This window comes from Jatropha curcas, chromosome 6 (assembly GCF_041381405.1).
Source record: "Jatropha curcas cultivar XTBG-Jc1 chromosome 6, XTBG_Jcur_1.0, whole genome shotgun sequence".
Taxonomy (NCBI): domain Eukaryota; kingdom Viridiplantae; phylum Streptophyta; class Magnoliopsida; order Malpighiales; family Euphorbiaceae; genus Jatropha; species Jatropha curcas.
Window position 1 is genome coordinate 10,842,856 of NC_143156.1, and position 72,089 is coordinate 10,914,944.

Here is a 72,089-nt window from a genome sequence, read left to right on the forward strand (position 1 = left end):
ATAAGCTTCTTGATACTAATTACGAGCTCAATAATAAAAGAACATGAAATAAATCCAAAGTTTATCATAAAACTTTTTCTTTCGATATTGCTACTTTAGGAGCATATTCGAGATATAAATATCATTAATAATTCTAGACCAAGAGCTAATATAAGCTCTAACATAATAACAAAAATATCTTAATTATATTTAAGAAATAAATAAACAAATACTCAAAATTTGTACCACGTGGATAATATATGTAAATATATAACAATAATTATAATAATAAAATAATAACCTTAATACTGCAGAATTATAATCATTTACAGTTTTACAAGCTTTGCAACAATAAATACATCCATTCATGATGATTCTTTGGTAATTATACATTTCTTTCAAAGAACAAACGAAGATTTAATTATCAAATATTAAATAGAGGAAAATTATTACCTTTATACTATTTTGATTTGATTTTTAATTTTCTTTTGTATCTCCAGGATCCATTGGGTTCAAATATATTTCATCATCTTAGATCCATGATAAATAATTCTTACCCTTAATAGAAAAACATCAATAATTCAAGATCTCTATACAAGAGCCAGTAAAACTTAAAGTCCAAATATAACAAGAACAATATTATTTTAATAATTGACAAATAAATTGTCAAGTTTTATTTTCACATAAATATATGTATCAAATAATATTAAATGTATAAATCAATACATGAACGAATAAAATCATCAATGTAATTAAAATACTAAATACTTACCATGAAATACTTGTATGGAAAGACAGTCAAGGATTAACAAAATTGATTTTGTTGCTTACCTAATTTCTTTATTGTTTTCATGGTTTCAAGCACAATTTTTTTTAATTAATATTGCCAAAGTTTAATTAGCAATAAAGGGACGTATGTAGAGTCAGTGCACATATCAAATATATTATTAGCAACATCAACATAAAATTTTCATGAATAATTCTTTTCACTACAAAAAAAGTAGAGATTTAGCGACAAAAATAAAACATCCCGTAATTTTATTTTCAGAACTCTCAAATTTTAACTAAATAAAAAATCTAAATTTTCAACTACATGGGCTGCAAATACCAAATAATTTTAATCCAAATTTAAATTTGCAAGTTGGGCTTAAGCCAAAAGTATATTATCGAAACTCTTAGTTGAGAACATTCTAAACTTTTTAAGAATTAATATTGGATGTTAAATATTAAATTATTATTATTATTAATAACAATGATAAATAAATAAAAATACATCTACTACTTAGATTGATTATCCTAAACACAAATATAATTATTGTATTATATTATAATACAATTATTGTTGAATAAATTAAAGAAATGTTCTAGAACTTGATTAAATCAATTAAAAAAAAAACCAAACCTCTAGAAAACCAAACTGAACCAGTATAAGTAGGTTAAGAACCTAGAATTTTCTATTGAATCGGACCAAACCCGAATTAGACCGAATCAAGGTATAAATATTTTTTAAGGATTTAGAGAGAGAAAAACCCAAAATTTCCTCCCCTTCCTTCCTCGCACGACCACAGCGCCGAACCCTCCATTCCTTTCATTCTTCGGCTACGGGCCACCAAAATGCAAACGAGCACTCAAAATTCATCTACGCATCGCAAGGAACATGATTCTAGTCTTAGTTTGTGAGTTTTGGCAACTGATTGAGAGGGACCGAAGCTTGAAGGTCTCGACATAGTCAAAGATCCATTTTCAGGTGATATACGTCGTTCCCGGCAATCCCATGCATGGAGGAATCGACTCCCTTTCACCTCCTAAACATTTTCCTTCCTTCAATTCCGGCGACAAACCCTGGATGGCAAAACCACCATGAATGGCGTTGGTGAGTGGTTTTCGAGGCTTATTCCAGCTAAATAACTCACCCACTCCATAAACTGACATCAGAAATGGGCTCCTCAATGAATTGCGAGTCGGATGTTGCGATCGATGTAAAATTCTAACCGAGCTCGATTTTTCGGCCACTACGCATGGCGGTCGTCAACAACGGTTCGGTGATCGGCCGGTGAGGCTCCTATGAGACCTTGAGAGGCAAAATTTCCTCCTCCTCGTAACGATCATGATTCTGTAATCCAATTTTAATTTGGTGAGCTCTAGTTCTTGATTTCATGTTTTCTCATTGTATTCAGTTAGAGTTATTAAGTTAATTTAGTTAAACTTTATTTTAGTTGATTCAGTTAATATAGATTGACTCGTATAATACAAATGCGGAATTTAAATGAGTATAATTTAATATTACAGAAATGAAGTACTTATTATGTTAGATCCTAGTATTGAAAAGTTGAGAAACTGATTAAGTAGATGAAATTATATAATTATTGATTGTGAACGCTTACCTGACATGTTTATCTGGTTTTGTTTAATTTAATATGAAGATTATGGATTAAATTACAACTCTATAGTTGAGCTATGGTGAAACTAAATTGAATTTGGTATTATGAAAGAATTATAACGTTAATGAATTGGCGGACGGGAATTATATGATTGATTCGCCCGAAGGATGTGCAGTGTGAATTGGATAAATAGAAATATTGAATAATTGATAATGTTGCTATTGTTTGAAGCAGGTAGATAATTCTATTTTTAGGTGATAATGTTGCTATTGTTTGAAGCAGGTAGATAATTCTATTTTTACGGGAGATGTTGCCGGATTTTTGGTAAAACATTTATCAAGGACTAAACTAACTACACTAATAATAAAAGCTAATTACCAATACCATCAATGTTGCTAATTATTTGAGAATCTAGTTAGTAAGTAAAGTGATAGAATTAGAGAGTTATAAAACAAATGAATTAATAAGCTAGCAGAAAAGATTCGTTACACAGTTCTTAAGAAATAAAATAGTAAACTAATAGAAATTCGTTTCTGATTCTTTCCTTACATATGATTGCGAGTCCCGAGAAACCGAACGTTGGATAGCAGAACACTTGAAATATGGAGCATAGCTTCCAGCTAGAGCATAAAGCTGTGAGTAGTGTAGGATAACTTATTGCCTATTGCATATGCATACATACATACACAGATAAATATTATGCATTCGTACATGATAGATAAATGCCATCTAGGTATAGATGCATTATTTAAAGAATTGCTATTTGTGCTGCATTACTTGTTGCTATTGGGTATTGCTTGATTAGTTGTGGTGTCCTATATATATGCTTTGGTTGTGTAGAATTGGGATGAAGTGGGTCACTGTTGGGTTTGTGAGGGCAGTCCATGATACTGACAGCCATGTATAGGGAGATCGGTGCCCCCGTGTGCATTGATGAATTATGATATGAAAAACCATAGGGTAGCCTCTTGTTGGTATAGAAAAGAAAAGAGTATTAAAAAAAATGAGAGGGCTGGTTAAGTGAGGTTGAGACCGGTCAGCCATGTATGGGGGATCGGCTCTGTTGGCTCAAGGGTCAAATTCTAATCTCGGAATTTTGATGATTAAAACAAAACAAATAAATTTAAATTATATTATTCGTGCTAATGATATTTTATGCAGAATACTTATGGAAAGTAATAAACGATCAAGACAAATCCTACAAAATCCATAGTATGTGAAGACATCCAAAGATCCTAGTGGTTAGATATTTAGGATTCATTGTAGGATAGAGAGAAAATTCATCTATAAGCACAAAAACTAATCTTTCTCTCATCAAAAAGTTTTTTTCGAAAATTAGATTCTTCAAAATAAATCTTTTCGTCAAAAAGTTATTTTCGAAATTCCGTAAAAGAAATCGAAATGATTCAATTACCTAAAATTAAAGAGATTATGTCTCTAACGATTTTGGTAATAAATTTTATGCACTTCTTTTTCGGAAATCCTTTTTGAAGATCTAAGAATTTTAATTTATTCTCTTACCTAAAACGAAGGAAGATCTTTTTTTTTTTTTTTCGTTTTAGTAAGTAGAATCTTTTCGAAAAATATTTCTCAAATAAATTGCTTTCGGAAATCTTTATGTTTAAGCAAAGAAAGATTGTCTCCTATTTTTTTACCAAAAGGATAAAATAAATTTTTGGTAACTAAGATTTCTGTATCTTCAAAATAAGGAAAGCAAATATTCTGATCTCAAAAAAAGAAATATCCACTTTCTAAAAACGAGAGTCACAGACCTCTCTATAAAAAGAAGTTTTCATTTTTTGAAATGGTGGAAGAAAGAGTTTTCGTTTTTAAGAGTATTCTCCTAATGATCATATCTTTTATCTCTCAAAACTTACTTTCTACCCTCTCTATTTCTTTTCATCTTTATACTTTACGGTTTTATCTTTAAAAGAGAAAAGAATTTTTATAACAACTGCTTTTGAAAAACAGTTCTATTTTTTAAACGATTTTCTAATCAGAAAAACTGTTTTTCCTGTTCTTATATTTGCATTTTTGTCTGTCTATTTAGATTATGTAATCTGTAGTAGACATGTTTTTATTTGATAAACAATTGTGTCATAGCTTAGGTGAGAAGCTATTGTGAAAGAGGTTATCAAGCAACCTTCTCCGTGAGAGAGATTCTAATGTCTTGAATTGAGTTTCTGTACTCTGTCAAAAATAGAAAGGGTTGAGGTTAACTAGAACCTTTTGAAAATCTAATGGGATAAAGGGTAGATCTAGGTGTTGATCTATTGCCTTGTACTGTTGGTTACCCTTGAAAAGAGATAACATAGTTGAGGATCTCAAGATGAGTCTTGGGGAGTGGATGTAGGTGAGTTAGTGCCGAACCACTATAAATCACTGTGTTGATCTTTTTAATTTCTGAAGTTTTGCTTGATACTACTTTACTTACACTTCTGTTTATATTTTAGAAATGCTAAAATTGTTAATGGATTTGATGTTCTAAAACTGAAATAAGTTTTATCTTCTCTGAATATTAGAACTCTGGAATTCTGATAAGTAAATATACCAAGTTCTAAACCGTTCTTCTATTTACAGTATGTTTCACTACTTGGGTTTCTAATCAGTTTTCTAAACTTGATTAAAGCTTTGTGAAGTAGTTCTAATTTCAATAACTGTCTCTCACACAGTCTTATATGATTTTCTAAACTTTATGAGGAAGTTCTAATTACAATAGCTTTCCGTCATAAAGAAGTTCTAATACTAAATAAGACATTGTAAAGCAATTCTAATTAATACTTGCACTTTGCATAGTCTTTCTATTTTTCTTGAATAGAACATTGTGAGGAAGTTCTAATCTATAATTTATTCTCATAAGTTTTCTATTTTTCCGCTGCACTTAGAATTCTATATTTTGTTTTTAATCTAAAAATTTATATTTTTACAAAACCCAATTCGCCCCCCTCTTGGGTTGTGCCATACATATACGGGATCCACAGGCTCCCTAGTGCACACATGATGAGAGAGCGGGCCACGTGTGAGGACGACTCGTCGGGGGGTTTAGGTGACGCCACTAACTAATCTCCATTTGATGTGGTTATGTGAAGGTGTTAATAGTTGTGATTGTTGTTGCTATGTAATTTGCATGATTGACTGTATGATTATATAACTAGTCTGATAACTAGATTGAATTAAATACGAATTGTGTGATTGTGTGAGGTGAGAAGATTATCTAATACTACTCACTGAGTTTAGGCATTGACCCTTGCCTTAATATTTTTTCTAGGTTACAAGTATTTGAACATCTCATTGTCCTCTGTCATTAGATCTCTAGAAGATACCTCGACAAGTAATGTGAAATTTTAAGTTTTAGATTGTTCTGCAATTAGGATAGTCATGTATAATAAATCTAAAAAATATTGATGTATTATTTATTAAAGTTTCTATTACATAATAAATATTAATATGGGCCCAGAGAACCTTATAAATCGAGTTATTATTGAATATGATGATATTGAGCCTGAGGCCGATTCTATTGACAGAAAAATTGGATTTGTATATATTTGGCATACTACAGGCTTTGATGACTTTAAGCTTACCAAAATCTTAGTGCCGATCCGACCCAAGCTAACAGGTCATGACAAAAAATATCGACAAAAATTTTACTGGTATTTGGTGATAAACTACCAACTAATACCGACAAAATGTAAATTATTAAAAATTAATATTATTTGAAAAATATCACTATAAAAATTTTGTAGGTATTTTATCGCTAATTTGCTACAAAAAGTGTTTCTTGCTAATATGTTGGTAATAAACGTGCCAGATAATGGTGCCTCGATTTACCGTCAAAATTCCGACAACAACAGCGAAAAACTTTAATTCATGAATTACCGGCAAAATATTTTGACGGTATTTTTTGTTACTGACAAAATAGCTATAGACTTTTTTATCAGTAAATTGTTTTAAAATATTTCAAAAATAACAATAATATTTGGGTTAATGTAATTATGTGGCGCCCAATTCTCAATTTCCCTCCTTTCCTCTCTTTTCTCTTGTTCTCGTTTTCCCTAATCCGAAACCTAGCTACAACCACGATTTGAAGGGATTTCTAGTATTGTCACCGTCGACCGAGCCTCAAATGCCGCAGTAAGACATTGATGGAACATTGCATGCCACTGCTGTTGTAGAAATTGTTTTCCATTGTTTAGTATTTAACCTTGGTTAATGGCTGTGAACGAGGCCAATGTTTTAGTAACTCTCTGTCTTTCTATGAGAAGTATCCGTCTTTCTGCTAAATATAATAGACGATTCCATTTACCATTAATTCAGTCATAATTGATCTTTTTTTCTTCTTTTCTTTTCTTCCTTTCCTTATCAATAAAATAAGCGAGAAATAACCTTGATTTCTTGTACGATTTGATTAATTAACCTACTTTCCTCGGGTCAAATGATAATCTTTTCTAGTTTTCCATTTTAGATATTCTAGATGAGTTATGCATTGCACAAGGCAGGCAAACCAATTCTTTACTCCATATGTGAATGGTAAGTAATTACTTAATTTCCATCTTCTATTTATAGGATATTGAAATATTCAGTATATCAAATTAAAAATTTTAAGCAAACCAACATAAATTGTGGCAAGGGAGAAGAGTATCCTGCAAAATGGGCTGGCCAATATGGTGATGCCTGGAGTATTAAAATATCATCGATTAATTTAGAAAAGATAACCACCAAAATGGGTTACTACAATAAGATAAATACTTGGCAAGCTTAAAGCCCAAAATCCCAAGCCCAAAGTTGGAGGTCCAAGCCCACATTCTAGAATACTCCACAATTCTCCACACATGAGATGTAATGAAAATATCTTACCTAACTCTAGAATGTTCCTTGTAATCTAGACCGTCCATTTTTGTAAACAAATCTTAGCCGTACATTGAGGAGGTGGAAATGCCTATAAATACCACCCCTCACCTCATTTGTAAGAACCAAGCAAACCAAGCAAACACCAAACAAAAACCAAGTAATCATTTCCTTAAGCTTTGTGAATGTTTGCTTCTTATTAATACAATTATATTTGGTGTTTTGTGTTAGTATTATGTTGGTTGCCTTTCCCGTTATTATTTTTGGGGTTATAAATTATTAATCAATCTTGGAGTTTATCACTGCGCTAATATCCAATAAGTGGTATCAGAGCATTAATCCCAACAAGTGGTATCAGAGCTTTAATCTCAACAAGTGGTATCAGAGCATTAATCCCAACAAGTGGTACAGAGCTTGGTTGTGGTGGTAGTAGTTATAGCCGTGGTATTTTGTGGCGTTCATTTACAAGTGTAGAGTATCATTACTCTGCTAGAATTAACAGTCGGGGACTGTTGTTGAAGCAAGATTCACAAGCAAGGATTGTGATCTTGATCGGTCAAGGACCGTTGTGCATTGGTTAGTGTGAGGAACACCAGTACCTTATGGCGGATTTTTCTAGAGTTGCTAATAACATCGAGAAGCTAAATAGCAACAATTACGGGAACTGGAGTACCCGTATGAGATATTATCTCATAGGTCAAGACTTATGGGATATCGTCGGAGGAGATAATATTGCACCACCAGTTGGGGATGCGAAAGCTCTGAAAGAATGGGAGACAAAATGCGGGAAGGCGACGTATGTGCTGATAGTTGCAGTAGAAGATGAGCAGATGCAACGGATCAAGTCGACTAAAACACCAAAGGAAGCATGGGACATTCTCAAGTCTGCTTTCGCCAACAAAAACGAAGCAAAATTGCAACGGCTTGAAAACGAGTTATTCTCAATCTAGCAACAGAACCTCACTGTAAGTCAATACTTTTCTAAAGTAAAATCTTTATATGAGGAGATTTCAAAATTAGATCCAGACAATGAGATCAACGAGACAAGGATGAGGAGGATCATCATCCATGGTCTAAGACCTGAATTTAAGGGTCTTGTGACTGCTACTCGTGGTTGGGTTACACAACCAACCTTAGACGAGTTAGAGAATATCTTGTCCAATGAAGAGACTTTAGACGAAAAAATGTCTAAAGTAGCTTTGAAGGATGATGAGAAAGCTCTCTTTGCTAAAAAGAGGGGATTTCGAAACGTTGCGAGAGTCGATGGTGGAAAAGAAAGGAGCAATCAATAAGGATGGAGAAAGAAAAAGTGGAGACCATCACAGCAAGGGAGAGCAAGGCCAGGACAAAGGAAAGATGACTGGCGAGAAAGTGATCGTTACTATAAGTGCAACAAAAGAGGACATTTCGTTCGAGAATGTCGAAGCAGACGAGTAGAAGGAAACACAGCATCAACCCAGAACGAGCAACAAAGTGAAGAGGAATGGGATATTCACAATTTCTTTGTTCAGGAGGAAGAAAATTCGCCACAGAAGCCAGTAGAGATGATGATGAAAGGACCCGAGCAGGAGTCGTCATTAATATCTGTAAGTGATAGAATCAACTATGATGATGATTGGATAGTTGATTCTGGAAGTTCTAATCACATGACAGGAAACAAGGAGAAAGTATCAGATATATCCAATTATGATGGAGGTCGTGTTGTAGTCACAACAAATAACACGAGATTGCCAATAGCTCACATTGGAAAGACAACCATTGTTTCTCCCTCCAGTAAGGAGAAAATGGAGTTACAGATGGTTTACCATGTGCCAAGGATGAAGAAAAACTTGCTCTCTGTATCACAAATAGCAAGTGCAGGTAATTATGCGGTGTTCGGTCCTGATAATGTGAAGGTTTATCGTAACCTTAAATTAATCGGAGATCCAGTCATGGAAGGACGGCGAGTAGAATCAATCTACGTCATGTCAGCACAAGAAGCCTATATTGATAGAACAAGGAAGAGTGAAACAGCTGACTTGTGGCATGCTCGTCTGGGACATGTTAGTTATCACAAGCTTAAGGTGATGATGAAGAAGTCCATGCTTAAAGGTCTTCCTCAGTTGGAATGCCGAGAAGACACTATATGTGCTAGATGCCAATATGGAAAAGCTCACCAACTCCCCTTTGAAGAGTCAAAACATAGAGCCAAGGTGCCATTGGAGTTAATACATTCAGATGTTCTTAGACGGATCAAGCAACCTACAAACAGTAATATGAGGTACATGATTACTTTCATCGATGACTACTCGAGACATGTTTGGGTAGATTTCATGGTAGAGAAGTCAGAAGCTTTTGAAAAATTCAAAGCTTTCAAGAAGAAAGTTGAAAAAGAAGTCGGGAATAAAATTAGATGCCTTCGCACCGACAATGGTGGAGAGTACACGTCTGACGAATTCACTAAATATTGCCAAGAGCAAGGCATTCGAAGGCAATTCACATGTCCAAGAACACCACAGCAGAATCGAGTTGCTGAGAGAAAGAATCGACACCTAGTGGAGATCTGCAGGAGTTTGCTCCATGCGAAGAATGTGCCAGCTAGATTTTGGGCAGAGTGCATGAAGATAGTTGTGTACGTTACCAATAGACTACCTCAAGCAAGACTAGAGTTTACATTCCCATTCCAGAAATTGTGGAACATTAAACCAACTGTAAGTCATTTTCGCGTTTTTGGATGCGTGTGTTATGTCTTCGTTCCGGATGAACTTCGAAGCAAGTTTGACAAAAAGGCACTTCGCTGCATATTTGTTGGTTATGATGAGCAAAGAAAAGGCTGGAGATGTTGTGATCCTATAACTAACAAGTGCCATATTTCACGAAATGTGGTCTTTGATGAGACATCATCTTGGTGGTCATCTCAAGCAACCCTACTACCAGACTCAAAAGAAATTCAAGAAAAAGTTGAAAAGAAGATAGGAGAGGGAGAGTTCATCCCAGAGAAAGGTCAAGGAGAGCCATCCAGAGTTTAAGAGAAATCGAAGAGCCTATAGAAGATAGGTGCATACAAACAACAACAGCCAAGTCAAGAAGAACAAGATCCAGATTATCCTCCACTTCGGCGATCGAGTCGAGAAAGAATGCCTAATCCAAAATATGCAAATGCTGCTATAGCAGAGATACAGGAGCCAACAACTTATGAAGAAGCATCAAAGAAGATGGAGTGGACTACTGCGATGGAAGAAGAAATTGCTGCTTTGGAGGAAAATCAAACATGGGAATTAGTGCCAAAACCAAAAGATGTGAAACCCATCTCTTGCAAATGGGTCTACAAAATCAAAACTCGCCCGGATGGATCAATTGAGCGATACGAAGCAAGACTGGTTGCTCGTGGATTTTCTCAACAGTATGGCTTGGACTATGATGAGACATTTAGTCCAGTTGCCAAGATCACGACTGTGCGAGTATTACTAGCTTTAGCAGCTAGTAAGTCATGGCCTTTGTGGCAGATGGATGTGAAGAATGCATTCTTACATGGTGAAATTGATCGTGAAATCTACATGGAGCAACCACCAGGGTTCAGAAGTGGTGAAAATCCTAACTATGTGTGCAAGCTAAGGAAAGCTCTATATGGTCTAAAACAAGCACCGAGGGCCTGGTATGGCAAGATTGCAGAATTCCTTGTCAAGAATGGATATGTTATGGCACTAGCAGACTCCAGTTTATTTGTAAAAGATCGGGAAGGAAGACTAGCTATAGTGATAGTATACATTGATGATTTAATAGTCACTGGCGACAACATCGAAGAGATTCAACTCATCCGAGAGAATTTGGCTACTTGTTTCAAAATGAAAGAGCTAGGAAAGCTCAAGCATTTTCTTGGATTGGAGATAGAAGAAGCCAAGGAAGGTTTGTTCCTCGGACAACAGAAGTATGCAAGAGATCTACTGAAGAGGTTTGGAATGATGAAATGCAAGCCGATATCTACTCCAATGGATGCTAATGTCAAGCTGTGTGCTCATGAAGGGAATGATCTCGAAGATGCTACTATGTATAGACAACTAGTGGGAAGCCTAATCTATCTCATTATGACACGGCCGGACATTTCCTTTGCAGTTGGAGTAGTCAGCCGATTTATGCAGAAGCCTAAGAAACCTCACTTGGAAGCAGTTCGAAGAATATTGAGATATGTCAAAAGTACAATCGATTATGGGATCTTTTATAAGAGATGTGAAATTATCAAGTTGGAAGGATATTGCGATGCTGATTATGCAGAAGATCTTGACACTCGGCGCTCGACAACAGGCTATGCATTTAGTCTTGGTTCAGGAGTAATCTCTTGGTGCAGCAAGAGACAACCTACAGTATCACTTTCCACAACAGAAGCTGAGTATCGGGCAGCAGCAACAGCAGCTAAAGAAAGTGTTTGGTTGTCACAGCTTATGAACGATCTACATCAACCCATCGACTATCCAATTCTGTTAAACTGTGATAATCGTTCGGCTATACAAATGGCTGAAAATCCGGTGTTTCATGCGAGAACAAAACACATGGAGGTTCACTATCACTTTATCAAAGAGAAGGTTCTACAAAGGAGAGATTAAAATGAAATATATCAAGATGGAGGATCAACCAGCCGATATCTTTACAAAGAGTTTAAACGCAAATAAATATGAAGATTTTCTCCAACAGTTGGGAATGATGAAGAAAGAGAAATTAATCGTTGAGGGAGAGTATTAAAATATCACCGATTAATTTAGAAAAGATAACCACCAAAATGGGTTACTACAATAAAATAAATATTTGGCAAGCTTAAAGCCCAAAATCCCAAGCCCAAAGTTGGAGGTCCAAGCCCACATTCTAGAATACTCCACAATTCTCCACACATGAGATGTAATGAAAATATCTTACCTAACTCTAGAATGTTCCTTGTAATCTAGACTGTCCATTTTTGTAAACAAATCTTAGCCGTACATTGAGGAGGTGGAAATGCTTATAAATACCACCTCTCACCTCATTTGTAAGAACCAAGCAAACCAAGCAAACACCAAGCAAAAACCAAGTAATCATTTCCTTAAGCTTTGTGAATGTTTGCTTCTTATTAATACAATTATATTTGGTGTTTTGTGTTAGTATTATGTTGGTTGCCTTTCCCGTTATTATTTTTTGTGTTATAAATTATTAATCAATCTTGGAGTTTATCACTGCGCTGATATCCAACAAGTGGTATCAGAGCATTAATCCCAACAAGTGATATCAGAGCTTTAATCTCAACATGGAGAACTACAGGGGACATCAAAGACAGCTGGGAAAGGTACTACGTTACTCTTTCTAGGCATTTAATATTTGTCAAGTAAGTCGAGGTTTTGTAGTTTTTTGTTTGTTGTTTTAGTGTCACATCAATTGCAGATGAAAACAACATTTGGAGAAGATGTGCAGGACATGGCAGGTGGAATTGTAACAAAACACTTTTTTTAATCACTAGTAATTAATTGATAGTTTAATGATCCAGTTTAAAATTATTCTTATGATAATATGTAATAGATCTTGACATGTTAAAAGTGGGCAATGGAGGGATGAGCTTGTCCTTATATATTTGCTGTTGCTTTTCCTTATAGTCTTTTTCATTGATTCACTCTGTCTCCACTTTTCCTTGTCCTTTTGTTTTATTCTTGTTTTAATAGTCTATAGGAGCCAATGGTTTCAAGGATAGATTGTTTTAGAAGAAATGAAATATTGAAAATAGTTTTGACGTGATTCACAACAATTCTATTTAGAAGAAATTATATATTGAAAATAGTTTTGATACAATGGAAACTGATGCTTCTGCAATTTATTTGTTTTGTTATATATAATTTTCTACATGTGTATGCCTTTGTATATCAATTTTTGGGGCAATTTGTTCTGCTTTTCTTAGCATTTTTCAAGTGACAATTATTTCTTAAAAGAGATTATTGGACTTCTCTTTAGGTTAATTGACATATTGTTGATCTAAACTGCTTTTGCAGACCCAATATATGCTTGACCAGCTTTCTGATCTTCAAAACAAGGTATATGCAAGTGGAATTAATCATATCATAATTCACTTTTATTATGTTTCTTCCGACAGGAACAATTGTTGCTGGAAGCTAACAGAGCTTTGATAATAAAGGTAATACTTAACCTGCATTGTTCAAATTAAATTACATTATTATAAAAAGTTAGGCTTATTGTTGATAAAGAAATCGAAGGAAGGCGATTTGGATGCCATTGATTAATATGAAGAGTTTTACAAATTATGAACAGATTGAGAATGAATATGGGAATATAATGTCTGCATATGGAGCTGGTGGAAAAGCATACATTAATTGCTGTGCAAATATGGCTAATTCGCTTGACATTGGAGTTTCATGGATAATGTGCCAGCAAGATGATGCTCACCAATCAATGGTATATAAATATATACAAATTTATCTAAACTAATTATTTATGATTTTGTTTTATTAATTGAACAATTCAAATGTTTTAATTAACCAAACTGGACTGGTTGGTTTAAGGGTTGGGGTGGTAAAGATCCACACAGGATTGCTGAGGATCTTGCTTTTGCTGTTGCTAGCTTTTTCCAAACTGGAGGCACATTACAAAATTACTACATGGTTAGTATTTAATTAAATTATCATAGAATTAACTTATAATTTATATAATTTTATTTTTTAATTACTTCTTGGTTTTTTAGTCCCCTTAATGAATATGGTAGGAATATTTTTCTTATTAATTTCAGCTTTTATTTATTTATTTTGTTTCTGTCATTAATATATTTATGTTGAAATTCTTAATAGGAAATTTGGATCAACCAAAATATGGCAATTTGAAGCAGCTCCATGATATTTTGCACTCTAAGGAATATGCTCTTACACATGGGAACATTTCCACAATAAATTATGACAATTCAGTAAGTGTAAGTATTATTGAGTGTAATTGGAGATTATACAATTAATCACCTTATTTTATATAATTAATTATAAATGTTTTATTTTCGAATTTGCAGGCAACTATTTATGCAATTGAGAAAGAATCACGTTGGTTTTTGAGCAATGCAAGTAGCACACCAGATGCTACCATTGTGTTTTTAATACTTAGAATACGAGATTCAACTAACATATTTGTTGAATTAATTTGCAAGATATTATAAATATAATATATTGAAGGTGTATTATGGTATATGGAGTTGAATTGAAATTATTGATTATTAGATTTTTTTTGATGTTATATTAAAGCAGGTTGCTTATGTAAATTTAGAAAAAAAATTTTTTTTTTTATTTTTTTGAAATTAGCAACAAAATAGCGATAAATTAGCAACAAAATAAATTCATTTTATTAAAATAACAAATAAATTTAATGACAAAATACCGATAAAAGTCTAACAAAATACTTTCAAAATTTGTCTACTTTATTTAATAAATTACCGATAAAAAATTACAAATTTGGCGACATAAATTATCCACAAAATACGGTTTTGTAGCTAAAAAAATAGCGACAAGATGCTAACGTTTTTGTCATTATTTTGATGGTAAAAAGTAATTAGTGTCAAAATATTATGAATTAGCGATAAAACTTTTTGTCACTAATTTATTTTATTTTTTTTGTAGTGTTTATTATAATAAACCAATTAGCTAATAAAAACTGTTGTTCCGACAAAAGAAAGTATATAATACAATTTGATGAGCAGTAAGAAAATACCACATCAATTAACATATTCATGTCAGCTATCAAAAATCAATTTTATCTTCTTTAACTTAGTTATAAACATGTATATTAATTATGTTAAGGTCAGAAAACTGCACCGTCAAAATTGAAAAGTACAAGTCATGTAGGAATTGCACAACTATTAAAACTCATGTATTGTTATCAAATAATAATAATAATAATAACAGTTTAGTCTAATTCATAAATTTAGACAAGATATGTCCTTGTAAAGTGGTTTTCTATTTAACCTATAAAAATCAATAGTTAATCCTTGTTTTTTAGCCTATAAAGTAGATCTAAAATATAGTTGTATCTTTTTCCTGAACTAACAAATCAATGACCGTGAAATAATAGATGAAATCGTTTATATCTAAATAATTTATGTTATTTTATGAAACCAAAAAAAAAAAAATCTTGACCGCTTTCCTTAATATAAAATAGCCATATACATACATATAAAATTAAAATTATTTATTTTGTCCAATAACAAATCTATATATTATATCAATTAATCATAGTAATTATATTTTCAAAAATATATAAAATTACCTCATGAAGTTCAACGATGAATCTTAACTTTGATTATCGCAAAAATCAAAAGAGCAATGTAACGAAAATCAAAATAGTAGTAAAACAATCTCGTGCTGATAACGTGTTATAAAAAAAAAAAAAAAAAAAAAAAACAGGGGAGTGTAAAGAGAAGAAAGGAATAGGGAGCAAAAGATGAGAGTGCGAGAGTGTAATTATTATTGATGAGAAGCCACATATATATAGTTACATAAGTGGAACCCTAATAGAGTCTTATACAAATCAGAAAGAGAGAGTTTGCAATAATAAAAAATACAAACTTCTAACATGTGTAGCACATCCACTTATTTTATAACATAAATATAATAAAAATTAAAGAAATATAATAAATAAATATAAATAATTATAGAAGATAGAAGAATTAATCCATCATTTAATTATTAATTATTCATTTAATTATTAAAAACAAATACAAGATAATTTTAGGAATCAATTTCTTGATCTTTATCTTCAATTTTAGGAACTTACAAATTTCTTCTTTTAAACCCCGAACAATGAACCCACAAAATCCTTCAAATTGTACACCATCATTGACTATATATGTTGTTAATGAATTTTAATGCAAGATGAAATGAGAATATTTATTGATGCTTCCTTTAATAAATTAATGAGGATTTTAAGAAATTAATAAAGTTGTATGAAAGATGATTTTTTTGATTTAAATAGAATATAGATTCTTATATTCAATAAACTTAGTCTATCCTCACACATTGTGCGGTTTAATGTTTATAAATGTTTTATTATGAAAGAGTTGTATTATTTTTATATTTAAAAATTATTTTATTGATTATTTATTTATTTCATCTATAGACTACAAAATTGCATAATTTTATTAATTAATAGAGTTATTTTTTGATAAATTAAAAGATTCATAAAAGATGATAAAAATAATAAAGAAAACTCTAAAAATATATAAATAACTTATACGAATTAAGTTTGATTACACAATAAAAGAAATAATATGTATCATTTAATCTTTTTCTTAAAAAAATATATATATATTTTTTTTAGTTTTCGACTATTATAATAAAAACTATTAATCTCACTTTTTCTATAAATTTAAAAAATGATAAAGCACTCTATTTTAATAAATTTAAAATAATAAATTCACCTCCTTAACTAAATTAAAAATAACAAACGTAAATATGCTTACCACCAATATATTGTTAGCTAAGATTTCCATTAAAGGGTTAAAGTTGGTGATTTCAGGCCATTAACTGTGCGGAGGGGCTGCTGTCCCTATGATTTCAGGCCATTAACGGGTATCTTTGGTGGAGAAGAAGTGATGAGAAGAGGTGAGTTGGCGATTTGGTGTTGTGATAAGAGTTTACCATCCAACAACTTAATTGTTTTACTTAGTTTGATATGGTTTAAATAAAAGCCTAGTCAATAAGATTTTCAAATGGGACTACAAAATATTTTATTGAGTAAAATATAAGCATATAGCTTTCTTATTTAATTTTAAATTTAATAGCTTTGGAAAATAAAAATTTGGGTCATGTTAAATTGTTCTTTAATTTTAATTAAACCGTAGTAATTAATTTCATATTTAATATTTATCCTCGAATAGTTTAAAAAGTTCTCGGCTTTAAAGTTCCGATAATATGATTATGGGCTTAAACCCAATTTGCAAACTTGGGCTTAAAATAAAATTATTCGGCACTTGAAGTCTATCAAATTAAAAATCTGGATTTTGATTTAATAAAAATATAAAATTTTTGAAAATAAAAATACAGATCGTTTCACTTAAAGATTTGATACTTAAGGCAGGGCACTTGTTACCAATCGAAGCAAAATATCTAGCTCAAAATTACAATAGCTAGATATGTAAATCGAGTTAGACAATTGTAAATCGACCTCGATTCGAGCTAACTAGTGAAGTCCTACTCTTCGTCTCATGCTGACTCTGGATGGTTAAATACAAGGCAAACACTGACAACTAAGCACATGATAGAAACACAATCTCCTAATCACAAGCTGACAAAGAGCCCTTTGAATCTCTATACAAAGGACTGCGATGTCCTCCACTCAAGTATAGCAGTTGATCCTTGATTAATAACAATCCTCTTACAGCTCTCTTTCTGATTTTAGCATCACAGTGTCTGCAGGTACCTTCTCTTTGATGACTAGAACATCTGTTCTTGCATTGCCTGACCATGCTTTGACCATAAATTTGTACCCAACTTAGTTTCAAGAATTGAAACTAAATCATAAATATTTTTATCATGATGCAAATACGCCAAATTGATAATTCGACTTACTTGCTTCCCCCTCATTCTAGATTGCGTCTCCTCCAAACAAACTTGATAAATTATTCAAATTTTATTTTTATTGTAATGGCAAGCACTTGTGAGCTCGGTTCAAATTGAGTAGGATGATATTGAATAAATAAAAAACTTTTTAAAATAAAATCGGACGAAACTGAATTAAATAATGTATTAAAACCAAATTAAATAAATTTAATTTAGTTATTTATGATTTTGGGTTATTTTTTAAGAGGAAAAATAATTATTTCGTCATTGAGATTTATTATAATTATTTAAGTAGTTCATGACTTTTATGCAAATATTTATAATATTCTTAAGATTTACTTATCATCCTACTTGGTCATGTTTGTTTGCGATTAATTTTTCATAAAAGGATCAAGTTATCCTAAATTCTCTAATAAACAGATTTTTTCGATCTCACTTTTCTCTATTCTCAATACTCACGAACGTGGGAAAAACAAATCAAAACACATGCATAAAAAATCAAAATTAAAGAAAGAGATAAATGTATCTTAATTGAATACCAATTCCCAACTAATTTAGTTACATCCATAACCCAACAGAAAATAAATCTACTGATTGAAAAACAAAATACTTTGTAGCTAAATAAAAAATTAAACCCAGAAAATACAGTTTTGATTAATTCTTCATTCAGGCACTCAACCGCATCTGGGATAAATTTTCCAGTTTGTTATTCGAGTTTGGCTGAAATTTTCTGGTAAAATGCTTCGAAATCAACAGGGCCTTTCTTAAATTACTCATTCAAGGAAAGAAAAAGAAGAAAAATGAAAGATGAGTCATTATACAAATAATCTAATGTCACCCGTACACCATGACGGAATCCTGAGATAGATAAGAAAAGATAACTCATAAGTAAATTCATCTACACCAAAAAAAAATTTGATACATATGCAAAAAAAACAAAAAAAAAAAAAAAATTGATGTTAGCATTAGGCAAAAGTAGAAACAGACACTAATACCTTCTTTAATGCCTTCTAGAATAGAGCACAATTTTTTTTAAAAATAGAAAATAAGGAAGAAGATAGAGCGGCTAGTTTAGGATATGATCGAAAAAGAACATTAGAGATGCAGCTCCATGAGAAATTGAATTTGCAAGAGACCAAGTTACTATAGGACTTGAGCACACAATTTAAGGATCGGATTTGGGTATTAGGGTTTTAGCTCCGGCGGTGATTTGGAAATGGAGATGATGATTTACGGTGAAATGGTTATTATTTGTGGTGGCTAAAAGTAGTGTTAGTTTGAGAGACGGGTATAAAATTTGAATTATAGATATTTTAGAGAGGATAGGAATAGACAGCAATGAGAAAAAATTTTATAAAGGCTAATCTTATCTTTTTTACTTTAAAATTAATAACAAAAACTGTGTTTTTTAACTGAAAGACTAAATAATATATCAGGGTAAATTTAAAGAAATTATAAATATTTATAAAAAAATTAAAACTATTTTGATAATCATGACAAATATCGAAAACGAAATAAATAAGATTCATGAAAAGCAAATTAAATAACGACAAAATACGGTGAGCCTTGTTAGCCCATAACACGGCATCTCAACATTTTAGCTCTTTTGACCAGACCAGAGTCGAAAGACTAAGAGACTAAAAGAGAAAAGACAAGGGAGCAAATATTCTTCCGCCGAGGCAGCGCTTAAGGCTCCTGAAAGCGAGATGTGATGATTTTGCTCGCCTGGGTGTACATAAAAGCGAATACTGCATATATTCAAATGATGATGAGCAGCAAATTTTAGTTGCTTCAAATGGATTACGAAAGGATCGAAAAGCCTCTGGTACTTGTAAATTTCTATTTATATTCTTTAGCCTTTTGCTTGCTTGCATGCGCTTCTCGCTTTACTTTCTCTTCTCCCAACTTCCTTCCCAATCGAAAATGGCAAGCTGCTCAAGAAAAATTCAATGCATTTTTGTTTTTTGCTTGTGATCTGTCAAAAATGTAACTGGGTTTCTGGGTTTTGACAGGGTGGAGGATTTTCCCCTGGAAAACTGAGAAATATGCTTCTTGGAGTGGAAAAGAAAAGAAGGGAAGAAGAAGAAGAAGAGGTGGATTCTGCTTACAACTTGAGATCTCAATCATCTCATCTGGATGAAGCTGGTAAATAACGACTTCTTGTATTTATTACTTTTGGTTTTTGTATTATGTGTCCATGTTTTGTCCTTTTTTCCAAAATAATGTTTCATAATTGCGAAATGCTAGTATTCGTTGCCATTATCTTTTTGTTTGGTTCCTAAGAAATTTCTAGCTCTTCATTTTTCTGAGTGTAGGATTGCAAATGTTTCTGCTTGTAGAACCAAATTTTATTGTTGCTCTATGTTATTGAAGCTAATATAAAAAAGTGGAATAATTAAAGATTGATTATTGTTTGTATTAACTGATTAGCAAGTAAAATCTCTTGTAGGTGGTAACAGTTCTGATAATTGCAAAGATGTAGATGTTGTCACTGTACTGCCTGAATGCTCCACTTCAACCACAGCTGACTCCGTGAGTTCTCAGATGGTTGCTGACCGTAGATCAAAGGATCACTCTCTTGTCAATCCAAGGATTAGGTCTCAGGAAGACTCATATTTAGATTATGATAGCAGACATGATTCTGTGAGTGTGTCTTCCACATCTTTTGAATTTCAGAAGGCAGAGCGTGGTACACAAAAAGTGCACCTGGCTCCATTTTCGAAGCCAGCACCATCCAAATGGGATGATGCCCAGAAATGGATCGCTAGCCCCACTTCAAGCTGGCCAAAGGTTGGGCAGTCTCAGGTGCAAGGCGGACAAGGCGTTGGTTCACGAAAGATGGGTAATGTTGCTTATATAAGCAGACAATCTTCCACTAAGGTTGTTGTTGAAGTTCCAGAACAAAAGTCAGTTGCATTTGAAGAACCAGATACAAAAAGGGTTGATAACAGTCAAGCTAAGAAGGAAATCGGGATGCAGAAATTTGTTAGTTGGGAGGCTGATCCACACCCGATTGTGGATGCATATGGCAAGCCTGTCCTCATGATTGAGAATTCTGTCGAGGAATCAGCAAGTAAGAAAAACTGTTCCTTGAATTTGTTCATATGCTTAATTTCCTTTTGCAGTCAAATTAGTTGGGAGAGAGAGAGAGAGAGAGGAATCCACTTGTTATGTTTGGAACATAATGTGCAGAGTTTCTTCACTGTCCATAACACCACCACATTGTAATAAATATCATACTCTTTCTCTTGAGAAAATAGAATTTATTTAATGCATTTAAATAAAATAATAACATCTTGAAGAATGATGAATTAGGAGACTGAATTATCTTCCTCTAAATAAATATCAAATTAAAGCACCTCTTGCATATCAGCCAGAGCTACATAGTCGTAAAATATCCCTTTTAAAGCTTAATGAAAAAAGACCATAATGAAGCCACAAGAACTGATTACCCCAAGACAACTACATGAGAAAATTTTGATCCTTGCATCTGTTGTAACTCATTTCCATTAGTTGATATTAACCATTGATTGGCAGTGGAGGATTCAAATAGCTACATAGTCCTAAAATATCCCTTTTAAAGCTTAATGAAAAAAGACCATAATGAAGCCACAAGAACTGATTACCCCAAGACAACTACATGAGAAAATTTTAATCCTTGCATCTGTTGTAACTCATTTCCATTAGTTGATATTAACCATTGATTGGCAGTGGAGGATTCAAATATGCTCAGATGATTTACCATAAATAACACAGGCAATTAGATGAAGCAATGTTATGGCAATCTCTCTAGATTTTTGTCCAAGTTCGGACTTGAGGAAAAACTTTTACCATTTAAATTACGGTGTATTTAGGATCTTTGGAGAGCTGAAAAATATGGTTACTACAGGGAGATTCTGGATGCAAATGCTTTTTTTCTATTCAGTATGTCTTCTTTAGATTCTAAGTATTTAATTAACCTTCAGCATTATTAGTGGCTAGAAACTGACCTAAATTCTCAAGTATTAGGAATTTGTTCTTCCAGTGGAAAGCAAATTAACCGATTAAGTTGACATAATGCAGGAAACCTTTCTTTATGTTTACTGCTTAAAAAGTTTCTGCTTCAGTATTTCAGTGCTAGACTGAATATTAGAGCTTGGTCAACATGCTCAAATGAAATTTTGTGGGTGACCGTTGTTCGGTATTGAGATTTGGTAGGCTGACATATCCTTTGATCCAAGTTTAGTTATTGTTGGAAGTATGGACTCCATTAGTAAGGATAAGACCTTTTTGGAGATTACCATTGGCAGCTAAATTTGATGAGAACTTTAAGTTGTGCCATAATTTCTTTATTGGGGCTACATTGGAGATAACAAAAGAGCCAATGGATATTGTCATTTTGCAGCATTGACTTCTCAAAATATTCTTAAGTTACTCTCAATTATACGGGCTTCAACAGACTCCTTTTTACACTCTGTTCCATTGCCTCATCCAAGCTCTTTTATTATATTTGGGCCAAATTGAAGTTGTAGCAATGGTACATGCATGTCATCAAGAGACTCTTGCAAGACCAATATAGTGTTAGATCTACAAACGTAAATGATAGATTGCGCAATAATAATGAGCTTGACCTTGTTAGACGGCTTGATGGTAGTCTCACAATCCTTCTAATTCCAATAAGGAGGCATTTGGAGTTGGTTCTTGTGTTGAGAGAGTGGAATTAGGGGCTGTGGTTTTGCAATTGTTCTTGATAGAGTTGATACCTGTGGATCTTGTGGGGGTGGCCTTTAGCTATTGGAAAAATTGATTGGTAGGCTTTATCAGTGATTCCAAGTAGGGGCATCACGAATGATGATAGGTGCATTTTAAAGGCTTTATGAACCATTTTGGCCAAAATTTAGGAAAGACAATCTTAAAAAACTCGGGGAACACCTCATAGCATTTGGGTCAATGTTTGTTGATTAGGTTGGTCTGTATCATGTGACATTTTTATTCCTTTTCTTTGCAGTATGACTGAAAAATTTCTTCAACTTTAGTGTATTTTATGATTTTGCTCAATTCTTTTAATTTTTTTAATCACTTGAACTTTTTTTTTTTGTCACAACTTGGACATCCATTAGCATTATGCAAATTATTGCTATGGAACTTCTGTACTTAGGGTAGTTTTACTGCTGTATTTAGGGTGGTTTATTTAATTATTCAGTTTTTATCATGTTATTGTCAGTTTCTTTTTTAGCAGGTATTAGTGTGGTGGTTAAGCAAGTAATTTATTGTAATAGGTAGTTATTAGTTGGAAGTTGTTGTTGTGGACAATGGATAAATTTAGCTTTGCATTTAGTTGTTTAAAAGACTCTGATATCAGGAAAATTTTAGGCAGAATTTTTAAGAAAAGGTTTGAGTTCCCAAAACTTAGATATTCTAGAGATCTTTCTTAGCGAGCTCTAAGAGATTGAAGATTCTCTCTAAGTCTGCCACCATGTATAGAAGAAAGAAAACTCCTTCTAAGACACCCTATTTCAAACCTAATCCCCTAATTCAAAGACCCATAACTAGATCCAAATTTGGGACTGTAATATTCAGTATCAGAGTCAAAAGTTATGGGAAACTCTATTCAACAACAACTTGGTAGAATTCTGACATTATTCTTAAAGGAACAAGCTGCCAACAAAGTTCGACATGAAGAACTCAATCTAAATTAGATGCCCTTACCTGTGTTTTTTTCTGATTCAAAAAAAAAAAAAAAAAAAAAAAAAAAAAAGAAAGAAAAGAAAAGAAAAGAAAAAGAACATCAACAATGGAAGGGAGCAGCCATAGTCAAGTATTGAAAGAAAAAGGTCTAGTAGGTTCAGCCAGTCCGGAATCTCCTATGGGCAGTACCATTGTTTCAAAATTCACCAAGTTGGATTTTCTTAGGCCACATATAAGGAGTAATAATTTAGGAAAGTTGGCAAAATTGAACCAAGAACTGTTGCAGAGCCAATAGTTCTCCAGCAACCATTTCAAGTCTTAATAGCTATGTGTATAGAAGACAGAGCAAAGCAAAAGAAATAAATAATCAAACAACATCAATTGTTAGCACAACTAGAGGGCTTCCATCTGATTTGGCAGCCTCTAGATGGGAGGGATTGGGAAGAAGCAATTTGAGAATGATGTAGAGGAAACATTAGAGGAGCCATTTGATCCAGGAATATTAATTAAATATAGAAGCACGCTAAGCAGGTCCTTGTTTGCAGCAATAATAGAGGGTGATAAGGATTTTGTATGTGTCACATTTTTACAAGTTGAAGATTTCATGTCACTAGTCCTTTGCACTTGAGGACAAGCGCCTTCTCGAGGGGGATTGTAATATTATGGAGCTGGTGTATTTAGGGTAGTTTTACTGCTGTATTTAGGGTGATTTTATATAGTTGTTCAGTTTTTATCATGTATTAGCAGTTTCTTTGTTAGTGTGTATTCGGGTGGTTAATTTATTGAAATAGATAATTATTAGTGCATAGTTATTATAGTGGGTAGTGGATAGTTTTAGCTTTGCTCTTAGTTGTTTAAAAGGCTCTAATATCAGGAAATTTTAAGCAGAATTTTAAGAAAAAGTTTTGAGTTCCTAAAACTCAGAGATTCTAGAGTTCTCTCTTAGCGAGCTCTAAGAGATTGCAGATTCTCTCTAAGCCTGTCACCATAGCTGGAAGGAAGAAAACTCCTTGTAGGACACCCCATTTTGAACTCGATCCCCTAATTCAAACACCCATAACTAGATCCAAATTTGGGACCGTAGCAATTGCATTAAAGTAGAACAAATATTTTTTTTTTTAGAAAAAAATCTTCCTCGGCAATGACATAAAAATGATCTTCGTATCCCCAATCCTTGCATACTCCACCTCTACACACCAACTCTCGTCAATGCCCCACCTTTCCCTCCCTTCACAAGACGAGAAAAAAAAAAAGATCTCTCTCTCTCTCTCTCTCTCTCTCTCTCTCTCTCTCCTGCTTTTTCTCATAAATGAATCCTTAAATTCACTTTACCCTCCTTTTATTTGCAAAGCTCAAAATGCGTAACTAGCAATCAGTTACAAACCTTTAATACCCATTAAAACCCCATCATCACACACACAACCCACCACTAGACTATGATAGCCATGAGGAATGGCATGTGTGTCATCTTGTTAACCCACTATAGAACAACCAACTTGGGTGAGTTGATAATGAAGGACTTTAAACTAACATTGGTGATTGGATTACTGATAACCTAAAATCCTTCATCTCTGTGGTGATTGGACTTTTTTATTTCAAATTCCTCGGTGATTGGATTACAGATTCTTCTTGTTTCTTTTCTTCTCCACTTGTTTGCCCTTTTGATGTGGAGAAGCTATACTTTTGTTATTCTATTTGTTTACTTTCTTTAAACTGTATTTTCATTTTAAATGTGGGCCTGTTTTAAAACAACATATACGGGGCTTTTTTTAACTATTTGTTTTAAATATTATTTTCAGTAATTTTAACTGACTATTTATTATGTTCATTATAATTCAAAAAATAGCTCTTGATAAAAAAGTGATGAAATGCCTCTAGGCATAAAATTTAGCTAATAGAAAGACTATCAACCCCAACAATTCACCTACTACGACCCAAATTAGTGTACTAACTAAACCTACCTCTACGAACCATATATACTATTAAATGGCATATTTTGTACGCATACCCATTCTAGGCCCTGAAATTTACCACTTTGTAGGTAACTATTTGTAGGTAACTATGTTCAGAATGATATTTACATAGCATGTTAGTGGTTATTGGGAAAAAGTTTTATCAAACTATTGTTTTTGTATTTGTGTGCTTTATAGTTATAGTGTATTAAGCAAATAAAAAAGATATATAATTTTAAGGGCATTATTGTAATCCATTACATTCTTATACTTTCTCTTGGACTAACCAAACACAATTATTACATTCTTAAGAAAAGCGTATTTATAACCAAACATCATAATTCAAACATCATAATATTGTAGAGCACTAAGTTCAAGAGTTGTTTGGTCATTAGGCTATACTTGTCGAAGGTAAAGGGTCATTTGTTTGGGCTAAACTCTGAATACTGAATCTGAATGAACAACATATTGAATTGAATGATTAAGATGCATTAAGAGCTAATTCCTGAAGTATTTAAAAGCGATATTTAGTATCATTCTATAATTGTGAGGGCAGTTTTACATTTTCGTTTAATAATGTTGAGAATCTGGGCCCTAGGAGCAATTAATGAAATCAAATTCAATTATTTATTTAATATTGGGCTTATAATGAGTTGGGTTTATCTTTAACACAAAATGGCCTAAGCCATTTTGGTTGGTTCACCCTTTACATTATATGCCCTTTTAGTTAGTTGTATTTATCTGATGTGGGATTACCCATATACTCCAACACTCCCCTCTCAAGTGGGACTACCCACTTGACAAGCATACGATGACCCAACACATGGGTCCATCAGGGTACGACCCAACACGGGAACTTCCCTTATGCAGGTTCGGATCCCAGGCTCTGATACCATGTTGAGAATCTGGGCCCTAGGAGCAATTTATGAAATCAAATTCAATTATTTATTTAATATTGGGCTTATAATGAGTTGGGTTTATCTTTAACACAAAATGGCCTAAGCCATTTTGGTTGGTTCACCCTTCACATTATATGCCCTTTTAGTTAGTTGTATTTATCCGATGTGGGATTACCCATATACTCCAACAAATAAGTTATATAGCTTACTGAACCAAATTTAAAAAGAAGCTTTTTCATTAAAACAAAATGTGGCTTGCAAACTCAGATAAGATTCTATGATTCAACCCAGACAAATTAACTTATTTCTTGTTCTGCAAATAAATAAGTTGAGGTCCAATAAGCTATCAAAAAGACAAAACAAATGACCACTTAGTATCACTTTCATATGAGTATATTTGCTTTTCACAGTCAGTCAGCCTGCCTAGTAGCGAAGCCAAGATTTAAAAGTTATGGAGGCCAAAGAAAAATTTTCAATGTCGCTGGAGGTCACAAAATTTTCATAAAAAAATTACACTAAATGTAAATTTGAAAAAAAATTTTGAGCTACCTGTCCCCCTTACCTCCACCGTCAAGCCTGTAGACTGCCATAGTATCTATGTGAGGGAACAAAGCTGGGTCTTGCCTTCCTTCAGCAGCAATGGTAGTGGAAACTTTGGTATGATAGGAACACTGAAGATTTGACTTTTAAGAAGGGCTAATAATGCTTCACCAATGGACCTGGTCACAAAAATTCGAGCCAAAGGTTACAAGGTTGGATGATTGCCTCAGCCATGTTTTCTGGTTTCAATCATGCCAAATGCAACATGGGGTCTTGAATAGTTCAGTATGAAAGATCAAAATTGGCTGAATCTTCTTTATTTTACTTGTATATATTCAAAGAAAAAGTTAAATGAACTCATTAGAGATTTCAAAGAGATGATTGCAAAAAATACTTGAGTTGAGAGCTAAGAATTGAAGAAATTTTATGCAAAGGTGAAAGTCACTAATCTTGACAGGGTTTTATACATGATCATGAGACATTGAATAGATTGGTAGAAAACAAAACCAATGTTTCGAACCCTTCACAAACAGTTGTTAGAGTGTTAAATTGGTGTTACGGCTCCGTTTCTTTTCGGAAAATAACTTATCTATGAAAAATATTTTCCAACGAAATGTTCTCCTTGAAAAATATTTTTCAAATTACTCATTTTCTATTGTTTGATTGCAATATTGAAAATTAATTAAAAAATATTAAAATTTTTAACTTGTAAGACCATAAAAATATTTATAATTATAGAAATTTCGTGTTTTAAAAATTTATTGTTAAATATGAGAATAAATGCATAAAAAATGATAAATTATGATAGTTACTGGTGACCGATGATAGTGGCTACCGATAATATTAATAAATTAAAAAATGTGTATTTGTAAGGTTATATTAAGTTTGTTAATGTTCAAAAAAATGTTATTTTCTCTTCAAAATGGGAAGTCATTTTCCTTAAATATAATTAAGTTTTTCTTTGAGCAAAAAAATATTTTCTATTGACTGATTTTCTTGAACATCCCAAACATCGGAAAATTTGGAAAACATTTTACAGAGAAGTTATTTTACAGTTGTCTCAACAAAAGGATATTAGGGGCACTGTTTGAAACCAGCTGAGAATTACAACTTTAGTAGGATTCTTATCAAGTTATTATCAAAATTTATTTTCTTGTAGATAATATTTGTAGTTATTGTAGTACGAACCATGGATATATAAGATAAGGAGTATTTAGCATATGGAAAATGATAGTGATGCCTATGTGAAGGCTCTCTTACATTTAATCTGTGGTGTCTGATTATCTGTTATCTATGCATACATTAAGTTATTTTTATTTTTTTCCTAAGCTTGTTGTTCTTATTTATAGCTCTACTTTTTGATCTATGTGGGAGGGTTCATTATTCTCCATGATCTGCACTTATTTCTTTCTTTCTCGATAAAGTTGCTTTTCTTGTCAAAATAAACAACTCAAACTTCTCCTTTTCCTCTCAATTCTTTCTTATTCTTATTTTCTTGTTTCTGGTGATCACACCTTATTTAGTTGCTTCCACAGCCTGCTAAGACTGTAGTAGCTTCTATAGGCTAGTTGATTTGGGTTAAGTCCTTTCTAATAGAAGTTTCTTAACTGGTGTGCTCACCTAGGGTTCCTTGTGTTGACAACATAAATCTCCCTTTCCAGTAGCTATGTCATTGGAGAAAACTCGGCTCTGGCAGAGAAAAAAAATTTCTTGGTTTGAAAAGATTGGATTCTTTTGTTTGTTTTGCTGCAGTTTGGTAAAAATATGAATCATGATATAAAATGAAAGGACCCTGAACACCTAGAAAGCACTAAACCGTCGGCTGCAGTACCTGTACTGGTACTGGTGCTGTAGTATGCCTTCTCTCCTTCCCTCCTTTTTTTGGTATGAATACTTTGAATATAAATTACAGTGACTGCATACTTCAAATAACAGCAATATTTTTTTTTTTTCTGAAAATAAATTTCCTTCAATGCATATCTATATAAATGGATGATAATATTTTGGAAAAAGAAAATTTATGTCCATTTTTTAACTTTGTTGCAGTTAACTTTAGCCAGCACGATTCATCTATAGCCATGCATAGTGCTACTGCATTTATCCCACCTCCTTCAACAGCTAGGTCTGTGTCAATGAGAGATATGGGTACAGAAATGACTCCTATTACTAGCCAAGAGCCTTCCAGGAACGGAACTCCAGTGAGGGCAACAACTCCAATCCGCAGTCCAAGTTCTTCAATGCCATCAACTCCTGGTAGAGCTGCACCAGCTTCATCTCCAACAAATGCTCCTAATGATCATCTCCATCTGAACAAGGAGTTGTCTGAAAAGGAATTGCAAATGAAAACTAGGAGAGAAATAATGGCATTGGGGACACAGCTAGGTAAAATGAACATTGCTGCCTGGGCTAGCAAGGAGGAGGAGGATAAAGATGCATCCACTTCTCTGAAAACTGTTCCAGTAGAACGACCAATTAAAAATATGATTGAAACGCGTGCAGCAGCATGGGAGGAGGCAGAGAAAGCTAAGTATATGGCCAGGTATGTGCTTATTCTTTTTCCCTTCTTCTCTTAGTCTGTAGAAGTCCAAACTGATCTTTGACATCCAAACACAGTTTTACTAAATTTCAGGTTTGAAAAGGGGGAATGCCTATAGGAACAATTCTGGAAAGTGGGATAATTAGACTGGATTTTATACTTTTTTTATTATTTTATTGAACGCAGCATAATATGATATGCTTTGCCTTGTCAAGAATAGATATAACACGGTACTTTGGGCCTCAAGAGTGTTGTAGTGCAAGGACATACATTTTGAACTTTCAATTGGTTAACATGCCTTTAAATAAGGAATGAGAAATCAAAATTATATATTTTAAAAGGAGCATAATCTACTGGATTGTCAAGGTATAGCACTTATTATCAGCTGAATTCATTTAGACACTATGGTGGGTACTTATTTGCAATTTGTGGTTTAAAAGTGATAATCCTGAACTGTGACTGCAATCATGTAGGTTCAAACGTGAAGAAATGAAAATTCAAGCATGGGAAAATCATCAAAAAGCAAAAACTGAGGCTGAGATGAGGAAAATTGAGGTTTATAATTTTCTACCCTTTTCTTTCTCCTTCCCTCCTTTTGCAGAATTTAATTCTACCTGTTACAATATTTTATTTTTCCTTCAGTTTCACAACATTTTAGAGATTCAGTTTTGTTCTTTTTGCACATTAACTGCTGCAGAAGTTCCAAAAAACTTAGATTTAATCCACAAATTCCTATCTATTCTTGCTCCAAGTAAACGAAGCCCCTGACTACCAATTGTGTTACAGTCAATTGTTTGAGTCTGGAATTAGCAGATTTTAAAATCTCTTAAACAAAATGATCCTGGAAAAGCATGGAAAGTGAAAGAAAAATTTGATGTGATTTCAGAATTAGAACTTTTAAATAAGGACATGTTCTGCTCCTGCCAATTCAGCTGATGAAGTTGGTAGTATTTTCCATTTATGATGGTGTCCTAACAAATTATGCAGCTTTTACATTAAAAATTGCATGTCTGAACTTCTGTGATTAGCTTTAATAATCATTCCTAGACTGTCACAAGCACAGGCCTAACTTTTGTGCTATCGTGTTGGTGGCATGTGGAGGTTACCATTTTGTTTCCACAAATACAACATACCGAACATAAAGTGACCATTTTTTGTGGTCTTTTACATCAATTCAAGTCAGAGTGGAGACAGCCCTAGGTGATGAACTAACTAAAAAGAATTGAGATGTCAAAAAAAAAAAAAAAAGGCTGAAGTATGAGGTAAAATTGTTGAATTTTCCCCATTCTTTTGAGTCAAAATTTGATTTTTTATTCACATGGCAAGCCAGCAATCAGCAATCAGCTTTAGCTTAGTTATCTATCCTTGTGAAACATGGTAAATGGTGTGCCTTTGGTGGTGTGGCCAATTCTTTATCTGTTTATTCCTGCATAAGTTTCTGTTTATGGAAGCTAGAATCCCAGGATACCTGCATAGTGCTTTCCATGACATGACACGACATGGCCTGTCCAATTTTTCCTGCAGCTTCTGCTAGAATGTAATAAAGTCATTGAGATATATATAGTGGAAATAATTAGAAATGGTGTTTCGCCTTATCTGAATTTTTCTTATAATTGGCTTTCTGGCTTTGTTGTGATTAAACATGCCCTATTGCCTCCATCCTGTCAGTTTGAGACAATTTTTAATCTGGACAATTACTTGTAGTTGCCATTTAATCCAGACCAATTTCTTATACTTTTAGATGGAAGTTGAAAGGATGAGGGGGCGGGCCCAGGATAGGCTTATGAACAAACTAGCAGCAGCAAGGCACAAGGCAGAAGAGAAGCGAGCAGCAGCAGAAGACAAGAGAAATAGGCAAGCTGCAAAAACCGAGCAGCAAGCGGAATATATTCGCACAACTGGTCGTATCCCTTCCTCATTTTCCTTCTGTGGTTGGTGCTTTTGAAACCTGCAACACTTGATATGAGCAGGCTGGTTACCTTGGCAGATTGTTTTGGTTTCTAACCTGTCGTATGTATCCTAAACCTATCCCTTGACTGTAAAAGTCTTTTGTAATTATCTGTATACATGTGAGCTTATTTGTTTTCATACTTTTTGTATTTTAAATACCACTCACTATAAAATTTCAAGCCCACATTCAAATGATTGTTGGAAAATAGATTTAATTTGTCTAATAAACTCTCTATATGAAATTTATTTATTCTTTAAATGGGAAAAATGAGATCTTGAATTTCTTCTTGAACAACAAAGGAAAGCTTGGTAAACAGTTGGTGATAATTTCTGTTTGTGTCTGCGATGATGTTAATAGAGCATTTCACTAGTTTTAGTTTCTTTCAATTGTTTCTAATTATGCCAACGGAACATTATCTAAATGGAGAAAATGTGGACAAATTTTCAATTTGGCCCTTTTAATTTTTATTTTATTCTTTTGTTTGTCTTGATTTAATTCAATTTTGATTAAAAACAATTAAACCTTATTTTTTTGTGTATTGTTAAGTAACAAGAATATTTAAAATTTCAAAATAAATAATGTCAATCAAATTAGTAAACACTATATTCATCTCCAAAAAATTTTACTGTGTTCCAAACTTTAAAAAAGATCTACTTTGCCCCTAAAACATGAATTTTGGTAATGTTGAACATCTCTGTCCAATAGTAACAATAAGGTTTTTAACTTTTATATATAACTAGTTTTTTTTATGACTGCATTCCAAGTTGACTATGTTTATTATATATTTTCATTTTTTTCTACTCTTTTAATTTTTTTTGTCTATATAATATTAAAACATAAATTTTTGTTTAGATTAAAATAAATATAAGTGTTTAATTTATATTATATTTTGCCGTACAAGATACTTATAATACTACTTTTTGTGTACTTAATTTTATTTTTATACAATGAAGTGATCTCAAACTGAATGGGAGTGATCTCAAACTGAATGGGCAATGATAATTATTTTGGCTACAATAGCAATATTACTTACCTAGTGTATTAGAGAAAGGAATAAATGCACAGACACACAAATTCTTGAAATCCCAAAGTGACTTAAAATAAAAATATATAGTTCTAATTTTTTTCTAGTTTTCTAATCATTATTTTTCTTTCAAGTCAAACAAATTTAAGATATAAGAGAAAAAATATCAAGAAAATTAAAAATGCTTAATCATCAATAGTCTATCTATTTATTGCAAGGGAGATATAAATCTCTTACTAAATTAAAATGGTAATAGTTACAAATTATTCAGAAACAAAAAAATAAAAAAATTAATATTAAGAATAAAATTCTTTTCAGAATTCACCTCACAAAAAAGGTTTTACTATATATAGATATATGATTGTATCAATAAAATATTATATATATTTTTAAAATTAAAAATTTATTGTTCGTCAATTCCACTCACACATATATTCATTTTGTTTAAAATAAATTTTAAAAAGTAAAAATTTAAAACTTTTGAAAAGTTTAATTATATGTATTCTAATTGAATTTTTTTTTTAAAAAAAAAATATACCCAATCAAATCATATAAACATGAAAGAAAAAATATTAATAAAAATAATATAATTTTTTTTCTTTTTTTTATCTCCCTTCTACATAAAATATTATGTATATTCTATTTAAAAATTATTTTTTAAAAAATATATCCAATCAAATCATACAAATATAAAGAAAAGAATGATATTAACAAAAACAATATATATATATATATATATATATATATATATATATATATATATATATATATATATATATATATATATATATATATTTTATATATATATATATATATTTTTTTTTATTTCTCTCTGAAATAAAATATTTTAAATTATAAATAAAATAAAATCAAATATTTAAAAAATAAAATATAAAAATTTTAAATATCTCCTTATAATATATATTTATTAAAAATTAAAAATAAATTTAATATTTAAAATTTTGAAATACTTAATTATCTATATGTATTTATTTAAAAAATAAATTTTATAAATATATTCAATCAACTAATAAAATATTAATGTAATTTAAAAATTTTGAAAGGTTTAATTATGTGTATTCTATTTGAATCTTTTGTAAAAAAAAAAATATACCCAATGAAATCATACAAACATAAAGAAAAAATATTAATAAAAATAATAAAATTTTTTCTTTTTTTATCTCTCTCCTAAATAAAATATTATGTATATTCTATTGAAAAATTTATTTTTTAAAAAAAAATATATCAAATCAAATAATAAAAATATAAAGAAAAAATAATATTAATAACAAGCATTTATTTTTTTATTTTTTTATTTCTCTTCGAAATAAAATAAATTATAATTAAAATAGAATCGTATAAAAATAAAATACAAAAATTTTCAAATGTATCTTTATCATATATATTTATTAAAAATAAATTTATAAAAGATAAAACCGAAAATTCTGGAATGCTTAATTATCTATATATATTTATTTAATATCCAATTAACTAATAAAATGTAAATTTTTAATTGGCTATAACTAAGATTATTTTAGCATATTGTAAATTTCATTAATGACACTATCGGAAATTCCATTATTTCCTCATTCCCACATATATATATATATATAGAAATATTAATTTGATGTATGATTAGTAAAACTTTTGAAATAATAATTTTTATTTTTTAAACTATTTAATAATTATTTAATTGATCTAATTTTAAAAATTAAAACATTTAATAAAATAATTTTATAAATTAAAATTAAAGTGTCACAAAATTTCTCATAAAAAATACACAGGGTGATATGGAAAATGGTAAGAGTTTATGGCTAACAAGAATTAGGTAGTGGACATGAAGCTAACGGATATGACCTGTGGAAAGAAATAGCGAGTTGCATTAAGAAAATGACATGCAAGTGCTTGATATAAACAAAATTAACATATCACCTTTTAATTTTTTAATAAAATTTTATTTAATAATCAAATGTTTGATTAATTTCAAAACTAATTTAATATAAATTATTTTTATGATATTAAAATAAGGATATATTAGGAAAAAAAATAAGTAAAAACTATAATTTAACCATATTAACTAAATATTCTTAATCCATTTATAGGTCAAATCAAGACACAAATTATGTGTCGGAAAGAATAATTTATAATTTTAAGATTCTCCACTTCACTATTTAGTTTTTATTTCTTCATTTCAAGATTTAAATTTTCTAACTCTAATTCTATGGGTTCATAATTTAACATAACTACCGTTCTAATCCAAATTAGAATCAATCCAATAAAAGAAATAAAAGAATTATGAAAAAAAAATACTTTTTGCTTATTTTTATGAAACCACTTTCAAGAAACAATTTTAATTTAGAAAAAATAAAAAATACTTGTGAATAAATTTAGGTACAAAAGACCCTCGTTTTAGTCTTTTTATATTTAATTTGATTTTCCTCAACTTATTACTTTATCATTTATTCCATTTCATCCATAATCAACCATCTTGACCGTAGAGAAGCTGACAAGTAAAAAGACTATTATACACAAAGGCAGAGACAGTGTATGAAACTGATAGCACGTTGGTTGGTTAGGTAATGGTTGGTAGAGACCCTAATTCCAACTTTCTAGATTTAGCTTTTTGTTTAGGAAAATATTAGAGAAAGAAAATATTTTAGAGGAAAACTTATTTTTCATATTTTTTTTTTGGATATAATGAAAATTTATATTTTTTTTGGAAAGTATAAAATTTTAGAGGAAAAAAAATTATAATTATTAAAAATTGATAATTTTTTCATCACTTAAATAATTGGATGTTTAATAAAAGTTTGTAATTTATTTGCGCTATTTTAATAATTTAATAAAAATGAGTAAAATTTATAATTTTATTTTATTATTTTTTCTCCAAATTTGAGATGTTGAAAATATTTGGGTTTGAATTGAAAATAACTGAGATATTACTTTTTTGTAATATTTTTTTCGTCTTTTCCGACCATTGGAAATTACGCTTCCTTAGATATTTTTCATATTATTTTTATTCCTTTAGAAAAAAACATACTCTCATCCAAACAGTAGAGTTGCTTCTTTTTCTACAATTTTTTATATTAAATAATTGCCTTACTTTTATTTCTGATATTTATTTATTTATTTATTTTATTATATGATTTGATATTTTAATTTTTAATATTTTATAATTATCATATATTTTAAATTAATTTTTTTTAACTTTTATAATTTTATGATTAATCCAATATGTATTTTATTTTTTGAAAGGATCCAACATGTATTATTGATATGAAATATTTTATTATTTTAATTTTTTCATATAATCTATAGCAAAATAAATTGAATTCATACTATTAGACCAGAAAATTCATTTTTAATTTTCATTTAAAATTGAATGTAATGATTATAAAAATTTAAAAGATATTATAATAATGTTTTCGAAAATTAAAATTATCTTGATTATAAATTTAAGTGAAATAATTTAAGAATGAATTTTACATTTACAAAGAGAAAAGGCGGGTAATCCATTTTTGCCCTTTTGATTTTCTAAATTCTAGTTGGATGTTTGTTGAAGATTTTCAAAATTTTGCTTTTCCGTTAAGTTTGATTTGACTGTAAAAAAATTAAAATAAATCAACTAAATTATATATATTTATCTATATTATATATTCATAAAATATTTATATATATTTGACATAATAAGTAAAAATATATATTTATTTGTTATATACATTCTTCATAATTTCAACTAATTTAATTAATTCGATAATTTACTTTTTTAATTTAAATTTTCGATACTGATTTTACACATTACCCTTTGTTCCATAGTGTCATTTAAGATTGTTTTATAATCCACCTCATCCGTTATTTTGGAAAATTACCTTCTCTTCTGTTACTTTAGAGATTAATGACGTGGTTAAATTGAAATTTTCACTTTTTTTTTTTTACTACAATATAAATAACAGTGGAAGCCATCTCACTAACAATGTATTTATTAGCCAAGTGTTTTTTAGGATTGTAAGAGTCTCTCAACTTTAAATTGGAACATTTCAATATAATTACATTATTTCAAAAATAAGGCAATAATAAAAACGAAAATTGGTCTCCGACATCATGAACTCACCTTTTTTATGTGTTCAATCTAAAAAGACTTATAATTATTATTTAAAAATTAGGGTGCAATAATGTAAACCTTTGAAAAAAAAAAGGCGAAATATACAAAATATTATTTATTCTGACATCCATAAAATAAAGCACACTCGTAAGGGACCGGAAACAAATATAGTTCTAATATAAACTATTCAGTTTGTTCGCTAAAATCATAATTTGTGTTCATATCATTAAAAGTTAATTTCCAAACAAAGGCAATTTTTTTAAAGTAGGGTGCAACAATATAAACTTATGATTATTTTATACTGACCTCCCAAGAAAAAATAGTCATATCTGTGCTTTATGCATAAATTATTGCACATTTATTCTCAAAAAAAAAAAAAAAACTAAATTATTGCACATTTCTTAGAAGCTTATTACATTAAGCATTGCAATTAGGTTTATTTGAAAAAAATTTAAATTTGTGGCCATATTGGAAGCATAATATGGATATAAAGACTTCTTTTTTATAAGTAAATGAAACAATTGAAATGTGTGGTTATATTATAAAATTTGATCAATGTATATATTTTTATCTGTGCTAAAATAAGTCGAGCACATTTCTATTAAATCTCTCATAAATTTAGTCGGTACTCATGCTTTAAAAATAAAAGATTGTTAATTGGTTGACCCATCTTTTGTTTGATACTATACTTGTTAATTAATCAAAAAAACAAAGGCAAATTATAGAGGTTATTCAAGTACATTTGGACTTTTTCTTTTAGTATTTTTTTTTTAAATTTTCATTTAGAGTAAATTCTCTGTATAAATCAAACGCTTTAAATGGAAATTTTTTTCCAAAGTAACAAAGTAGGGGAATACAACTAATCACTAATTGAAATTAGCTCTTTTAGAATCACTTATTAAAATGATTCCTTTATAACTCTCTAAAATAATTATATATATATATATATATATATATATATATTCTTTTTTCCTTTTTTTTCTAATTAGACCTCATGAGTGTTGTAAAATGAGGACTTTTTTGGTCTTTTGGATTCTTGCCTTGCTCCTTTCTAGAGAGAAGGGGACTGGGACAGATTAGAGAGAGAAAGAAAGAGAGGATAAAGTTTACAGCTAAGCATTTGGTCTTGTTTTTTGGTTGGTTTCTTGTCTTGCTGCTGCTGCCAATGTTGACCACGACCCGTTGCTTAACCATTCTACAGTTAATTATTTTAGATTTCGTGTCTTAGAAATATCAAAATGTTACCATTGATTATTCTGAGAATCCCCTTTTGTTCTCTTGATATTTACTTGATGATTGATTGATGGGTTCCTGTTCTTCTCTCAATTCTTCCTCTCCCTCTTCGCATTTTGGATTTACTTTATCAAAACAAGTTCTTGTTTGAGTTTGGGTTTTGAGTTTTAGCTAGGAAATAGAAATTGAATTGGAAATTTGAATCTGATAGAAAGAAAGAAAGAGATGAAGGAAAAGGGTGGGGCTCTTGGAAATTACTTTGTCTTGAATACAGGTGCCAAAATCCCTGCCATTGGTCTAGGAACATGGCAGAATGGTGGGGACCTCTGTGTTGAGGCAATCAAAACTGCATTGTCTGTTGGTTATCGCCATATAGATTGTGCCCATCTTTATGGTAATGAGATTGAAGTTGGGGAAGCTCTTTCTCAAGCTTTCACTGATTCTTTACTAAAGAGAGAAGATGTTTTCTTGACTTCTAAGCTCTACTGTACCATGAACTCTCTGAATAAGATTGAGAATTATGTTAGAGTTTCTTTAAAGAATCTTGGAGTTTCATATTTGGATCTTTATTTGATGCACTGGCCTGATAGCTCCGCTTTTGGTGATGCCACTGATCCTCCTTCCAAATCTGGAAGTGAGTATAGACAGTTTTTGAATAGGTTAAAGCAAGCTTGGAAGGCTATGGAAGGTTTGGTTGAGTTCGGTCTTGTTAAAGCTATTGGTGTTAGTAATTTCAATGTTCATCAGATTAAGGAGTTACTCAAATTTGCCAAAATTGTGCCTGCTGTCAATCAGGTTAGATAATTTCTTTACAATTTGTTATATATATATTATAAATTTATGTGACTTTTATAGTTAGTATTGATTTAGTCTGTTGGATATATCTTTTGAACAAATATAATTGTTGTGATACAGTACTTGCAGTTTGCGAATTTCTTTATGTTGCTACTAATGCTTAACCAAGGAATACATAATTATATAGGGAGCTCCAATCTAACACCAAAGGAGTGAGCAAGCATAGTATGCATATTTTGAGATTTGTAATGATATTCTGTTTTTTGGGATAAAGGCAACAAAGGAAGCTCTTTCAAAGAACGTTTTTGAATAAAATTCCTCAAAAAGAGAGTAACATGTATTTCCTGATTACCTCCCAATAATGTGGAAGAAAAGCTGCCTAAGAGACAAATAAAGCAAAGCTCTATGCAGGATCCTTTGGGGGGACCAAATGTTTTTATTATTATTTTTATTCTTGAATGTTTTCTTGATATGTACAAGTAAATCTTTTTTTTTCCCTCTTAATCTCAGTATGGTATCCTTCTGATGAATATTTTCCGTGAAATTTGAATTCCTAATCTATTGGTTTTATTAGGTTGAGTTGCATCCTTTCTGGAGGCAAGAAGAATTAGTGAAGTTCTGTCAATTGAAGGGTATCCATGTATCTGCTCACACTCCTTTAGGAGTTCCTGCATCCAGTCCTGGAACTTCAGACAGTGGATCAGGGGAGGATGAACCTGGTACTCCTCGCATATCATTTAAAAGGTCAAGATCTGTACATGGACCCATGCTGAAATTGTCAGTTGTTTCAAAGATAGCGGATAAACACAAAAAGACACCTGAACAGGTAAATTCGTCTCTGCTACTCTCCTCCATAATTATACATTACAGAAAGTCAGTTTGTGATATATAACATTAAATTTTTGTACATGTTTTGCTTGCTTCCTAAAGAAGTAGCCAAATGGGTATAGTATCGTTTCAAGGTCTGAGACCATGATAGTTTTCTGAACTGGCATGAAAGATGACAAGACTTTTTAACTAAGAAATGGGAGAAAAGTAACTATTGGGCTTGGAGAAATCAAAACTTAAATTGGTGTAACTACATATGTGTGCATATGTATATAAATACCTTTTCAATTATAGTAAAATGATTTATATTTGTTCCTAAATGTGAATGCTGTCTACAGTGATAAAAGATTTCTAGGACAGAAACAGCTTGAATTTATTGATAGAATAACACACTACTCCTTTGAAACATGAACCTCGTCCATAAAAACAAGTATACATCCATAAACTAAGTTGTAGGTGCATATTGTAATGCAGAACAAATTAGGGTAACACTACAAACAAGTAATCAATAGGACCAATAGGTTAGGCGGACTCATGGGCAAGCTGCTAGCAGTAAAGATGATTGCTTTTGCTCTAGTGTATAATGTCTTATGGACATTCCACACCGCCTATTAAAGCTTGAGAAAGCATCAAAGTGTAAATGTTCAATTCTGTTAGAAAATGCAATTAAATTTGAAACAATGTGGGCACTTCTAAAATTTCATAAATGCTCCATTTGCATTGAAAAAAAATATTTTTTTACAATAAATCAGATTTAGATGTCTATCTAATGATGTCCATTCTTATTGTATGAAATGTGAAATGCACCCATGGTGAAAAATGGAAGTGTTAATCCCTCTGGCACCTAAAAAAAATGTGTCATTCCTCCTTGTAGTGTCTGCTTACCCGTACCTAAATTGGAGAACTTGTGTTTATTGAAATAACCACTTCATCAAGAATTAATCATAGATAAGTTGCAAGTCTCATTATATCCCATACAGGATTAGATGCCAACCTTTGCTGAAATCATCTTGAATACATGGAAGATTCTGAAATAGGAAGTTTTGAATGGTTGGATATTCATAATGTGAAGCCTGGCACATTCATAGGATTCCCATGGTTACTCTTTCTGAAGCAGTGTGGACTTGTCCTTGATACTGAATACATGGATCAAAGCCCTCAAAATCACCTAGCACTTGTTTGCATAACAATGTCGTTGCCTAATATACTAAAGTGTTTAATCTGGAAATGGCATGGATGTTGCATGACAAGGTTGATTTGTTAAGTAAAATTGATGGGTGCATTCAGAAGTTAAGGTGTTTTTACTGATTCGGCAACAAAACATGCTTACATTTGATATTATAATTTGGTATAAAATTTCACACTTGGAATTCCTAATATAAGAAGTTAGCTAGTATTGAAAATGTGATAATAAAGAACCAAAAGTCAGCAATGAGGCTACTTTAGAAATCTTTCAATAGTTCAGACATGAGAACGAAAATTTTAGAATATTTAGATTCTTGAATAATCGCCAAACTATATAATATTTCAATGGTAGTTGGAAAAATATTTTGACATTTAACTTAATTGGTTAAGAGAAACAGAAAATTTTTCACTTACCAGTGAAGGTTTCTATTAATATGTATAAAATGACAGTAAACATTAGGCTGGATTACGTATTCAGTTAATATTTTCAGTGAACTTAAAATATACATAATAACTTTGTGTTTTCTTGTTTGCAAAAGTTGAAAAAACTTATGTAAGATATGAAGAAAACCTTGAATAGGATATATACATGTATACACCTAGATGGGATAAACCATAATAAGCCATGGTATGCTTCAAAAAACACCAAGACAAACATACCATATGAAGTTGAAAATAAAAATAAATATTTTTCATGTTTCTTCTTTCTTTGAGTCAAAAATTCAAAATCTGATTACTATTTTTTGTAATTTATTTGAGAAAATTTATGTACTTAAAGTTCATCGGCTCATTGCTTAGAGTTTTTTTATCCACAACATGAGAGAAAGAAACAATTTTTTTTTTTTTTTTTTCGAATTGGGGTTTATTTGAAGGCTTGGATTCATTTCTTATTTTGCTTCTTCCATTTTGCTTTCTCTTATCATTCAAGTTATTTTAATGGAAAACTTAAAAGAAAAAGGGTCACATTTTTTCCTTTCTTTATTTGTTTTCCACCATAGCCTTTACCTTATGTAGCTTAGTTTTCAATTTTTTCCTCACTGGTCTTCTTCATGTTGTAAGCAAAAGGTCTTATCATCCGAATCACAGCTAATTTAATCTTATTACAGGGGTATATTTTTCCAAACATTTTTATTTGGTCAAAGGTTCTTCACCAAATTCTTTGTTATTTCAAAGCTGCATGGTTGATAATTTGACTTTGCTAATAATTTTGGGGAGCTATCTGGCTATATCATTGACAATACCATGTTTAGGCAGGAGTTTTTGTCTTCTAGCTCATCTGGCCTTTTTAGACTTGTCTCAAAGGTGGTTGAGCTTGAGGCCTGTGTTTATTAGAAGTCCTACACATCCCAGCTCTCTCGATTAATAGAATACTTTTGTTTTGGGTTGGACTTGGTCAAACGTCTGTGTACTTTTCCTAGGCCAAGGTTCAAAAATCTCAACCTCCATCCAACTTGACGTAGCAAAATAGAGAGGGCAAAACTGGTTACACAACTAAAATTTCTGGTTACAGAACCAGGAAATAGACCACAAAACTGTGTCCTTTTTATAATTCCAAAATCTGCTTTAAACGAACATTACAGCCTGTTTAATATTGGTTCTGTATTTTAAAAAGCACAAAAATTTTCTAAGCGCAATAACCGCGCCAAGTACTTTTTTTCCCCAAGGATTTACTACTTCGGGTCTTTTAACTAGCATGCATCGCTCCGAAATCTTAGTACCTGCTCTCAAATCCCATTGGTTCATGATGCACGCAAGTATGATGATATTGGGGTATGCAGCTCTTTCGTGTGGATCATTTTTATCAGTAGCATTTCTAGTAATCACATTTCGAAAAATTATAAGAATTGTTGATAAAAACAATAATTTATTAAATGATTCATTTTCTTTTAGTGAGATACAATATATGACGGAAAGAAAAAATGTTTCAAGAAATATTTTTTTTTCTTTCTTCTACTAATAGGAATTACTGTAGGTTTCAATTGATTCAAAATCTTGTCAAATCCAATGTATCCTTAATCAATTCACTTTTTTTTATTCAATCATAGATACAAAAAGGGTGGTATATTTTTTCGTTTTCAAAAGAGAAAAAAGTTCTATCTAAAATTGAATTGAAAGTAAAAAAGATTCGTTTCTAGATCTAATTAATACATGATTGAATTTCATATGAATATGGAGTGTAAAAGAATAACGTGCCTACTTGATCAGATATGCTATGAGATATATATGAAAAATGCACCTTTACTAAAACTAAAATTGCGCCCATGGATATATGTATATTCTTACCATATTGAAGCAACTGGCATTATTAGTGTCAAACCAATATTTATAGTTTAAAATCCTTCAATTCTAGAATAAGATCTTAACCAAGAATCCTAATAGAATAGGTGTAAAGCAAAAAGGTTATTTTAGAATAGTCTTAGTAAATCCTAATAGTAAGTAGGACGTGATTATTCTAAATAAAGTCTAAAATAACCATCATTTGAAGATTGTTTTAGTAGCATGGACAGTAATTTGCTATAGTAATAATGAAGAGTAACTTCAAAATCCTTAAATTATGTCCTTTTTTCTCTTGCAAAACAACTTAACGCTCCTTTTTAGTAGAGCTTTGAGAAAATAACAAAATAAATACGATCATCAAACACATTAAATTTCATTTGCAAGATTTATTGATTAACAATGTTCATAAAATTAACACTATTCAGTTTTGTTCATAAAATGGACACTATTCAGTTTAGTTATCAGTACTTGTCTTTTAGGAAAATTACCCTTACCTCCTTTTGTTTCAATTCAATTATGTTTCACTCTAATACTTGTTATTGGTAGGCATGACCATTATCCAGCTCAGTTCCATTTAGAATCAAGCAGAAATGAGACACCAATTTTTTTAGAGGGGAAGTATAACCTAAATTAAAATAATGTTAAAAGAAAAGGAACCTACTGAAATAGCCAAAATTTTAAAGAATACATATTAAATATATGCAAATATTTCTATCCCATGTGTATACTTCAAATAGTTTGGCTGGCTTTTTTAGTTGAGAAGAAATAGTGGTCACCCTTAGTTTTTGGCACTCCCTTCTTCCTCTAAATTTTACAAAGACAACGAAGTGCCAAGATAGGAATTTTCAAACATCTACTTAGTTTTATGTTAACAAAGTCATTATGGTCCATAGAATCGTGTAGAGGCTGAAGTTTTAGACTTGGATGGAGGTAAGGATGAATGTATTTTGGGTGTTTTTACTTGTTCTAGCTATGGTTGCAGTTAGAAGGAGAAATCTCATTACAAGCATAAAAACAAATAATGTACATTGTGAAAAGCAGAATTTTGTTGTATGCAATACCTCAGAAACATTCTAGACATTGTGAATCAGTAAGACACAATAATCATACATAATTCCTTTTAGAATGTTATATGCACCATTATCCATGATATAATTTGATTGCAAAAAGATATTCCCTCATTTTAGTGCCAGTTAGATATTACTGCTTGGCTTTTGTAAAATAAAAGTTTGCATCCTTCAAGTTGAAGTTATGGTTAGTAGTTGATGAAATGAACCTTTTAACCCCTTCCTATGCATTCTTCTATTGGTGGTTGAGCTTTCTCTGAAGCCATTTTTGGAGAAATACATTCCTATCTTGTTCACCAATTCAAGCAATTATCTTCTCATGCAGGCTGGATTTTGAGCCTGCAATGTACTATTCGTTTGCTTGTTAGGCTTTCATTTGCACCTACTTAAGTCTTCAGTTGCTTTGCACGATATTAAGAACTTTTTCTTGATTGTTTGGCAAAGTGATAGCACATGTTGTTGGTCTTGAAGTATAAAGATAAATATGGTTATATTTTCTTCATGGTATCCAAGTGAGCAAACAGGAATTAGGAAACATTTAAAGTGAATGTTAAAACATGTCAGGCCTGACCTAAGACAATTTCTCATGCAGATTATAAGTAGTATCATGTTATTTTATGTGGTTGATTCATGGAGTTCAAAACTACAATTAAGATAATCTGCCAAATTTTGCAAATATTCTCTTTAGCTTCACTTTTTGTTCTATCATTTCTAGTTTTCACTTGCATTATATTAAAATATAGTATTAATAGCAAGTCGCTATTAATGTCATCATTGATAATCCTAGATAGTTATGCTTTGGAACAAATGCAGAAGAGGAAGGGAGGGTTTTCAAAGAAAGGGGAGAGGAAGAAAAAAATTGTCACATTTATTTCATTTGGAAAAAAGAAGGTAAGGGGAGAGGAAGAAAAATGTATTTTGTTTTCGGAGAGAGAAGAAGAGACAATTATATCTTTTTTATATTATTATCGTGATGTTTTAGTTTGATTTTATGATGAGACTAAAAAGGATAAAAGGTTTCTTTTCTCTACCAGGAGTTAATATTTTTTTAAGAAAATTTTAAAAGCCAATTACAATCGGGGACGAATTCCCCTGCCTTGCCCTTCTTCTCCTATGTTCCCCCTGGTAATGATGCATTTTAAAGTTAATCTTATAACATAACTAGATTCTGTTAGTTGATCCACGTTCTCCCATGAATTATAAATGAAGGATAACAAGTTTGACGGAGAGCTGAAGAAACTTGTAACGTCTTTTAGTGGAGGTGTCATGGATGAGGTGTGAAAGGTCTGACCATGTGGTTGAAATGCCCAAGGCATGGAGGATCTTAAGGAAAGAAAGTGGTTTTGGGGTGTTGGGGGTGGGGCGTCCAAGGGAATTTGAATGCATCTGCTGAAGCTTTCTCCACATTTAGCATGGACATGCTTCCTTTTCATTGTATATGATTTTGTCTTCATCAAAGATTTTCAAGCAAAATATTTCTTGTAGGTTATTCTCCGGTGGGGACTGCAGAGAGGAACCAGTGTTCTACCTTGTAGCCTTAAGCCTGATCGGATAAGAAAAAATATAGATATCTTCAATTGGTCTCTGTCGGATGAAGAGTGGAATCGCTTGAACCTGATTGAACCACAGGTATGTTTATTTGGAAATGGCCTTAATAACCTCTCAGACAGTGGCTCCATATTTGGTAGTTGTCCCCTTCAAGTTGTACGTGAGATAGAGGATGATGTGGAATGCAATGCCTGATATATAAATTATAATACTATTTTTATTTAAAATAATGAGGTCCATTTATGTTAAAAGATGCCATGATTGTTATAATTGCCCATTGTTTGTGAGATTTAGATTTTGTGGTTGCTGAATAGGAAATCAAAAGTTTCATTATTATTGTTGATTGAAGTGGAAATTTTTTTTTTTTTACAACAGTAACTGTTTATATATATATACAATCTTTTCTTTCTGCAATTTGTATGCTTGAATGCAAAGTCAAGAGGTGATCAACTTTGAATGAACATTTAAGACAAATTTCTTGATGTCATAAAATGATATTCAGAAAGGATAAGACGACTCTGCTTTCGTTGTATGGGTTCATTCATGCAGCAAACCAATAAATAGCTATTTTAATCATTGTGATTTGCACTTAATTACCCACCATTGCAAGTCCTAACCATCTAATCTTTGAGGCCATGAGGATAACAGTAGAAAGTATAAAGTCAAATTTATGCATCCTAAATTAAAAAATGGGAACCTGTACAGGGGATTTTACACCTAGGGTTGACCTTTCTGAATCTCCAAAATGTAGAACATCTGTGTCAGGCTAGAACCTGATTCGGCCCACCCAATAGTATATGTTCACTACATGAACTGGCAACGTGCACAGCTTATCTTGGTCCATATCCTAGGTCCACAAACTTGATTAATCATGTTCGCCTTCGGAGGCAAAGGGTGACTTAAGAGAGTTTGCATTGCGGAGGATCGAATCTTCGAATCTATGACCTAAGCCATGGTGATCAACTTCGTAAAGGCGCTATACTATTGAGCTATTCTATTCAAGTTAATTGATGCTATTTGTAGGCAATGAAACAAGACAAATTATCTTCATAAAATATATACTATTAATTAGTTTTATATAATAACTTTATCCATATACTGAGCAAATACTTAAATGCTAATTTCTCTCTCTTTTTTTTTTTTTTTTTTTTTTTTTTTTGTCGGTGAACATAGATAGTTTCATTGTACTGAATACTTTTATTGAATTAATCTGGTGTACATAAAGTGAAGGTAAGTCTAATATCTAACATATTATTTTATTGGAATTCTAACAAGTTTTTTTAACCATGAAAATTATCCATTAACTGCCTTTTCCCTCTATTTTTCTATTTTTTTTTTTAAATTTAAATTTTCATTAATGAACATTTTGACTGAATTCAAAAATCAAAAGTTAAATTACAAACAATTGCTATTGAATTTAGTAAAATAGGCAGATTACTTTGTCTTCAAAATCAAATTATTCAAAGAAAATCACTTTCAGAACAAGGAATTAGAATTTTTTTTTCTCCTTTTTCAAATTTTGATTGAGTATTTTTTTTTTTTTTCTCTACACATGGACAGCTAGCAAAAGACCAATCAAAGCAGGCACTTAGTCAAATTAGCTAAAATCGCTTTTTTTTTTTTTTTTTTTAATTTTAAATTAGCTTATAAAGATCCACTTGCCTCCACTGAGAAATTTTCCAGAAGTAGCCTTAATCGTATGGCCTTAGAAAATCTTCCCAATAAGGAAATTATAACAGAAGAAAGCAGATTCTTGAGAGAGTGGTCAATTCATCTTTTTTCTGGTCTCATTTCAGTATTGTGCTGCCTTGACATTAAATGATATTTGGTGACCATATCTTTAACTTTTAACCATTTCCTTTTTCTTTGTATTAGTTGTGAAGAAAGATTATGACAAGTAGCTTTCCAAATGATGCTCTCTCTATGTATATATCATCATTATCATTTCATTATAGTAACTTATCTTATAGATCAATTTTGGTTCATTGATATTATAATTGCCAGCCAATTCAAACTCCATGAGAGGCCATTGGTTCTTTATTTGAATTTAGTAACATTAGTGGAACATTTTGTCTAAATAAAATTATAGGCTCAATTTCGATAAAAAAATATTTTTATCATAATTGTCAGTCAGCTGATGGTTTGATTGATCTTTTTATTTTTGTAAATAGCGGACGTTTTCAAAGTCGAGTCTTTTCGACCACACTTATATTTGTTTTAAAAATAATATTTGCATTAGAATAATAACGATAAACAGAAAAATTAATTAGTTCTAATAAAAAATAAATATTTTAAGTAGTATATTTGAGCATAACTTACAATTAAATAAAATATTAATCCACTCCAATAATAATTATTATGATGAGAAAGTGTTGAATGAAATGATTAATATTATTATGAGTGGGGAATTTGTGATGGTGGTTGTTGCCAGCTGAAAGGAGGTGGAGAAGCATGCTTTGTCTGTGATTTCAATGAGTTTTTTTTTTTTTTTTTTGGTGCAAAGTGGAAGTGACAATCAATATTATTATTGTTTGAAAATTAATTAACTAATTAAATAAATTAATTGGTAATAAAGTGGATCCCATTTCAGAATATTCCTATTGGTTAAAATCATTTAAGTTAAAACCAAGTGCTTAAATGCTTAAGTGCTTCTATTATATAGTAATTAAGTCCACCACCACTCACACTTTACTCTTATTTTTTTTTAATAATCTTCCACAAACTAATCTAATATTCTTGCACTAAGCTAAACTTGCAATGGCTTACAACTTTTTGGATAATAATTTATATTCTATTTTTATAAAGGTCAATCCCAAAAAAATTAATTTAAAAATCATTCTTTATAACTGTACAATTGCAATTGTAGTTTAATTAATTAATTAATTTTTTAAATTAATTTCAATTTTACCCTTGTACATATCAAACATATTAACTATTTCTATAATTTTCTAAAACTCACACTCCTTAGCTAATTTGATTCATTCCAAGAGTTCATCACTGCCTACCAATCCTGAGGGTTACTGTATTTGTTTAAGAAGCCTTTCATATTAACATTGAAACCATTAATTTCATTTTTGGTATCTAAATTTTATTATTTTTTTAAATTTAATACCAAAATAGAAGAAATTTATAATTAAGTTTTTGAACTAATAGTTTTTTACAGTTGAGTGCATTTAGTCAACATTTCTCATTAGAAAATTCAAAATGAATTGTTTTACTTAATTGACTTTTACTACTGTACAAATAGTAATTATTCTGTATTGATATAGGATTCTCATTAATTGACACGTGTATATATAATAGGTTACTCAACCTGTTATTCCATTTTTTATCTATATATTTTCTAACTTTATTTTTTCTTTATCCACATCTATCTTCTATCCTATAATAAGATATTATATAAAATATTATCTAATGATAAATATAAAATTATCTAGAAAAATTCAAATTCATGTACATACAAATTTTCCTTTACAAGTATAATGAATAAGTAAATTATTACACGCATAATTTTTTTTAATTAAGAAACTAGTAAAAATATATTAATTACAATTCTATATTCTAATTTAAAAATTGAATGTTATAACTTCATCATACATGGACTTTATATTATATAAATTCTAAACCAAACAAAATTTATTCAAAAGCTAAATGAGGACATAAAAATTTATTTTTTAAAATGTAAAATATAATTTATAATGAAAATAAAATTAATCAAGTTGAAACTTAAAGATTAGTAAATTTAAATATATATATATATATATATATATATATATATATATATATATATATATATATATGTATGTATGTATAATTTGATATTTTCAATAACTAAATAAATATTTTTATGGCAAAATATGTAATATGGATTGTTTTTAAAAAAATGAAATGAATTTAAGATAACAATTGATTAGTTAAACTTATACAATTTATATAGTTTAACTTGTGTAATTTGATAAGATATAAGGGTAGAGATTCATAAGTCAAGCATTAGAGTTATATAATTTATGTTTTTAATTAAAAAATTTATATTAAACATATAATGAGATGTATATATATATATATATATATATATATATACATCTCATTATATGTTTAATATAATTTAAATTACATGATACATGATAATTGTTTTAATAATAAGAAAATAAAAATTTATAATTATTTATTAAAACTTTAAATAATCTATTTTGAGTAAATGAATTTAAAGTATTAGACAATTATTTATCTTTGAATTTTTTTTATGTTTTATAGAATTATAGTTGTGTTGAAAATAATTTTTTTAATTTACACAATTAAATAGTTTTTTGTATTTTAATAATAAAAAACTAAATGCTCAACTTTTGATAACCCAATCTATAAGTAACAGGTCATTTGATCAATTTGAAATCTAATGGTATATGTCTAACTAGTTTAAATCTAATGTTGAAAAAAGGTTCAGTATTAGTAGGGAAATTTTCAAATATGTGCTGTAGTCTTACCCTACTCTATTGCTTTGTTTATTTTTCTAGATTATTACTTTTTTTATTATTTTTTTTCTCCTTTTTTATTTTCTTTTGGAATTGAAAAAAAAAAATTAAAAGCAATTTTTCAGACTTTTTTTTTAAGAAAAGAGATATGGGATAATAAAAAATTTTTAAAAATAAAAAATAATAGATGAATTGAATGGATATTTATATTTGATATCATTTATTGAGTTCAATAATTCATTTTAGTTATCAAAAAAATAAAATTTTGGTCAAATGCATGTAACTTTTTAACAAATCAAATAATTAATTGTAATTTTTTTTTTCATTCTGATACAAAAGCGAGCAAAAGTAAAAAAATTCAAACACTACCCTAAGGGTGAGAAAGAATGACAGAAATCCTAGGGATTCTCCCTTAGTCAGAGGTCTTGAGTTTCGAACCTTAGATATGGAGTTCTTTTAAACATTTGGGAGGAAGCGCTTTACCCCCTTTATTGGCCTATCATGCGAAATTGGAATAGTCGGACAAGTGGGCTTCGGGCACCAATGATTAAAACCAAAAAAAAAAAAAAAAAAAAAATTCAAACACTTGAAAATTTTTTAAAAAATAGAAACCTAATATTCACAAGTATCCAAGGCTTGAATGTTTTTTTAATTTTATTCAATCTTTTTTATTTTGTCAAAATTAACCTAAATTTATTTTATTAGTAAGAATTTTAGTTAATACAGTGGGTGAGAATATGCGCATATATTCTGTTAATTTCATCCAATTTTTTCTATGTACATTAAAAAAATGAATCCTATGTTTTTCCATATTTTGATAATATAAAATATTATTATTTTTTCGTTTTTTAATATAACTTAATTAAGTTCGCTTACTACCCTAATTAACACATTTTTTTTTTTGCTTTCTAATAATTGATAATAATTTTTTTTCAATGAAATTATTAGGTTAAAATTTTATGTATGCTAATAAACTTTTACAAATATTATAAGGTTACTCTAAAATTGAAAATTTTAGAAGAAGTATATAGAATTAAAAAAATGTAAAATATTTAAATACACTTGATTACTATACCAAAAGATAAAGTATGGATATTTACATTACATCTCCCCCACCCCCTCACTCTTATTGGACAATAATATATCACAAACTCTCAATTAACTGAATAATAAATAATTACATTTTTCCCTAAAAAAATTAATATAGAACCATCATAAAGTTCAACTATACTTCATACCAATTATTGTGTATATAATTTTCATAACATTCAAAGAATTCATTATAATTTAACATTAAACCCTAATTTTTTTTATCATCCTAATATGAGAACATGCAACTTCAAACAATATTTATTTTCATCGTTAAGAAATAATTAAAAAAAAATTTATCATTAAATGCAATGTCTGAGTACTAATTAAAATGTAAAATATTATTTCTTGTGTTCTGAAATATAAGTCATTTAAGGTTTTTAAATGGGTATTAAAGAAGCAATTAATTTCCATAAATTCTAACAAAATTAATAATAATTTGACCAAATTATCCTTTATCCCACATTGGTACTCCTATCTCACATCATTACATTATATTTAATATAAATAAAAGTAAAATTGAAAAAAAATTATTTATACTCCTTAAAATATTCAAAATAATTTATATTTTGGGATAAATTATTACCGTAAAATGACTTATATTTTAGAACAGAGAGTAGGATCCTTTGATAATTAATTGAAATCAATATGAATTTAGATTTAAGTGTAAAATCGTAAGAAATAAATATAATATCAAACTTCGAATGAGTAGCTATAGAATTGAGATAAGAGTTTTCTTTTTTATTATCAATAATATTCACATATCTTTTTGAGTGATTATTTTAATTCAAAATATAAATCATTTTAAATATTTTAACGAGTAATACATACTGTTGTTTCAATACCACTCTTATTTATATTAAATACAATAACTATCTTCATAAGTTACGTTTGATTTTTAGATAAAGATTAATTTAATAAAATTATCATTGGTTTTATTATAATTTAGGAAAATTTATTATTTCTTTAATTTCTGTAAAAAATTTTAAACAATTTATATTTTGGGAGAACATTTTAAAATTAATTAGAATATTTGACTTTAAAAAGTAAATGATAGGTACAACGCTTCAGAATTGGATGCTCTCTAGACACCGTTTTTTAGCAATTGGTGAGACTTAGGCATGAAGTTTAGGTTACAATAGAGAGCCTTTGTTTGACTTTTATATTCACATTTATTGAAAATTTGAAATCTCACACAAAATCTATTAAATAGACCGAAAACATGTCATGAAGTGCATGAGAAAATTGGAAGAACGAAAAACAAAAAGTCAATTAATTATGATTCATATCATACACTTGCCGGAGTTGACCAGGCACATGAATTAGGGTTGGATAATAATCAATAAAATCAATTCAATTATTTAATTTAATTTTTCGGTTTAGTTTATTTTTAAATAATTTTAAAAATTAAATTAATTTAATCCAAAAATTAAGTTTTTTTTCTTAAAATTCCAAAGAGTATTTAAACCACGAAATCGAATTGAATATTTGATTATTTCTTTCATATAAAATTTGATTTATTCAGTTCGCACTAATTGTCAACTGAACCGACATTTTATACTAAATTCTAATCTCAAAATTAAAATTTTAAAAATGAAATATCGAAATTCTTAATTTTGAAATGGGATATAGTCAAGGCTTCAATTGGAAAAAACCACATCACAAGTGGCTTATTAGTCTACAATAGCAGATATTGACTAAGAATTTGGAGGTTTTGCACCCCCCTGAGTTATTGACCAAAAATTGTTTATAGCTCCTTATGTTTACACTTTACACATCGACAGACGTTTGATTCAACAAAAAGCATCACATGCCATGGAATCCCAAGTACTTCTTTCCATATTAAAATCCATTTTTAAATAGAATTAGTAGCTTTTCAATTTTGTCAATAACGTATCATCTGATTAGTCTTCTCGTTAATATGAAAAATTTGAATTCGAGTTCGAGTCCGAGTCCGAACCCTTTTGACTAGAGTTTTCACCAATAATTTATTTTCTAAAAAGTTAATATATGATTATGTACTCAAAATTGTTAATTGGGTTATTATCAATTTTTTCTTTATTGCTTTTAACCGAAGCTTATTCAAATTTTATAGACATTAACTTAAAAAAAAAAATCATATATAGATACATATTACATTTATTCCGTTTATTTTATTATTTGAATATGATAATATAATAAAATTTTTAAATCAATTATCAATCTAATATGTCCAATTAACTGTAAAATATTTTTATGTCTATTTTTATATTTATTATATAATTTCTGTTATATTTTTATGTAAAACGCACGTCAAACGTTCATCTTTCGACTTATTATTGTCAATAATTAATGTATTAATTTTATTTTATTTATTAATTTTAGTTTGATATTTATGTTATTTTTTGTGCTATCAATATTATTCATTATCAATTATAATTGAACTTTCAAATTCTTTAAATCTTACTTTGTTTTTTATAATCTTAAGTCTAACGATTCATATATTTAATATTTAGCTTAACTTAATTTTTATAATTATTATTATTTTTTACTTTTAATAGAAAATTATTATTTTTTATACAAAATTATTATTATTATTGTTGAATAAATATTTTCTTATCCTATAACAAAATCGAATTTTATAAGTAGTTATGAATATTTAATTTTTGGATTTATTAATAGTTTTATTTAAATTCTACAGAAAAAATATAAATATGGAAGAAAACCAAATTGTATTAAATATTTTATTTAATTATCAATTATTTTATTATTTTAATTATATTATATTAATTATTGTGTTCAATTATTTTTTACCGGAAGTTAAAATAACGATTGATTATAATTTTTGATAAATAACAAAAGAATTGAAAATTAAATAACAAATATCTAAAAGGAAAAGCAACACATGCAACTCACAATTGAATACTTTACTAGTAATATAAAATTAGCTCTCAATTATTTATTTAAGCCCTTTCTAAGAAATTCTTAGGGGCATATTTATGTTCCCATTGAATTAGACAATTGTTACTAATACAATAAGATAAAAATTCACCCAAATTTTCCATTAAATATAATTAAAAATATTTGCTAACATTGGGAAAAGAAAAAGTTAAACAGGTCCTTCAAGTTTAAGGGAAAGACTTTTTTTTTTTTTAATTTATAGGAAGATTGAATGGACCGAAATAATATTACGAGCTACACAATAGAAATAGTTTTTCCCTTGATTTACTAATTTGATGAAAATTATTGTGGTGGGGAAGACTAGAACACAAAATCTGTAACTCACACAAAGTTCAAGATTAATAAGATCATATTTGATTAACGAGGAAACACGTATTTATATTCTCGGTGCTTGTAATTATAGTTTACTGTTTTAATCTTTTGGCCAAATGGTGTCAAATTATTTGTCATAATTCATTGATCACCAATGATATCATGCCACCTCAAATGAGATGAATAAACAATCTTAAAGATAAAAAAGGGGAATGAGTAGAAAATGTAAAAATAATGGGACTTCATAAGCACTACTCTTATTTATGACCACTTGAGGTTGTTGCCTAGTAAAGGCTTTGTCATTTGCCTTAATGGTCAGGGTTTAATTCTTTATTAGTGCATCTTGTTATACATGACGTCTAAATATTAATTCTCTCCATGAGTCCATCCTATTATGTATGATGTCTGAATATTGACTCTCCTGTTAAAGTGGACTTATAGCAATCCTATGATCCTCCAGAAAGAAGATGGGGCCTCCCCACCAGTGCACAATAGAGGTGTCTTAAATCAAGATGTCAACAATTGACTAATGCACTAGTAGTCTTCTTTTTTTTTTTTTTTTTTTTTTTTTTTTGTTAAAAAAAAAAACTCTTATATATGAAATGATGCCTTAAATAAATTATGTTGCAAGAAAATGACTAATGAGTGCTATTCCCATGCTAAATAGTAGGCTAAAAGTATCACTCTCGTACAAAAGGTAGCAGAGAAAGAAAGCAAACGTTGTCAAATAGATGATAAATTGTCAAACGATTGATTATGGATTCCCACCTAAAAAAATCATATTTCTCTTTCACAACCTTCAATCTTGGAAATTAGATTTGTGATTTAAATTCAAATCTTTGGTTGAAAATTGATTTGATGAATAAATATTTGGTTTGACTTCATACCCAAGCTTTAAATAGGGAAAATTTTCAAAACAGCAAGGTTAATTTCATACAATGGTATTAACTGGTTCTTGAGGCAATGAATTGGTTCAATCTTCATTTTTTTTTTTTTGGTTAAAACTGAAATCAAACCAATTTTTGAAAAACCAAATTAAATAGTTTATTTCGATTCGGTCCGGTCCACCGGTTATGCTCAGCCCCCAATTTATCTAATGTTTTGTCTTGTAAAGGAAAAAAAAAGCTTTTCAAGTGAGGCACAAAGCTAAGCATGTCTATTGGTCTATCCAAATTTTCAGAAACGGCTGCTTTCACCAAAACTTTTAAAGTCAGAAAATTATACTTATGGATAGGTTAATGGGAGCAGCCAATCTTTCCATATTAACTCCACCAAAAGTCAAAAGTTAAAAAGGCAGAAACACGAGGACATTGGGATAAGACGATACATTGAATTAGAAAAGAACAAATCCAAAACCATCACAATTAAGTAAATGAAGTTCTTGGAACAAAATTCTGAAAATAGCATTTGTAGATGAGACTTGTCCATTTATGCCAACTTGAAGGTGTTACAAAGTAGCTGCCTGCTAAATGTTTCACAGAAGATAGGAAAAAAGATGAACATTTACAATCAGAAAAAAAAAAAAAAGAAAGAAAAATCAGAAATTTTATTTTATACATGCTGTGTGTAAACAGTTTCTCTTCAATGAAAAGTAAGAACTGATCTTCATTGTAAAAAATTACAAAATCTCAAGTAACTGGCTAGCTCAGCTTGGTTAGAGTCTTAGCTCCCTCTTTTCCAACAGTCGAGAGCAGCTAACTTCAAGAAACAAAGTATGGAAGTAATATTTACAACAGGATAACTATTTCATAAGTAAAGCACCAATGAATTTGGGTTCGTATAACTTGACCATATGTGAATGTCTCCAGCTCCACTCTGTCTTAACTAATAGCAGAAGCTATGTCGTGATCTCGATGCTGTCAAGCCAAGAAACCAGCTGCATTGTTGAAGGCCTCACTTTTGGGGATTCATTCAAGCATAGACAAGCAATATCAAGAACCCATAGTAATTGCTTATCATTGTCCTTGCCGTAAATGAATGGATCAAAGACCTCACTTTCTCTGTTCTCCTTCTTCATCTGAAGCACCCAAGAGATTAAATCCCGCGATCCCTTTGGCTTGCACATGTCCATTGGTCTTTTCCCAGTAAGAAGCTCCAAAAGAACAACTCCAAAACTATATACATCCCCTTTATAGGTAGCAACAGAGGCTTGGCCATACTCTGGAGGAATGTAGCCTAATGTCCCTACAAGATCAGTTGTCACATGGGTATCAGAAGGTAATATGAGCCTTGCAAGACCAAAATCTGCTAAATGGGCTTTGAAATTTTCATCTAAAAGGATGTTACTCGACTTTATATCTCGGTGAAGTATATGGGGATCACATGATTGGTGCAGATAAGCTAGCCCTCTTGCAGCCCCTTGAGCAATATGTACCCTGGTATTCCAATCAAGTAAGGATGGTCCATCAATTTTTTCATGCAACCAATAATCCAAGCTACTGTTTTCCATGTAAGAGTATATCAAAAGCCTGTCATTTTTGAAAATGCAATACCCTTGAAGATGGACGAGGTTTGGGTGCTGAGCTCTTGACAAGGTTTCAACTTCGGCACGGAATTCCCTCTCCACCTGACCACATTCACCAGAAAGCCTTTTTATTGCGACCTTCCTACCATCAGGGAGTGTGGCTCTGTAAACTAGACCAAAACCCCCACAGCCAATGATATTTGCTTGGTCAAAATTGTTGGTAGATTTCAGAAGGTCATCCAAGGAGAGCTCTTTATAGTTCTCCATATTTTGGAACAAAATCACTAACCTTGATCCGATTTCCTCCAAATCTTTATCATTGGTGTCAACCCCCTCTTTTTCAGGATCAATCTCTCCTTGGCTGTGTGCCCGCAACACAATCATGAGCATGAGAACAAGAAGAAAAACTGTCCCAAGTACAATACCAACGGTCATTCCAACAATAATATTTTTATTCCTTCTTGATTTCATGGGTGCTTCACGCAGAATTACCTCCGTGTTTGCACAAGGAGGTGTACCATGGTCACCACAAAGATCATTACCTTCAAAGCTTGAGTTAGGAAAAGTCAGAAACTGACCTCCAATAGGAATCTTCCCACTGAGATTATTATCAGCAACATTGAACTTAGATAGAAAGCTGAGATTTACCAAGGATGAAGGTATGTTCCCCGAAAGATTATTATGAGACAAATCCAGCATCTCCAAGCTAGTCATCCCTGATAATTCACTTGGTATTGGCCCAGATAATTTATTATATTTCAAGTCCAAAAGATGTAACTTTTTCAAATTCCCAAACTCTGGCCAGATTGATCCTGCAAGTAAGTTATGACTGAGAGCCAGTGTTGGTGGAAAGCTCATAACTTGATTATACTGCAATGCCCCTTTATTTTCATTCCTTTTCAAGAAAAAAGGGAAATCTGGTGAAGGCTCCACCAATGAGATATTCCTGCTGATGAGGCTTGGCAATTGAGTCAAGCTCTTTGGGATCTCCCCAATAAGCGAGTTGTTTGATAAGTCCAAATAAAAGAGATCGGCAAAACTACCGAACCAGATTGGAATAGTTCCATCCAAATGGTTCCATGACAAATCTAGCAACTGCAAATTAGTGCTATTCCTCAACCAAGAGGGTATTGATCCTGTGAGTCTACAACTAGCAATAACTAGTACCTTCAAGTTATCAAATTGGAGACTAGGATTAGCAGGCAATTGTTCACCGCGGAAATTCAAGGTGAGGACTAAAGTATGTAACCTCTTGCATTGCTGCAAGATTTGCAAGGCAGATGAAAGATTATGGATACTAGAATTTGACAGAGAAAGATAAGACAAGCTTTGGAAATTCTTGAAGCTTTCTGGAATTTGACCACTGAAATTGTTCCGGGCAAGGTTAATATTCGTCAAATTCTTACAAGAAGGAAGATTATCTGGCAAAACTCCTTTAAATTTGTTAGAACCCAAATCAAGCGAATTCAATTTAATCATGGCAGAACAATTAATAAGATTAATATCACCTTCCAATGAATTATTCCTCAAATTTAGCAATATAAGCGAAGGAGAATTAGCCAAAGAGAGAGGTATTGTACCATGAAAATCATTAGAATGACCCAAGAAATACTTAAAGTTGGCCAGACCATGAAAAACATCTGGTATAGTACCTGAAAAATTATTACATGAAATATCCAATCTTTCAAGACTCTGTAATTGGCTAATTCCATTGCTTAACTGCCCAGAAAGCTTATTGTTTTGCAGACCCAACAACTTGAGTTTCTCCAGCCCAAATATATCTTCAGCTATTCCACCAGTAAGATCGTTCATGCCAAGACAAAGATGCTCCAAGGAAGCACACTTGCCTAAACCTGGTAAAACGACACCGGAGAAGAAGTTAACTGCCAGACGAACTACCCTAACTTGGGTTGAATTTTCACACAAGTGAGTAGGAACTGACCCACTTAAATTATTTGCCGAAATGTCAAGAAGAGACAGAGAGGGTAAATTTATGGTACGTGGGATTGAACCAGTAAAGTCATTAAAGCTCAAGTCTAAGGTTTCAAGTTTTGGCAACTGAAACAAAGAGAAAGGAAGCGAGTCTTTCAGAAAATTACGGGATAAATTTAGGGTAGTGAGCTGATCCAAATTTCCCAATGACTCTACAATTTTCCCTGTCAATCTTTGATTTGGAAGTTCAAGCTTAAATACTCTAGAAGAAGAAGGGTTGCAAGTTACGCCTGACCAGTTACAGCAATTTGAAGATGAGGAATTTGTTTCCCAGGCTTGGATTGGTGATTCCAAGCCATTGATGAAATCCTGTAAAGCTTTCAAATCATTTCCGTCGCAGGTTAAGTTTTGAGTTTGACAATGAAGGATTTGAGCTTGAAGGCATAAACCAACAAGAATAACTATGACCCATAATAAATCTTGGGTATCCATAGCCATCTAATAGTAAATTGAGAACACAAGACAGCTTCACGAAATCAGAATGAAATGAAGATTGTTGCAGCCATTTTTGTTGATGAAGAAAGTTGAAGAGAAAGAAGAAAGAAAGGTAAAGAGAGGAAGCAAAATAAAAACTATTTGGTAACGGTCCGTGAAGAAGAGGAAGTGAAAGCAAGAAAGAAGAGCGGAGAGAGCTGTCAAATAGGTAAATGGTGGACTTTATTTTTTTTTTTTATTGGAAATGGTGGGCGTTTGACTTCAACAATCAAAACACGCAATTGGACCTCACTCTCTAAATTATATATTTTATTATATTTTGATTGATTAATTGTAAAAAAAAAAAAAAAAAAAAAATCCTCCAAATTGTTACTTTTCATACTAGCCTAACCGGTTCACTGGATTGATGGTTTCGGTTCATTGAGATAAGGAACCGGGACTTGCCGAACTTGGCCGGTTCTCGTCATAATTTCAGTTCCAACTGCTTCGAATTTGATTCCTTATCTTTATTCTTTTATTATCTTTTAATTGAAAACGAGCAGTTCAAAATAATTTTCTTAGGGGTTCAATCAATTCCCATCGATTTTGATTCCAATCTTAGAATCGAAACCAATTTAAAATCTTCTAGAAACTGACCACTCTAGACCTATTTCGGTCTAGTTATTTCGATCCGACCCGTTCAGAAACTGGCCCGCGGTCACCCTTCCAATTATAAGTTAAGTTTTAAATTTTAAAAATTAATTTATCTTAATTAATTAAAAATATAATAAAAAATTTATAGTTATATTTTAAGTTTACCACTAGGGATGGCCACGGTTCCGTAATCGGCGGTTCCGGTTCCACAAAAACTGGAACCGGAACCGAACTGAAAATTTCCGGTTTCGGTTCCGGTTCTGGTACGGTGTCAAAACCGACGGTTCCGATCGGTTTTCAAACTGGTTTTCCGGCAAATCGCATAATTTTAAATTTTAAATTTTGAAGACCGGTTTTCAAATTTTAATAAATTTGTGAAAGTTATTTGTAAAAAAAATACACCTAAAAAATTAAAAAATACTTCAATTAAATTTATTTTTTTAAAGACTTAAACTTAATTATTTTTTTTAAAAAAATTATTCAACTGAATTTATTCTCCACTTGCCATTATATGATAATAAGATATAATTTGGAAAATTGAATAAAAAAAATTAGAGAGAATAATAACTTAATAAGAGAGATTGTAGAGCAGAGAAGAATAATATAGAGTAGAGTGTAGTATATTGTAGAGAGAGTAGAGAGAGAGAGTAGAGATTTTTTTGTGATGAATTTGTAAATGAAATGAGGTGTTTATAATAAATCCAAAAAATTATTTTTCCAAAAATACCCTTGAAACTAGCCGTTATGTAGCCGTTTATGATTGTTGGAAGGGGTAATTAAAAGATTTCACAACAAAGTTTAAAAAAAAAAGACAAAAAACTGACAGTTTCTAACGGCTAGAACCGCCAGTTCTAACCTGTTGGGAGAACCGGCAGTTCCATCCGATTCCAACCGGTTTGTTGGAACCGTCGGTTGCGGTTTCATCAAAATTGGAACCGGAACTGAACCGAAAATCTCTAGTTCGAATCGATTTTAGTTCCCACCGGTTCCGATTATGGTTCGGGATCGGTTCGAACCGACGATTCGATTCCCGAAACCGTAATATAGCCACCCTTATTTACCACCAATATTAATTGAGGTGGTAAATGATCTTAATGATCTTTTGAATTTTCAAAAATTCAAAAAGTGATATCCTAATGGTAACAATACCTACGATTTAAGGTCTGTTCAAAAAATTAATTATTTTAGTAATTGTTAGTTGTTTGAATAGTATTTAGCTGTTAGCCGATTTTGAGTAATTTTTTATGAAATGCTAAAATTAAATATTACATGAGTTAAATTTTTATAACACATTTCCTTACTATCTATAAAAAATATGACAATTAAATAACAAATATGACATCTATTCATCTATAATGATCGGTTGTTTATTAAAAAATTATGGACCCAGAAGCACTTTACCGATGTTGCATACTAAATTGTGGACCAACAAAAGAAAAGAAAAAAGATGATGCAAGAGGATTAGAAGATAGTATATTGGAAAGAGATTTCAAAATTTTACGTTTATAAATACACATTTAGACACGTTAATATTGGCACATTCTATTTTACTTCATATTAGAGCATCTCTAATGCTAATGTGAATTAATTTATTTAATTGCTAGATCAGAAAAATGAATAGATGTTTTAAAAAATGTTTTTTAATAGTAATGTCTATTTTCAATGTCAAGTTGAGATGTCAAAATAATAAATATACGTCATTTACCACAACTTTTATTATAGAGAGTCTCTTAGACAATATGTATATTTATTGCTTTTTGCACATTGACTTGTGGGCCGGGAAAGAAAAGAAAAGAAAAAAAAAACGAGAATGAAAGAAGATTTAAAATTAATGCATTAAAGAGGAATTTTTAAAATTCAATAATTATAAATAGATATTCAGCCTCGTTACCATTCACACTTATTGCATATGATATATCGGTCACAGTTCACATTAATACTGTAGATGCTCTAATAGAATAGAATCAGGAGATAATCCTCATCCCCTAATACGACAAAAAAAACTTTATGACTTATGGTTTAATTACACAAATAATCGAAATTAAGATAAGTTTTCGAAATGACAAATTGAGGAGGGAAGTGGGAAATTCAAGACGTAGAAAGAAGGCTCTCTCCATTAAAGCCTAAAGATATTAACTTTTCTTGTTAAAAAAAAAAAAAAAAAAAAGAATACATTAACTTTACCGGACAAATGTAGGTTGGACCGACTATAGCAAGTAAAAAGATTCGGGCAGGCGGTAGGCCAAGATGCCGTAGGCATTATTGTAATAATTTTTTACTTCGTATACATGCTTTGTAGATTTCATTAATTTAAAATTTATTAATAGTTACAAAATATAAATATTAAAATTATTATTAAATAGTTTTGTTTATAAATAAGAAGACATTTATTTATTAGCAATAATATATTATTTTTATTTATTTAGTATGACAATTCTCCCTGGAAAATTTTTCGTTAATAAAAATATTATTATTGAAATTTGAGCAATTATCTATTTTGTGTGCTAATATTCAAAAAGCTATATTTCACCTCTTAAGTTCTAATTTTTGGTTCCGCCCCCTTTCTTCCCTGATTATGAAAAATTATGCCTATAAAAATTATCGTGTAACAATTTCTATAATGTGTCTTTTGTAATTAATATGCACTTTCAAATATTTATTTACGACTAATAATTTAATAATTTGCGTTGCACATATCACTTTTTGCTGTAAATACTCGTTATTTAATTTGTATTCTTTTTGTTATTTATCAATAATTTATATTTCTTATTATGCACTCAACAATGTTTATATATTGATAATATTGGAGCGTAAAACATCACAAATAATAAATGGTGGAATAGTCCCTCGTTTCATCAAATCAGATATAATAATTGCTTTCACTGAAATTACGAGTGTACTAATTCTATGACCTTTTAATAAAATAAACAGATGTCGCAGAAAGTTCTCTCGTGAGAATTCTACAATCATTAATCAACATACCAAGAGAAGAACAACCTAATGAAAAACTAGTTAAAGCTTGAACAACATGTAAACAGTCACTTTCAATCACCACCTTCAGTCCACCAAACCTACCCTATAGCTAGCTTAACACTTCTCTATTGCCTATAAGCTCTGCCATAGCTAGTTTAGTAACATGAGATAATGATCTCGTTTTACCTCCTACACAGTAGCTGTGCATATCTCTAGCAATCCAGCCTATACCCACTTTAAATGACACCCCTCATGGTTCATGCCATGCAACATCCACATTTACTTTAACAATATTATAAGGTGGTGGTTGCCATCTACTTATCATAGAACTCGCAGCACTAGGTACTACAAACCTCTTGTATTGCTGAGCATGCATCCATTCTTGCAAAAACACAGAGGCACAATGAAGAACGCTACCTGCTGTCCTTCGATAGCCCCGCCACACAACCTGATTCCTCAGCTGTCATAGCTCCCATGCTACCATAAACACTTGGCGAATTTTCTCTCTATCACAACTATCAAACACCTCCAGTACCAACGATTGATACTACCATGTTGTATCCTCCATTCAAAACCTGCCAGCTGCCAACATGCTATCGAAAATTGACAATGCAAGAAGAGATGCACAGTTGACTCCACGGCAATGTCACACACCGTGCACATAGAATCCACATTAACTCGTTTCTTGATCAAATTCACCTTTACAAGTACGAAACCTGCTGCCAGATGCCAAATAAAATTCAAAACCTTGGCCGGTACATAAATCCACCAATCCTTATGCCAAAACTTTGAGGTAAGCAGGGTCTGATAGTTCCACAGACTGTAGAGACACCGGTAACCAGATTTGACCATGTGAATGCCCTTCGAGTCACACCTAGTACCAGCCATCATCGACTCCATAGAATCTAAGAGGGATTTGTTCAATTAGTCGAATTTCTTGTACGGTAAAAAGCGAATGCAAGGTTTCCATATCCCACCCACCTTGAACTGGAGGCATTAAATCTACTCCGTAAACTTCATCCAAGCCTATAGTATTTGGTGAAACAAAATAAGGAATACAAATGTTAGGCAACCATGGAGAGGTAAAAACCTCAGTACCCTTTCCATCTCCTATTCGTCTCAAGTACCCGTTCCTTAATAAAGACTTGCTTGCTAATACACATCGCCAAATATAACCTGGATTATTTCTAAGCTCGACATCAAGAAAGGAACTATCAGCAAAATACCTGGCTTTGTATACTTGAGTAACTAGAGCATTAGTGTCACACAACAAATGCCATCCTTGCTTGGCCAATAAAGCAATAAACTCTTAAAACGAACCCCTTCATCATCTTTAATTCTGCATAAACTGTTCCATGAAGCCCACTGGATCCAGCCTTCTCATTATCTCCATTGTGCTACCAGAAACCATTCATCTTCTTCTCAATAGTATCGCAAATTGCAGTTGGTCATTAAATAGTTAGGGATCACTTAGGCGATCGTTTTCAGTAAAATCTCCTCCCCTCTTCCCCCCCACCCCAACCCCCCCCCTTTCCCAACCGGTGACAACATCTTTCGCTTCCATCCTTGGAGTCATTTCAACACCTTATCCACAACATAGTTGAAAACCAACTTCTTGCTTTTTCCAATTACAAATGGTAGTCCTAAATAATTAGAAAACTGCCTTGCCTTGCTCACACTAAGCAGATTGCAAATAATATCCTGCATATCAACTATAGTATTGGCACTAAAGTGGGTTTCTGACTTACTAAAATTAAGTTGCTGGCCGGATGCTTGTTGATAGATGGACAAGCAATGTTTTATAATGAATGCTTCCGATGTCAGCACTCGAAAGAAGAAGAAGGCATCATCCACTGACAGGCTTTTTTGCAAGTGTACGAAATCGCAAACAATTAATAAAGAATGAGTATAGCATCTTCCACAAAGATTGTATAACAAGTACCAAAATTGTGTTAACATATTATTATTAAACTACAATAAAGAGAGTGTATTTGAAAATAAAAGAATTAAAGTAAAAACAATAAGAATGAGATAAGCAAGAATTTGTTGAAAAGAAAAAAAGGTCTTAATCTTAGAGCATAAAGCTTTATAACCGATTCTCCTTCCCCATAAGTGCATTAAAATTGCTTTGGACCATTTTTTAACTAGGCTGGTCTGCAGCTCTTCTGATATTGTCACCTCAGGAACCAAACCGGATTTGTCAATGAGGATATCATTTAGGGGATAGAGTGAAGTTGGGGTCATCAAGAGGGTCATCCTCCATCTCCACCTCTATACCTTGAGCCACCTTGTGCGGAAAAGATTCTTAAAACCCCTGATTATTGGGGTACGAATCATGGCTGGAGTTACCTACTACTTTGTCTCTATGTTTTACCCTTTTTTGTTGCTTGATCTGTCTCGGAAGGGTCTATTAAAAATTAGTGCAACTTACTGCAAGATTTAATTAATTTTTAATTTTTCTTTTTTTACTGAGTCAATAAGTTTACTAATTTTTGTGAAGACTTGTTCTTAGCACTATCAGTTTGTTTCTATTATTTTGGTGAGTATAGTTCATAGTGGAGAGTTTTGTGGAAGATTAGTTAAAGCCTTTTGCTATAAATAATTCATGTAATCAGCAGTCTATTATCATCTCCAAAAAGCTTTTAATATTACAAATTTCTTTCTTCCATTTTTTCTTTGCTGTAAAACTTTTCTTTGTTTTATGGTATCAGAGCCTGTCATTTAGCTTAGTTTGAGTGTTAAAAGAAAAGTTTTTTTTTTGTTTGCATTAATGGAGATGGCAAACAACGGAATTATGCAGAATGGGATGGAGAAACTTGTAGGTAGCAATTATAAGTACTGGAGAATGTGTATGGAGGCATACCTTCAAGGTCAGGATCTATGGGAATTGGTGGCTGGTAGTGATACCACGCCTACAGAGACTCCTGAGAATGCCGATTTACGACGAAAGTGGAAGATCAAATGTGGAAAGGCTCTCTATGCTTTAAGAACGTCAATAAGCAAAGAGCACATTGATCATGTTCGTGATATGGATTCTCCAAGTGAAGTTTGGAAAACACTTGAAAAGGTGTTTACCAAAAAGAATACAGCAAGGCTGCAACTCTTGGAAAATGAATTGGCAGACTTAAAACAGGGAGGTATGTCAATTTCAGAATATTTTTTGCGAATTAAAAATATCTGTTCTGAAATTTCAGAAATAGATGAGGAAGAGAAAATTAGTGAATCCCGACTACGTCGCTTCCTTATTTGTGGCTTGAAGAAGGAGTATGGTCCCTTTATTACTTCTATTCAAGGATGGTCGAAACAACCTTCTGTTGAAGAATTAGAGAATTTACTCTCTAATCAAGAAGCTCTTGCAAAACAAATGGCAAAAAGTTTTGATTCAAATGCTGTTCTTTTCTCAAAAGGAAAGCCGAATAAGAGGAATTCATATGGGAACAAAAATACCAAAGATGATTCTGCAGCAAAAGGAGATTCAACTGAAGAAAAAGTTGCCAAACCACAAGAGAAGAAATCTGTCACATGCTACAGATGCGGTAAACCTGGGCATATCAGGAAGTATTGCAGGGTGAAACTTGTCAAGGCCAATGCTGCATTTGCTAGTGGAGAAGATGACTAACTCAAATGGGAACATTGCTTTTCTGTTAAAGCAGTTGAACAACAGCCAGCTCAAAAGAAGGAGAAGTGGATCGTGGATTCTGGTTGTTCAAACCATGTTACAGGGGATGACTCCTTATTCTCAGAAATGCATGAACACCATGGAGATCGGGTAATTGTAACAGCTGATGACTCTACTCATCTAGTAGCAAATGAAGGGGCTGTTATAATTGATGTTGCAGGTACAGAAGGTGTGAAGTTGGATGATGTTTATCATGTTCCAGGCTTGACTAGAAATTTGGTTTCTGTTCCTCAAATTACAGAATCCGGAAAATATGTCTTATTTGGCCCAAAAGATGTAAAAGTTCTTGATAATTTAAAAGAAATATCAGCTGATGTTATTTTTTCTGGAGAAAAGAAAGGGCGTTTGTTTGTTTTGTCGGCAGGAGAAGCTTATGTGAAGAAAACAAGCCAAACCGATAATGCTGCAATCTGGGATGCTCGGTTGGGTCATGTAGGCTATCAGCTACTACAACAGATCTCTTCACACAAGCTAGTAGATGGTTTTCCGATTCTAAAGAATGTTCGTGAAGATGTAATTTGTCAAGGTTGTCAATTTGGCAAATCTCATCGTCTTCCTTTCAAGAGGACGTCAAATCATAAATCTTCGTTGTTTGAGCTGGTTCATACAGATTTGATGGGACCAATGAGAACATCGAGTTATAGTGGACATCGTTATGTTATGGTGTTGGTGGATGATCACTCGAGATTCACGTGGGTGAAATTTTTGAAAGACAAAAGTGAAGCTCTATCTAAGTTTATAGAGTTCATAGAAGCCGTTGAAAAAGAATTTGGGAAGCAAATAAAATGTCTTCGGAGTGACAATGGCGGAGAGTTCTTGTCAGGTGATTTCTCTCAATATTGTCACGACAATGGTATTCTTCGGCAAATGACTTGTCCAGACACTCCTCAACAGAATGGAGTTGCCGAAAGAAAGCTTGCCTTTCTCACTTCAATCTGTCTTTCATGGTTGCATGACAAAAACCTTCCCCGCGAGCTTTGGGCAGAAGCTTTTTAGTGTGCATGTCATGTAGCAAACCGACTGCCGTCTTGGCCAGGTACACAAAAATCTTCCTTTGAGATTGTATATGGTGAGAAGCCAAATGTGAATTACTTTCGGGTATTTGGTTCCATTTGTTATGTTCATGTTCCCAAAGCTCACAGAACCAAACTTGACCCGAAAGCAAGAAAATGTGTGTTTGTTGGCTATGATTCTCACAGGAAAGGTTGGAGGTGTATGGATCCAGAAACGAAGAAATTTACTACTTCAAGAGATGTGGTATTTGATGAAATCTCATCGTTATTCTCTGTTCAAAAAGTTGTTCTGGATGATGGTCATGTTAATTTAGATCATCTTTTTCCTGAAGAAAATAATCAGGCACCTTTAAATGGAGAAATGGAATCTGAATCACCAATTCAGAATGGTATTGAAGAAAATGTTTCTGAGCAGCAAGTGGTTAGAAGATCGACGAGGGAGAAACGCCATCCAAATTATCTTCAAGATTATGAGGTGGAACTTAATAATTGCTCTGTCACTTCATGTTTTTTTACAGGGGGTTTAACTTCAGAAGAACCAACGAGTTTTTATGAGGGAAAAAGCTGTCCCAATTGGCAAAGAGCAATGCAAGAAGAGATTGAAGCTCTACACAAAAATGAGACTTGGGAGCTGGTGCCTAAACCAGAAAAGTGTGTTCCAGTCACTTGCAAATGGGTATTTCGGTTAAAGAAAAAATTGGATGGTACCATTGACAAATTTAAAGCTCGTCTTGTTGCTCGTGGATTTTCTCAAAATTATGGGTTAGATTATGAAGAAACGTTCAGCCCGGTAGCAAAGATGGTGACTGTGAGAACACTTATCTCACTTGCTGCATTTAAAGGATGGAAATTATGGCAACTTGACGTAAAGAATGCATTTCTTTACGGTAATCTGGATCAAGAAGTGTTTATGGAGCAGCCTCCTGGTTTTGTCTCTGAACAATTTCCAAACCATGTGTGTCGTTTGAAGAAAGCACTCTATGGCTTAAAGCAAGCGCCAAGAGCATGGTATGGTAAAATCTCTCAATATCTCATCTTTTGTGGTTTTAGAGTTTCTGAGTCAGATTCTGGTTTATTCATAAAATCAGAATTAAATATACATCTTCTAGTTCTATTGTACGTTGATGATATGATCATAAGTGGAGAAAATGAGTCCGAAATTTCTAACTTAAGAAAAGACTTGTCCATTCGTTTTGAGATGAAAAATTTGGGGGAAATTGGATGTTTTCTTGGTTTAGAAGTGGAGAAATCAGATCTGGGTTATTTTGTTTCTCAAAAAGGATACGCAAAAAGTCTCTTGGAGCGTTTTGGCATGGGGGAGTCGAAAGAAATGGCTACTCCAATGGAACCCAATCTGAAGTTAAGAAAAGATGAAGGAAAATTGTTGAAAGATGCCAAGAAATTTCGACAGCTTGTTGGTTGTTTGATTTATCTAACCATCACAAGACCTGAGATTTCTTTCTCGGTTTCTATTGTTTCTCAATTTATGCAGAATCCAAGAACTTCCCATTTAGATGCTGCAAAAAGAATATTGCGTTATGTGAAAGTGTCATGGTCAGCCCACCTTGGTAGGTATTGTCCGCTTTGAGGTATCCCCAGAGTGACCTCTCACGGCTTTGTTCCTTAGGGAGTATCCCCAGAGTGACCCCTAAGAACGTGTCCAGCAGAGTTGCCAGCGCAGCGGATGGGCCCCACCTTGGTAGGTATTGTCCGCTTTGGGCCACACAGGCCCGCACGGTTTTGTCCCTTGGGCCAGGCTTTTCAACCCACCCCAAAAGGCGCCTACTTCGCAAGAGTTTCCCCTAAAAATTTACTTGCCACACAAAGAAAATATACACACTTCCAATTTTTTTTTCTTTTTTTTTTTGAACCCCCAAACCTCCAATTCAACAACATACTACAAGCACTTCTAAATATCCATCAATATACGCATACTCTAATCATCATACACCAAAAATATAATAAGGTGTTATTTCTTTAAATAATCATAACTCTTAATACATGACAAACTTATTATATCCAACGTTCACAACACAATATTTATATACATGCCAAAAATCACCATTTACAAAATATCCTACCCAAGATGTGATATCTACTCTGATGCTCGTCCTCTGGTCTTGAAGAACACCCTCCGCTCCTAACCTGCGCGTGATAAAAATCAACGCGCTGAGTGGAAGAATCAGTGGTGCTAAATAACCAACAATTTAATTAACAATAGCCAAGGCAAAACTTAAATTACTCAACTATATAAATACCGAAATCGCATTCATTTAATTCAAATACTTTGAAAGCAATGAGAAGATTATAAATACAAATATGTCTTCATTCTTTTATAGCAACAATAAAATTTCATTTTTCGTTAAGGCTCATACTCATACAGAATGAACATAAGCAGATTTGATCGTGGCCTATGTTAGCGCCACCCCCATCACACACTCGTGGCCTATGAAAGCACCACCGTGGCCTATGAAAGCACCACCCCCATCACACAATCGTGGCCTATGAAAGCACCACCCCATCACACAAATAAGCGCGTCCGCCTATTTATAAGGGCTGATAACCCTAGCATATGATCATAGCTTCACAATAAGAAAATCCATCTCATCATACTACGTCTCAATCATGTATAGTAGAGCCTAAATCAAAAGCATTCTTTCACAAAAGCAATAATTCTTAATCAAAACCTCTTCATGTAGTACTCATCAGTTCAAATATTTTACTCAAAACACTATAAATGTATATATACTTAATATAATATAAAAGTACATAAATCAAGAACTTTTCAGCATTGTTATAAACTTGACCTTTGCTGGGTTTTTAACACATAATTTGAGTTATGGGTCTCCAAATTGAATGAAATTAGATTCATTAGAAAGCTAAGCCAAAATGATACAAATGTTCAGAAGGGACCACAGCCCAGATCAAAGAGTAAGATAGCAAACAAAATCTCAGAACACAGACCAACAGATCAGACCTGATTCAGCAGAGCCAAGTCCAATGTTTCTTGAATTCCTACTTCACCAAACACTCAAATGAAACCAATCCAGAATGAGAGAATTCTCAAGACACAGGGAAACAACTTTTATGAATAACTCAGAACCTAATCATGTCATTATAGTGGTCAAAAAGGACAATGATTTCGGATATACTGGTAAGACACCATAACAGAACCAGTTTTGGTATTTAAATCATAAATTGAGCTACAAGTACTGGAATTAGACATAAAAATATGTTTTGGAAAGCTAAGAAATAGAGCTGAAACTTTCATGAAGAAGTCAGAAACAGATGGGGAGTATAAAGGGGTCGAAAATGAGTTCTAATCTCACGGCAGAACATATCTAACATGAATTCAGCAAGTTAACCAATACATACAAAATTCCCAAAATTCATTCAAAAGCCTAATCATGTAAAAACAACTTAAACAAGTGAAAGTATAATTGCACTAACCTTCAAACCAAGCTTTAACAAGCTCAAGCTTTGGTCTTGCCCTTATCCTTGGTGGAAGGCTCTCCACCCTCTACATGTAAGACACTCAAAATCAAACAAAGAAAACACAAACAAAAGAAGAAGTGGAGCATGATTTAGCATGTATATGCTAAAGAAATCTCTAAACCCCAACATAAATACCTTATCCTAAAATCACTTACCAAGTAGGGAAAATCACCAAATTCCTTGAAATTAGTCACCAAATATTACTTCTCTAGCTTCAATCTCTAATATGTCTTAATTAACTCAAGTTGTATGGGTGATTTTGATGTGTTTACTAAGGAAAAATTGAAGAAGAAGAAGAAGAAGAAGAAGAAGAAGAAGACGTAGGAAAAGAAGAAGAAGGATAGTGTTGCCCAAATAATGGAGGTGATAATGATTTACTCCATAAAAATTGGATGGCTAGGATTGAATGTAAATCTAATCTAATGGCTACAAATATTCTCCAAATTAAATTCCTTCAAAATATTATGTAACACAACAAAATTCTCAAATTTACTCCATAAAAATAATTCTTCGAAGTTCCTTAATTAATCTAACACCATTTCAAATTTCATCCACACAACTATTGCCTCTAATTTCCTTCATTAATATCACACCTTAAGTCACTACGCACTAATTCTCTAAAATTCTCCAAAAATATTCATTACTTACTTTCTACCCATAAAAACCATGCATGCATGCTCCAAAAATGTGATAGAACCTATTACCTATATATAATAATTTTTCTGGACCAAAATAATACCGACTCCCGGACCGATAGTACTATTCACAGACAGATAAACTACTATTGCAACACAGGAAAAATAGGGCGTTACAGAAAGGGTCTCTTAGCCATGGACTTTGGTATAAGAGATGTGAAAAATTTTTGTTGGCTGGATTTACAGACGCAGATTCGGCGGGTAATGCAAGTGATCGTCACTCAACCTCTGGCTATTGCTTTAATACAGGTTTAGCAGTAATTTCTTGGAGTAGCAAGAAGCAAGACGTTGTGGCTCTTTCTAGTACAGAATCAGAGTATGTAGCAGCAACCATGGCTGCTCAAGAGTGCATTTGGTTAAAGAGGTTGATTAAGGACATGTTACATCAAGTTAATTATGCTGTAAAAATCATGTGTGATAACGAAAGTGCAGTAAAATTAGCTTCAAATCCAATATTTCATGCTCGGACAAAGCATATTGAAGTGCGACATCACTTTATTCGGGAGAAAGTCTTGAATGAAGAGATTGAATTGATAGGTGTTCGTACAAG

The 72,089-nt window shown here is 31.6% G+C and overlaps 4 protein-coding genes and 1 long non-coding RNA gene across 13 annotated transcripts; 3 read left to right on the forward strand and 2 right to left on the reverse strand.

The window, feature by feature from the left end:
• Positions 1–1,489: 1,489 nt before the first annotated feature.
• LOC105641927 (retrovirus-related Pol polyprotein from transposon RE1) lies at positions 1,490–14,412 on the forward strand. 7 transcript variants are annotated; one of them, XM_089722774.1, is made up of 7 exons: positions 1,492–2,113; positions 12,415–12,495; positions 13,291–13,332; positions 13,467–13,610; positions 13,718–13,816; positions 14,000–14,118; positions 14,209–14,412. In XM_089722774.1, the coding sequence occupies exons 2-6, from the start codon at positions 12,457–12,459 to the stop codon at positions 14,030–14,032; spliced, it is 357 nt and encodes a 118-aa protein (XP_089578900.1). In that variant the 5' UTR covers positions 1,492–2,113; positions 12,415–12,456; the 3' UTR covers positions 14,033–14,118; positions 14,209–14,412. The 7 variants fall into 7 exon arrangements, with proteins under 7 accessions (XP_020538077.1, XP_089578900.1, XP_089578898.1 ...); XM_020682418.3 differs by lacking the exon at positions 12,415–12,495 and having other exon boundaries at positions 1,490–2,995; XM_089722772.1 differs by lacking the exon at positions 1,492–2,113 and having other exon boundaries at positions 10,322–12,495; positions 13,190–13,332.
• Positions 14,413–19,342: 4,930 nt separating this feature from the next.
• LOC105641925 (Remorin family protein) lies at positions 19,343–31,496 on the forward strand. 2 transcript variants are annotated; one of them, XM_037640837.2, is made up of 6 exons: positions 19,343–19,577; positions 19,759–19,891; positions 20,196–20,819; positions 28,851–29,343; positions 29,814–29,895; positions 31,082–31,496. In XM_037640837.2, exons 1-6 carry the CDS (start codon positions 19,542–19,544, stop codon positions 31,283–31,285), a joined length of 1,572 nt encoding a protein of 523 aa, XP_037496765.1. In that variant the 5' UTR covers positions 19,343–19,541; the 3' UTR covers positions 31,286–31,496. The 2 variants fall into 2 exon arrangements, with proteins under 2 accessions (XP_037496765.1, XP_012081971.1); XM_012226581.4 differs by having other exon boundaries at positions 19,343–19,571.
• Positions 31,497–37,455: 5,959 nt separating this feature from the next.
• On the forward strand, positions 37,456–45,698 carry LOC105641924 (NADPH-dependent aldo-keto reductase, chloroplastic). 2 transcript variants are annotated; one of them, XM_020682420.3, is made up of 3 exons: positions 37,456–38,445; positions 39,020–39,271; positions 45,012–45,239. In XM_020682420.3, the coding sequence occupies exons 1-3, from the start codon at positions 37,876–37,878 to the stop codon at positions 45,081–45,083; spliced, it is 894 nt and encodes a 297-aa protein (XP_020538079.1). In that variant the 5' UTR covers positions 37,456–37,875; the 3' UTR covers positions 45,084–45,239. The 2 variants fall into 2 exon arrangements, with proteins under 2 accessions (XP_020538079.1, XP_012081969.1); XM_012226579.2 differs by lacking the exon at positions 45,012–45,239 and adding an exon at positions 45,288–45,698 and having other exon boundaries at positions 37,461–38,445.
• A 9,989-nt stretch (positions 45,699–55,687) lies between these two features.
• PSKR1 (phytosulfokin receptor 1) lies at positions 55,688–59,269 on the reverse strand. Its single transcript, XM_012226578.4, has one exon. The coding sequence runs from the start codon at positions 59,052–59,054 to the stop codon at positions 55,998–56,000; it is 3,057 nt and encodes a 1,018-aa protein (XP_012081968.1). The 5' UTR covers positions 59,055–59,269; the 3' UTR covers positions 55,688–55,997.
• Positions 59,270–69,295: 10,026 nt separating this feature from the next.
• LOC149495541 (uncharacterized) lies at positions 69,296–71,629 on the reverse strand. Its single transcript, XR_016321452.1, has 3 exons — positions 71,000–71,629; positions 70,800–70,869; positions 69,296–69,494 (listed from the first exon to the last, which is right to left on the reverse strand). It is a non-coding gene; the product is annotated as an uncharacterized LOC149495541 (long non-coding RNA).
• Positions 71,630–72,089: the final 460 nt, after the last annotated feature.

Bases quoted from the DNA above. Each gene is read 5' to 3' on its own strand.
- LOC105641925 (XM_037640837.2), top strand. From the start codon at position 19,542: ATGGATTACGAAAGGATCGAAAAGCCTCTGGTACTT. The intron at 19,892-20,195 runs GTAAATAACGAC...AATCTCTTGTAG, and splicing joins ATCTCATCTGGATGAAGCTG to GTGGTAACAGTTCTGATAAT. The intron at 29,344-29,813 runs GTATGTGCTTAT...GCAATCATGTAG, and splicing joins AAAGCTAAGTATATGGCCAG to GTTCAAACGTGAAGAAATGA.
- PSKR1 (XM_012226578.4), bottom strand. From the start codon at position 59,054: ATGGCTATGGATACCCAAGATTTATTATGGGTCATAGTTATTCTTGTT.
- LOC105641924 (XM_012226579.2), top strand. From the start codon at position 37,876: ATGAAGGAAAAGGGTGGGGCTCTTGGAAATTACTTTGTCTTGAATACA. The intron at 38,446-39,019 runs GTTAGATAATTT...TGGTTTTATTAG, and splicing joins TTGTGCCTGCTGTCAATCAG to GTTGAGTTGCATCCTTTCTG. The intron at 39,272-45,287 runs GTAAATTCGTCT...TATTTCTTGTAG, and splicing joins ACAAAAAGACACCTGAACAG to GTTATTCTCCGGTGGGGACT.
- LOC105641927 (XM_089722770.1), top strand. From the start codon at position 10,322: ATGCCTAATCCAAAATATGCAAATGCTGCTATAGCAGAGATACAGGAG.